Source organism: Malus sylvestris, chromosome 13 (assembly GCF_916048215.2).
Source record: "Malus sylvestris chromosome 13, drMalSylv7.2, whole genome shotgun sequence".
Taxonomy (NCBI): domain Eukaryota; kingdom Viridiplantae; phylum Streptophyta; class Magnoliopsida; order Rosales; family Rosaceae; genus Malus; species Malus sylvestris.
This window is the reverse complement of record NC_062272.1, coordinates 19,342,334-19,403,281: the sequence shown is the minus strand read 5'-3', so window position 1 is coordinate 19,403,281 and position 60,948 is coordinate 19,342,334. Positions and strand designations below refer to the sequence as shown.

Genomic DNA, 60,948 nt, shown 5'->3' with positions numbered 1-60,948 from the left:
TTCACTTCTCTTTTCTTAGTTAGTTCCTTATATTTTTGATCTATTTACTTTGTTTTTGTGTTTTGTCGGATTTGTCAAGCAAATAAAAGAAAAATAGCACAAGTGGGATTTTAAGTAACAAATTCGTCAAAAATGCATGTGCAGATCAGCTGACTTTGGAAGCAAGTTGTGAACAGCTCAGAATGAATTCGAGAATGGGCCTTATATGCTTGAAAAGCTACGGATGTCTATTTTATGGAGCAGTTTGTGGATTGTTAATATCATATTTCTAGAAGAAGTTATGGCTGTTTTAACACTGAAAGGTTACCAAGAAGCTGAGCAGTTTGTAACTGCAATGAAAGCAATAAACCCAATAAATCTAGCAGCCAAAACTGATGCAGCCAAGAACAAGTCAGCTGACACTTATTCAAATATAAAAGGAAATGGAATTGAAGATGAGGATTAAGAGGGAGTAAATTGGCATAAAGGCTACCTAAAGAGTTACAATTGTTTTACAATTTCCTCTCACTTATTGTCATCACTAAATGGCTATTAGTGGGTGAGTAAGGAGAAGAAAAGGATGCAGCAAGAATTGGTTTAAAAACAGCGTTGGGGAAGGAAGGAAAGGAGGAGGATGCCTCGGTCGATTTCTTTTGGTTCTATCTTGTCAAACTCATGTCTATCTTTTGTTTTTATTTAAGGATTCTGTGTAACTAATTTTTAGTAGTTAGGGGCTGTTTTGAAGCCCCGAATATGATTGCAAGTTTGTTATGACATTTCGTTTGAATTACTTTTTCGAATGGATGAAAATTGGTTCACTACTTGTCTCATTGATGAATTCTTTATTTGTTTTCTATGGATGCATACGTAGTAAGCATATTTAGGATTCTAACACTATGAATATTTGTGTGCCTGCCCTTGTTGAATGAGGCCTTACATATGTTCTAGAGTAGTACTTGTTAATTGCGATTAACATGTGAACCAATTTCTAGGATAAGTAAGACAACGCTAGTACTTACGATGCCTTGTAATGACTCAAACTCTTTTCATTCTTAATGATTTCTACTTGTTAAATCTATGAACATGCCATTCTAGATTGCATGCTAGGGACTAAGTTAAGTTGAAAACGTCATTCTCTTAACATACTACATAAGAAAGAGTAATAGGTTGAGTTCTAACATTGAGCCAACTTGAGCATCTTCATCTTGAAATAAAAGGAATTTGAATGAAACATAACATGTTTGCATGATTATTTGGTGGTGGATAGCAATTCCCCTAACTCGTTTTTCTTAATTTATGAACTATTTAAAATTTGTTTATGTCCTGTTTTTGTTCAATTTAATTTAAATAGAAAATCAACTCCAAAAATCCCAACAATTTGTGTGAGTGTAGCTCTATGTGTCTAGTGTTTTCATATAAAATTTCGTAGACTTTAGATAAGCGTAAGTTAGTCTAATAATTATTTTTCGGTGGCTGGTCAGTATGGACAGCAACCCAGTTTTTGTGACGTTTTAAATAGTTAGATAAAACAATTTTCTGCGGGAAAGACCCTTATTTTCATATGCTACAATTGACAAATCTTAGTGTTAATAAGGAAAATCAATAGGACATTTGTGTGCTACTTTGTGGTGTGCATTTAATCCTATCAAAATTTTGGCGCCGTGTCGCCGGGGATTGTTATTTCTAATTACTTATTTCTCTAATGTTTTCTTTTCTTGTCTAATTAGTGTTTTTGTTTTTGTTTTTGTGTCATGTACTCTTCGTAGTATATGCATACTCGAAGGTCCAAGAACCAGCACTATGTCAAGATCTTTTGCGGAGCATGATATGGAGGTTGTACCCCTCCAAGAACCATCTCCTCTTGGATGATTACTCTTGGTACCATCCGGTTGCGGACGTAAAAGCAAGCTCTTATTGGGAGGCAACCCAATATTTCTACTCATTGTCTTTTTATGTCATTTTCAATTTTCCATTTGTTTTTGTTTTCTGAATTTTCTTGCATGCTAAACTAAATTATTTCTTTTCTTTGTAGGAAAATTTGATCATGTCCACCCTTGAAGTTGATTGTAAAATTGGAGTTTGGGGGTCATCGCTTGATTTTAATGGAAATTAGGGAAGTTTTCAGTCCAAATGCTTTATTTTGTTTCTTACTATTTTATTTTAATTTTATGTATTATTGTGTTTTCTGACATTGGGGACAATGTCCAGTTTAGGTTTGGGGGTAAGGATTGAAAAACTGATGAAATTGAAAATTTTCGTACCTTCGACTAAATACTGGTTTGATTTGTTTCCATGTTGTTTCTTTTTATTTTCTTAATTAGTTTTGTTTACTCTTAAAAAAAAAACAAAAAAAAACCCAAAAAAGAGAAATTTCAGAAAATTTGAAAATCCAAAAATATTGTCTTGTTTTATTTATTGTTTTGAAGTAGATTTTGTTAGTTTCCCGACCCAATGATATAATTGAATTGAATTTGAACCACGATGATCAAGAACTTAGTAAGCATGTGTTGTGTGAAATTCCTTATTCTCTTGTTAGCCTTGTACATGTTTAATCATCTTTGAAAAACCAAATCCACATAGCCTTGTTGATGTGAAATTAAAGCATGACTTAAAGCTTCATATGTGAACATAGTAACCATATACAACCTATGTGAGTTTTTGAGCCTATTGAAAGTGTGCATTTTTCATATACTCATATTCTTTCATGTGTGATGAACTTATGTGACTTACATCTCTAGAACTTGCATAATGATCTTTCGAAATGTTTGTTATTTGATTGCATGAACTTGAAAAGGATAGAGGCATTATGACTTCAATTACTTTAACTTTGAGAAACTCCCTTTCGCAAATGTAACATTAACATAATTGTCAACAAAATTATGTTTGCAATGCTTGCAGTCAGAAAACAACTCATCCTCTTCAAGTAGCTCAATACATCAATGGATGTCTTCATTTCTTTTGACAAACGCTCTCGTATCTTCATTTCTTTTGACAAACGCTCTCGTAAAAGCTTCAACTCTACAAATAATGCATCGCCATCAACATAAAAGAACTCACGTTTCTTGATAAAGATAAATTTTTGAAGACGATCACAACAATCTTTTAATTTATTATTGTCAATCGAATTCAACCTTTCCAAAGTGAACAATAACTCAAATATATAATCGTATGCTTTATATTCATCAAAACTTCTGTGAATCAATAGCTTGATATTATATAGTGTAATGAACTCTAAGAGATTCGTTCGCTAATTGGGATGACTCATCATCATTCTCATCAAAGTGGCTTTTTCTACGAACTTTACACTTTTCTGGAGACACGAGATCAATTTCCATCAGTTTTGATATATAATAATATTATATTTTAGATAGCAAAAATTGTTTGGGGGCCCTTAAATTTTAGGACATTGTGCGATTATACACTTCACTCTTCCAAAGCTACCTTTGATGTGTGGCGCCACCACGATGTCCCCGTTGTAGTGAAAAAGCTAAGCCAATACCAAGAACCTTGATTCATGAAACTTCAGCGATACAAAGGAGAGGCACTGGAATATGAACGACAAGAGCTCTGGCCACCTGTCAACAAGTAAAATCATGAAGGCGAGCTTGGAAATTGTATAGCAAAGCTTCTTGGAGACAAAGTGTAGGGACTTTTGTTAGGGAAGGGATAAAAACTAAAACATGTTGCTTGGGATAAAGTGTGCTAGTTGAAAGAGGACGGAGGCTTGGGTGTCAAACGAATTGATCATTTTAATAATGCTTGTTTCGCTAAGTTAGGTTGGAAAGTTCTTACTAATGAGAATAATTGTTGGGTTCAAATTATCAAAAGAAAATACCTCAAAAAGGAGAATTTTATGGAGTGTAAGATGAAGCAGAATCACTCTTTAGCTTGGAAAGACATTCTCCATAATAGACATATATTACCCATAAGGGGATGAGGTGGATTGTGGGTAATGGTATGATATCTTGTTTTGGACCCATCATTGGGTTCTTCCTTATCCTCTAATCCATTGAATCCCAGAAAACCAGAGGACGGGGATCAGCAGGGATCTCAAGGTGAGTGAATTTATTAATAATAATTGTTGGGATATGGATAAACTCAATAGATTGGTTGATCGTGATGTTGCAAGGAAAATTGCATTATCTCTATTCCCTTGAGAGATACTGATGGTATGTTTTCTGTGTGGGGTGCTTCAAATAATGATATGTTTTCTGTTATGGGTGCAACCTAGATCCAAAATCAAAACCCGCGGAATGGTAACAAACTAAGTTGCTTAAGAAAATATGGAAACTACTTATCCCTCCAAAGGTGAAGATGTTTTCTTGGCTCCTCATGCAGGAAAGTCTTCAACCTAGGAAATGTCTAAGTAAATTCATTATAAATGCTGACAAAGTTTGCCCTTTATGTGGCAAAGATGAAGAGGATCAAAACTACCTTTTTCTTAAGTGCCACTTTGCAAAACTAGTTTGGAATCTATCTCCTATTAATCCGTCGAGAAATAACACATATTAGTTTGATAATATGGCGGATTGGATGGAAAGTTTGAGTTATTCAGAAAAAGAGGATCTTAGTGAGTTGAGCAAAGCAATTCTCAATTGTTGACAAATATAGAATGAAAGAAATAATAAGGTGTTTAGGGGCATCATTCTATCCCAACTCGCCGCCTTGTCATTGCAACTAGTATGGGTTCTTTGTTCTTCAGGTGTAATGGAAACCAAAATGCAAGGTTGTCACTTCTTCTCAGCAGGTCATTCAATGACACCCCCTGATCAGGATGTTACAAAGTTAAACTTTGATGGTTCTGTTACTTCGGAGAAAGCTGTTGCTGCCCTTGTGTTAAGGAATTATGAGGGTCGGGTTATTGGTCCTGATGCTTTTAATCTTGACATAGTAACTATTTCTGGTGGAGGGGGATTCAAAGTTAATCATCAGTGAGGTTCAAGAAAGATGGGATGTCCCTTTGAAACCTAATATCTATTTTTGAGGATATTCGTTGGATGGCCTCAAAGTTCAATTGCATAGAATGGAACCATGTTTTAAGAGAAGAAAATTTTGTGGCGGCTGCAATAGCTCATTTAGGTTTAACTCTTGATATTCCACATTTCTGGGATCATTGTCTCCCTTATGTTGTATTTAATGTCCTCAATTTTGATTGCTTGGGCTTTGGTTGTAGTAGAGGTTTTTCCCTTTAATGATTTTCTTTTTCTTGATAAAAAATATATATATGATTGAGGTTAAGGGAAAGAATCTCAATTATTTAAGATTACCATCCCATAATTAATTATTAATTAAATTACAAAACCTTCAGCTAATTAGTGCAACACAAGCTAAGTGATATATTAACCTAGAGGTATTTGTTGGTTTGCTCCCCAAACTTGTATAGAGCTGCCAATTTTCTCCCTGTACTTTTATAATTAGTCAATTCCTCCCATAAACTTTAAATTTAGCCGATTACCTTCTTGAAATTTTATAATTAGCCAATTTCCCCCTAGCGTTATACTTTTTAAAAAATTTCATCCAACTTATATCCAACAAATTTTCCATTATTTTTGCCCCCATACATTTGTCTTGTGTTGTCCACATGATCAAAATAAATGGAAATTGGATGAAAAAAATGTAAAATCTAGCATTAGGGGGGAAATTGACCATTTATAAATGTTCGAGGGGTAATTGGATAAAATTAAAGTTCAAGTGGGAAATTGCTAATTATAAAAGTTCATGAGAGTAATCAGCTAAAATTAAAATTCATAGGAAAAATTGATAGCTCTATACAAGTTTAGGGGGTAAATTGACAAATATGCCTTAATCCTAATGAACTTGACCAATGAACAAAAAGGGAGTAAAAAAATGGTACTATTATAATATTTTTCGAAGGTAAAAATTATTAGATTTTTTAGTTAATATGATCTATGAGATTAGCATAACTTCTCACTTTGGTATCTGATAACGAAAATTGATAAAGGTGATCCCAATTTTGTCAATGGTAAATCATTTGGTCATTCCGTGAAAAATATATCAATATCCTCATTTAATTAAAAAGGTTGATTTGACAAAATATTCTTAAAAAGATGATCACGTAGTCATTCACGCAACAATATAACAAGTATATTTACAAAATGTCAACTGAGAAACCAACTCACAAACGTAACTGAATATGCTGTAACAAAGATACCATATCAAATATATATGCAAATCAAGACCCAAAAAGAAAAAGGAATATATGTGATCATCCAATAGGTTTTGAGGTTGACAACCATGAGTGAGGCCAGCCAATGGCCAACACTTAACTAGCTAGATTCTTAAATATATTATTATTAGTAAGGGGAGACGAAGGTTCAAAATTAGTACAATAATTTAGGAGATCGTTTAGTCATGTGTGTGCCTCATGGGTTCCTCTTCAATTATTATGTGGCCAATTCGAGGAATTTCATATTTATGATCGAAACAGTTCATATTATAAATCCCTCTATAAAAATTATCTGCACAAAAAACCAATTAAAGATGAGATCGCTTAGTCATCAAACTGTATAAAAATAGACGGATTTATAGAAGAATTACAAACTTATCTATTTGCTACAATTAATTGACCAAACAATCTTAGTTTTAATTGATTTTTTGTACATATAATCTTTACATAATGATTTATTATATGAACGGTTCCCATTACAAACACGAAATTATGTGAATCGGGAAGTAAGTGAATTTAGGAGGATCTCCTCAATCTTGAGAAGCCAAGTCATTTGCACTTTTATGGCATAATTACACTGTTACCACAATATCCTATGTCAATCATAAATATTTCTCTTTACGACGTATCATTAATAACAATAAAATGTTATGATAACAATGTATTATTGTAATGGGGTACTCTCCGTAAATAGATGTCCATATCGAACCATCTTTTCGGCCATTCTTAAATATAGAACTCTAGAAAAGGAGTGGCAATCAAGGAAAAGTAGCCATTAGCCTTCAACCAAATACTATGTGGCTGACAATCCAAATATTCTTAACATACATCAAAACTTGAGACAGCGGTCACAGCATGGTACCCTAAATCTTGTTTCGAATGCTTGGTGTCATGGCAAGTTGGCTCAGCATAATTTGAAACCGGTTCACCATTTCTTCGTTTTTGAATCTCACATCAAACTTTTGCTTCTCTTTCTGTGTTTCTGACATTTTTTGCTTCGAATATTAAGGCCGGAGCATCCAACCCGACGGACCCGAATTGCAAAGGATGGGTTAGGGTGGGTTTGACCTTCCAACCCACCCAAGTTGCAACCCTAATACACAGAGAACTCAAAAGAGTTCCTTCTCTCAAATCACAAAGTACATTAAAAGAGTTTGCAAACTGTAACTGGAGAGTAAAATCCCATTAACACCCGACTAGAAATGAATAAAATTTGAGTAGCCAGCCCCAACATTTTATGGAAAAAATGAACTTTATTTACATATACAACACAGGCTGTCGTCTCGGCGGTACTTAAGAAAACATGGTGAAAGGTAATTAATATGTGGCAACATGTACAAAAAAAACAAACTTCATCCAAGTACATATACTACGATACAAACAAAACAATATTCATCAAGCTGTTTGCAGTAACAATGTCGAACTTCAATATATTACGGATCACTTCACACAGCATAAAGCCTTATAACTTGGTCTATCTTGGCTCGACAGACGGGGCAACCCCATTTCTTACCTGTAATCTCCTTCAAACAGGACATGCATCCAGCCATATGTCCACATGGGATGCAAGCTCCTTCAGCTGGAGCATCCAAACAAATCACGCATGAACCGCTTTCACCTTTCTTCTCATCAATTTTAGCAGGTGTGCTTTCAAGGCTTGGGGATGGGATATCAATAGGACTGAAATCAATTGATGGATAGTGAACAGGAGCTGCATCTAGACTATCATCTGCAACCGGTGGGGCTGATGGGATTATATCTGAAGTAGGAGCTGTTTGGACGGAAGAGGTATCCTGGATTTCCACCTGCTGAGATGACTCTCCAACTTCATTACTCTGAGTCCCTGACCACTCGCCGCTACTTACTTTTGAAGCAGCAGCTGCAGTTGGTGCACCACCACCATTGTAACTGTCAGTTCTTGTGGAGGCTCCGGCCCAACCATTATCACTACTGGATGAACTTGCTTCATAGGTAGGGTGCGGATTAGGAAAGGATGGTCTCTCCTGCAAAGCAGACTGCATGGAGGCACTAATAGCCATGGCCAACTCTAAATCTTCTGCAGCTGGTGGTGCACTTGCTGGAGCAACCGGGGGTTGGTTGTTACCCAAAAACGCAGGACAAGCCTGAAAAATTCCACAAATATAATATATGATAGCCTCCCAATCATCACACAAAAGATAATTGCTTGCTTACTATAAAAGGCACATATTGTCCATTCCCTTTTTTCACTTTTTCATTTCTAGGGGTGGATTTCACATGGAAAAGAAAACGGTCCATATAAATGGATTCAAGTATGGCATTTCAAGAAATAATGAGACAAGAAATTGCAAAACACTTTCACTTTACACAATACAACAAGAAAAAGGATGGGAGTTAAAAACGTCATGTATATGGCAGAGAAGGATAAGATGAAATGTACCTGTGGTATTCCTTTGCATGCATCGCAAAACAACTGAAGTTGTTGCTTGTCATTCTCAACTGCAGCTGCAAGTTTGATGCGTGTTTCTGCAAAAGATGGAATACAAAGTTTGGATGGGATTCTTTGCTGAGCTTGAATGGGATCCTAACAAGAGAAACCTCACTCATGGACACGCACAACAATTAAACATCATTTTCTTCCTAGCTAGACGGTAAGCCTAATATAGGTCGGAGGGTGGAGGATGGCATCAGTATATTACTGCAGCACTTGATGTGGAAGATATCCAAAATCTTCTGCTAAAGTGCTTCTCAATCACTTCTATGATTTATATTGATTGGAAGTAATTAACGACAACGTACTTACACCTAAGTTTTTTACGCCTACAACTGGCCTCTTGGGTGATGTACATGCTTCTTCTCCGTATCTTGCCTCTTGGGACTATGCATGGACATAGAATTCAATTAAAAAGGGGCTAGGAAGTTAATGTGACATCAACCCCAGATTTATAGCCTAAAGAAATAAGGGTTAAAATTACTCAAACTGAATTATTTTGGAATCAAGGAATTACTTGTGGAGTTATCATGAATCACAACTGATGGATCAGACTGGTGTAACTTTGGTTCTTCCAGATTGACTTTCCACAATGCAATAACTGTTCGCGGTTTGGCGTCCTGCTTATTAAAAAGTTCAATATAAGCACACTAGAAAAATGATAGAACCATCAGTCAACTTACAGCCAAAATTATGCAAACACAAGTGTGGCCTAGATATATCAATCCGGAGTAGATAAAGATATAAACATACATGATGCCGGACAGCTAATTCTATCAAAAGGTTTGACAATAGGAAGTGAGCCGACAGCGTCAATCAAGATAGCATGTACTTAGGTAAGAACACTAACAATAATGCAGAAGGCCTGAAAATTAAGCTACAAATCACCACATAGCATGAGTCAACTCTGCCTTCTGCACAGTACAAATCAAATATAAAGGAACTACAGCTATGCTAAGTTGCAAACTAAAGAAGCCAGAACAGAAGGCCAGAATAGAAGGCCTCTAGTGACAATTGATAGACCCATAGTATTTGAATATGGTTAAAAATATAAGGTAGTGAGCAAATCGTCACCACCAGTCATGTAGCAGCAACTGTGGCTGCTAAATGTTAAATGAAACATCGGACATTTCTCGGGAAGAGCCAAAGATGGTAGAACTACATAGCACCAAGAGGAAGCAACAACAATATCAGGAACTATCTTGGTAACTCAGATGGGAAATGTATTCACCCAAAGGAGACTAAATTTCACAGAAAATAAAGAGTCTTGCTGTCTCCAGGGGGAAGGACCTGAATCTCTACTTTGAGAGCGGCTACAAAATAGTTCTCTACCGTGCTGAACTTGAAAGCTTCTCTTCGCAAAGAATCACAGTAGAGATCTGAGAGTAGAGTTGATAGTGGGATTTTACTTCAGGAATTTGAGTAAATAATGTACTTGGGAGGAGGAAAGGTTTTTTTTTTTTTTTTTTGGGGGGGGGGGGGCAGCGCCTCGAGAAAGACCATAAACATAAAAAAGAGGAACTCAAGCAGAGGCTGAAAGGTCCTTTCTCTTTCCTTACCGTCTAGTGATACCATTTACATTTGTCGGAATGCATGGGACTACTTATTCACTTCCTCCCTGTTCAAAGATTCTGAAATAGGACTTCACTTCTAAGGGGCGATCGGCCTCATCACGTAGCGTTCTTTCCATCTTACTTTGAAGCTGGGCCCTAAGGAGTAGGGCAGTTCCGTAAACAGATCCAAGCAATCTCAAGATGTCTATTTCGCTTAGGGTGGGGCGATTAACTAGTGATAAAAAACGACTTGTACCAGTTTGTTTTCTCTGAGAGTGTATATCAGTACTTAACATCTTGTCTTTATTATATTATCCTTAATGTTTCAGTCACTATTTTCCTGACACCCAACTTATAATGACTAGGGTTCAACATTAATACTTTGTTCATGTTTAGTCATAAAAAGAAATATTGGCTCACCATTTTCTGTTGAGCTATTTGATGGAAAGGAAATTCTACCATTGGCAATTAAGGGTAAAGGACATCCTAATTCAACAAGGTTTGTTGAGGCAACCAACTCCCAAGGGGAAGTACCATCGTTATGAGTTATGAAAAAGGAAATAATAAATGAACTTATTTTATTTGAATTTGTAATTTGGACAGAGTACTCCAAGTGCAAAACATTTCAAATGAGTTAGAAGAAAATCCCGACGCACTGTAAACCAATGTCTTATATATCTCCATTCATATTAAAAAAGGCCTGAACTTGGCTATTGAATTGATGCCTTTTATCATCTACATGGCAAAAAAGAATGGAAGGTTCAAGAACGCGTACAATAAAAGCTAAAAACAACATTACTATTGATAGCTAGTTAGCAAACTATACAAATGCAGAGACTTTAGCCATCAGATTAACTCATGCAAGGCATTGTACATGGTTTTGGTTTTTTAATTATTAGATGATTTCTTTTAAAAAAAAGAAATGAAAATAATACTGTGAATGTTATCATCTGGAAGCAACCACTCGATGTAGCCTAAATTAAAGCCACTTTGAATGCAATGTATGAGTAGAGGCATGATATAGAAACATTTATAATCATACATAACGCTTAATCTACCTAAGAATAGAAGGTTATACATAGAAATACCTGCATGTTAGGGTAAATGGCAAGCTCCAACTTGAAAGGCTTGGTGGGTTTCCGGGAACTACATGGCAAAACAACAACCCAACTGCAAAGTATGCAAAAGTAGGCACACATGGCAAGTGAATTTTCAGACAATTACTCGATCAAAGTTAAAAAGAAAAAAAATTAAACAAGTGACATACAAATTCTTCAAAACAGTTCAAATCAATCAGTCTACATTGCTTAGATAACTTGCTGTGGAGATCATGATTGAAGATAAAAGGCAAACAACTACACAGGAATACGTCAAGATGACACCACTTTAACAAAATACTCACACTTTTCTTGAAACCAACTGCGGAGCAAGTACTCCAAGAAATCCAGGACCATAAAACTCCCGCAACCAACCAGAGAATAAGCAAATATGCCTCTACAAACATTGGGAAATGTGTAAAAAGACAAAACCAAGAGAGAACAAAGTGAAGAACTATCAAAAGAAGAAATGAAATATATTGTAACATCGGAAAGTAAGAGATACACATAGATTGGCATTGCATGCTAAAGTTTGAATTTACCTCAATTGCACGGACAACATTCATGTGCCCTTTCGCCCTAGCAATGTCAAGAGGACTTTGACAGTCATCGTTCATGATTAAAGCATTTGCTGAAAATTTTGAACAAATTATATATTAAGAAAACAAAGAAAGCAGGAAAAAGAACGTGTTTGTTATTATAAAATTGTAAGCTTTATACTCCACTTTAAATAATACATTTAAACAGATTTAAAGATAGAGTTGCACACCTCCATGCGAAAGAAGTAAATTAACGACGTTTTCTAGGCCTCTTTTAGCTGCATGATGTAGAGGAGTCCCAGCATGACGACCTAAACCACATTGAGAAAAAAGACAAAAAATGAAAAAAAAATTGTTAATGCAAGCCAAAGGTCAAGGTGCATGCATTTATAATAGCATTTTTTAAGAAGACTGCATTACAAAACAAGTTTAATATAAACACAGTAAAACACAACAAATTCTGGGGATGGGAGTGAGATCAGAAAGAAGAATTAAAGAAAAAACAGTTGAAGCATATCTAATCTTAGTGTTCCATTTTATGCAAGGGAAAACATTTCAGTACAACAGTGGTACTTAAGATCTATGGTAGTGATATTTCCATCATGATTGCAGTATGCATGTGGATCCAACTCGAATTTCACATAACCGCGCAATACTTGGAGGAAGAATTTGGACTAAAACCGTACATTTCAGGCAAAAAGGAGTGGCTACCAACTATAGCCAGGCTACTCTTTTAATACTTTCCGGGTCCTTGGTGACAACTCTACCTTGCCAATTGGTAGATTTCTTCGAAATCAATAAACCCAAAATGCCAATTTTCTTTCTTATCTTCATTATTCATTCTTACTTTCTTCTCACTATCCAAGTACATAAACAGTAACATAAGAGCAACTCAACTGAGAAGTTATCAAATTGTAATGAATTATGATAGGAAAGGTACCGGGGCGATAGGCGTTAACGTTTGCACCAAGTTCAATCAAGCTTTTTGCAACATTATACAGCCCAGGATTTATACAGGCCACGATCAAAGGGGTTTTCCCCTCTCTATCAATCCACTGACAACCAAAATCACCATAAATAATCAATAATTCATCAACCATTACCCAAAATTCCAAAACTTTCAACAATTATCTCTACCAATTGACAAAACAAAACAAATTATCACTACCAATGATCACATTTTTGATACAGCTTAAACACTAATCGAAAATTAATCTCCTTTAATTACCTCAAGGCCTGCACCATCTCTGCAGAGGGCTTTAATCCCTTCGACGTTTCCATAGCTGACTTGCTGATAGAGCAGTTCGTCTTTCGATTGCTGCTGCCCCATTGAAATCCTGGGAAGAACTTCAATTACCCTTCGTGGGTTTTGAAGCAAAGCTTGAAGACCTAGGGTTTTAAATTCAGGAGGAAAATATAGAAAATTCCGGAAAATGGATGGGAAGTGATGTGCTTTCTAAGAAACTTGTTCAAATTGGAATAGATATTGTAAGTGGATGACGAAATTAATTGAATACTTATCAACGAAGATATATAATATACATTAGCTAGAGATTTTATTTTAGAGGAAATTGTAGGATTGATTTCTTAATTTTCTATATTTTATTTTAGAGGAAATTGGAATAGATATTGCAAGTGGATGACGAAATCCAATTGCTATAATAGTTTCTCAATTAAAAATTTATGACTAATGGTAAATTATGGTTTTTTCGTTCAAATCCTTCAAATGAATTGTGTTGGAAGAATCATTAGTACAATTGGGTTAATCTTGATGACCATTGCTACAATTAAGTTAAAATTGAGGACTATTGCTCCAAATGGATTAAAGTTGAGATATCATTTCTTTAATTTGGTTAAAATTGAGGGATCATTTCTATAAACAAATTTTTCATTTAGTTTCCGAGATTTGTCCCTTGATTATGACCTCACGTGCATGATATGTGAATCATTTTGACGGAAGTTTTAATAGAGTTGACGAAAATGACAATTTCTACAATTTTTTTCATTTAGTTTCCTATATTTGCCTCTTGATTATGACCTCACGTGTGTGGCATATGACTCATTTTAACAGAAGTTTTAATGGAGTTGATGAAAGGGACCATAGCTACATATTTTGATGAGTTAAGGTATCAATGGTCAAGAACTTTTGGTTGAGGAAACATTGCTCCAATTGGGTTAAAATTGAAGAACCATTGCAACAATTTTCTTTTTATTTTATTATATTTTTTTTTACATGAAAAATTGGCTAAGAAGATTTTCAAGATCCTGTTGACCCAAAAACACTGGATGAAGGAAACTTTTACAAAAATGTTACTCTTACCACATATTTAAATTGAAATATGTTATTTTTAGCTTCTCTATAATAGAGATGAGACTCACATGTATTTTTGGGTCTTACCACTATTATATTAGAGAGATAATACAAATATATAGTAAGTATAGTAGCATAATGAATAAATTATCGTGTTAAAATAAGATGTAATTATTATACCGTGGGAATCAAACTTGTAACATCCCATATCGCTCAGGGGAGTAGATCATGTAAGCCTTATATGTATATTTCTATCTCTACCTAGCACGAGGTCTTTTGGAGCTCACTGGCTTCGAGTTCCGTAGGAACTCCGAAGTTAAGCAAGAAAGGAGTTAGAGCATTCCCAGGATGAGTGACCTACTGGGAAGTTTTGCTCGCGTGAGTTCCCGGAAACAAAATCGTGAGGGTATGGTCGGGGCTTAATGGGGACAATATCGTGCTACGGCGGAGTCGAGCCCGGGATGTGGTGGACCCTGGGTCGGGATGTGACAATTTGGTATCAAAGTCAATTCCTGGCTGGAAGTGTGCCGATGAGGACGTTGACCCCTAAGGGGGTGGATTGTAACATCTCACATAACCCAGGAGAGTGAATCTTTTAAGCCTTATATGTATATTCTCATCTCTATCTAGCACGAGGCTTTTTGGGAGCTTACTGACTTCAGGTTCCGTAGGAACTCCGAAGTTAAGTGAGAAAGGGGCCAGATCATTTCTAGGATGGGTGACCTGTTAGGAAGTTCTACTCGTGTAAGTTCCCAGAAACAAAATCGTGAGGGCGTGGTCGGGGCTCAAAGCGGACAATATTGTGCTGCGGCAGAGTCGAGTTCGAAATGTGGTTGAGCCTGGGTCAAGATGTGACAAAACTCGCTCTAAAATACATTGATATGATTATTTTTTATCATTATAGTAAAAATTTATTTGATAAGTAAAGTTGGATTACTTTTTCAACTAAGATAATAAGGATAATGTTAGGGTGACAAAATTTTTAAAAACAAATGATATAGAAGTTGATGATTGAATTTTTACTTAGTGATATGTCATTTGGTTTAAGAATTTGATCTCCCTAACATCTATATAATAAAAGTAAAATAAGAGTCTACCAATCATTTTCTAGAGCTTGAACTTTGAACACATATTTTCAATAATAATTGGCTATTACTGATCAAGACAAAAAATGAATTAGATATAATGGATTCAAATTGCGTGTCGTGAATCTTGAGAAATAAGAACATGTAATCTAATAAATTAATAATAAAGAAAATAATATTTCTAATAAATTAGTAATCATCCACACCAAACTCATAACTTATAATTTCTAAAAACCAATTTAAAATGGTTTTTGCAAACAAATGTGAATTAACAAGTTTTTCTTTTTCTTTTTTTTTCTAAATAAAAAAAAAAAAAAAAGGTTATAGATCCATCAGAAGGGTGGGTAGCCTTAAGAGGATGTGTGGTAACTTGTAACAGGCAAGTTCGAAGTTGTTCCCGTCCCTGTCAAGGAAGATGCCAACCATACGAACACGGATTAACGAGTTCAACACTCAACTACTAACATCATTGTTTGTTAGCCCAATACATTATCAAGATGAAGGTGCTAGCTATCTAGACACAATAATTGATTGGTTTGTCGAATAAATATTTATATTGTCAAACTGCAGATTGAGACTACGCATTAAAACAATAATCAACATGTTGGTTCAAAAAGTTATTTAAGCTTGTCTTCTGAAAAGTCATATCTCCAATTTAATTTCCGAGTGAAGGAATTTCACTTTTAAACTCAACTCACAAATTACATTTATCACCATACATTATTCAATAATATCAACTAGTATGCGCATATGTGGGTTAATCTAGTCGGTCAAGGTTATGTGCGTGTGCCCGTCCTCTTTGATCAAAGGTGGCATTGCCTTCCCCGAGAAAATTAGAATACCGCGTTGTGAAAAAACAGAAAAAACAAACTACAATGGATGAAAGAATGATATTGAAGCTCTTCTTTTTAATGGAGGAGTAGAAATCCTCTCAATAATTCCCCTAGATAAAAAAAACAAAGACAAAATAAGAAAAGAAAGAAGAACAAGGATGCCGCTCTATTTTGTTCTGTTCTTAACAAAGATAAGTTTACACCTAACTGATTCATACACTGCCATTCTATAGCAGATCCTTTGATCCTACTTACCAAGTTTCTAAACCATACTGTTAAGAGACTAAGTTATAAAACTAAGTCGGGGAAGCTGCGGCTGCCTCGCTGTTTTCCTCGGGCGGTATAGGACGGCTGGGTGGTGGTACACTCGGAGCAGGACTTGTATTCGGCTGACTATATCTCCTAAGCAGCCTATCTTTGTTGTTTTTCCACCATGCTTCTGCCTGTTCCGAACTAAACTTCCGTTTGCTGCAGAAAATATTGGAGACCGGTGTGAGAAAATTAAAAGAGAACGGCATTGAAATGATCCAAGACTTGGTTGTGCGTACGCTTATCCTCAACAAATTTAGCTTATGGAAATAAATGGAACAGAAACAATGTGGCTTTCTAATACTAATTTAGAACAAGTTTTGTTACAATCAGTATGCGTAGAAGTGTAGCTCGTAAACTTGATATGCATTGTTGATCAGTTCGCAAACAACTTAAACTTTTGAGATCCGTTGGTTGTAACATGGCACCATAGCTTGTTAGACAGCCATCGAACCCATAAGTTTAAGCTGTTAGATAACGAGTCAACATTATATATCGAGCTAACACTTTCACTCACCGGTTGCACGTGGACAGGCAGAGAAATGAAGACACAAATAATAACATAGGTGCAGTCCCAGTCTGCACCTTGAAAATGAAGAAAGCAGTGAGGAGTGTGGATTGAAATATTTTAACTCAGGACCTTGTGCAACAAGAGCTCTGATACCATGTTAGACAACTATTGAACCCGCTCAAGGGTCCAGTGGCCGTCTAACACAAACACATAATTACTGAATGTTGTAAGATAAAATATTTACCTGAATTTAACACGCTTAAAAACCCAAATACCATTTTTTAGTTGAAGGAGAGTTACATAAACGCCCGGTTCAAATTGTTCAATGACTTCCTTTTGTCCTGTCCGTGACATTGATGATTCTGGTGACCTTGAGCGGTTTTGAGGTCCAGCATCCGCAAAGTTTTCTGATCTGTTGTCTTCTGTCTGCAACGTTGATGATTCAGGTGACTTCGAGTGGTTTTCTGAGCTGTTTTGCTGTTCAGCCTCTGCAGAGTCTTTAGCCTTGTTGTCTTCCATTCTAGAAGACTCAACAACCAAGGAAGTTCTATCGGTTGCATAGTGTTGGTCAAGATCTGAGCTTGGCCTTCCAATATTCGTGTTCATAAAATCCTCAGCTTGCGTATGCAATGCTTTGAAAGTATCGCTGTCAGAAATCTCAGGAGGTATCTTGTCTTCCCATTCCCTCATCTGCAAGGTAAAGAAAGAACGGAAAGCACACAGAACATCAGCATATTTCACCAATAACTGAATCAACGAGGGCAGGGCCACAAAAAAAGTAGATGATTTTTATTTCCACCCCATTATTATTCTGTCAATGGAGATGTCATGCCACACAGAACGCCTATAAAGAGTGACATTGCAATTTTAAGTTTTATAAACCTGTTCCGTGATGGACTTGACGAGTTCTTTGGCAGCTCTGCACTTCGAGTATTGGTCATCGGCTAATGAGCCAGCTTCTTTCACATGTTTACGTAGTTTCTTTATCTCTACCTCTTGAGCATCACACTTATGCTTCAGACTTTTAACCTGAAGTAAAGAGAGGAAAGTTTACCCAAGGAAAGGCGTCTTGATTTTGACATTTCTATACCACAAGACAATATAATGATGCAACCAAAAATGTTAATTTTCGAAAGGTGTTAAATTAGTACCTGGTTTTGCATCTTTGATACTTCTTGAGTCAGAGTGCCATTTGTTCTCTTAAGACTGTCAATAACACTCCTAGAGAATATAGGAGTTGTAGACCGGGGAGGACTAGGTCTCCTTGAATATGGTGAAGTAGATCTCGAATTGGGCTGAGACGGCGTTGTCATGACAGGCTTCAAAACGTTTTGAAGTGCACTCAACGAACTTGGAAATGCAATATCTTTAAGTTGTAAAAGGGATGGAACTTGGGAAGCCCTGACTATAGAAGGGGATTCGGATCTGACACCACCAGGCTTCATGGACTTGACCTCAAGGTATTTAACGGGTTCTATAGAGGGAGAGAGAAGAATCCTTGAAGATTTCACCTCTACTCTACTTAGTAAATCCCTGCTATCCATCGAGCGTGTGACCCTAGATCTCCTACTAACACTGGAAGCATTACCAGCCTCAGCAGCCTTAAGTTTCGCATAACAAGCATCACATACACGATGAGGTTTTCCAGGAGTCGGGGCCAAAGCTGCCCTCAGTGCTTTCTTGGAACTACAAGCATGGCAATGGACTAGTCCACAGTTATAACAGTTATGCCTCTTTCTAGTAAAACCAAATGTCTGTCGACAACCTGAGCAAATTGATTGATCAGCTCCAGAGATCCACTTATGGATGCATATACTAGATGTGAAGTTTGAGCCGCACGATATGCTTTTCACATGCCTATCTTTTAGGGCTTCAACCAAAGTTGGAGTTTTCTGGTCTTCTGTGTCCCCGTGTCCCAGTCTTCCATTAGCACCTTTTCCCCAAGTGAACACTTCACTTCTTGATGTCAGGACAGCAACATGATATGACCCACAAGATATTTCTTCGACAAACTCACCAACCAATCGATCCTGTACTAAACAAGGTACTTTCCCATCAGAACTTGGATTGCCTAGCTGGCCATATGCAGTTCCGCCCATGGTAAACACATGACCTGATGTGGTGAGGGCAATAGTCATAGTGTGTCCACATGCTAGCTGGTGGAAATTATAGTCGATAAGTGAAGAGACACAGGTGGGAAGCAGATAAGTTTCCTTGATTTCGTGACCCAAACGATGTTTGTCACCATCGCCCCAGGTGAACAACTTACGAGATGAAGCATTTGTACCAGACTGGCCCATAACTTCTACAATAGCTGCAGTATGCCAAACTCCACATGCTACTTTTATAGTCTTTAGTCCATTCAACGACTGTACCTCCCTTGGATACGGAACACTCTCTCGATCCCCATGGCCCAAAACACCGAACGCTCCATCTCCAAATGTAAATACCTTTCCATTCGAAGTTGCTAAAGCTGAATGCCATGTGCCACATGCAACAGATAGAACCTGAAGTCCTTCTAAAGGACCGGTAACCCTTTTAGGTATCCAGTGGCTAACATCAGTTCCAAGACCAAGAAGTCCAGCATTATGTGTACCATCACCCCACGTAAACAAATCACCTGATGTAGATACAGCACATGTGTGGTACTCACCACATGCAACAAATTCAATGTTATTAATTGCGAGGAACTCAACAAGGCGAGGACGACTAAAGTCTCTATCAATCCCATGACCGAGTCTTCCACCCGATTCCTCTCCCCAGGTGAAAACCTCCCCTTGCCTTGTTACAAGAGCAACATGTCGCACACCACAAGCTATCTGCTGAACATCAAGAACAACATTCGACTCCAAGGGCTTTGGAATCAGCACATCGATTTTTTTAGAGATTGAATTTGCAGACCCATCAGGTCCATTTCCATCAGACCAGATCTCTCCCCACACATAAACATCTCCTAGTGATTCTATATCATCATGTCCAGACCCTCCACTTGAACAGCTAGGAGTGCTTGAAACACTAATTCGAAAACCATCTCCTGCACTTGTTCTTAGTTGCATGTTTGCACGTTCTGAACCCACATCTGAGCCTGCCAAATTCACTGATTCATGAGAATCAACGGATACCCTACCACTGGCAATGCTTGACGTGAACTCTAATGTCGCACCAAATGGATGGCCATGAACAGATTCAGCAGAGTCTTGCAACTGAAAGGAAAGCAAACAACTACGTTGAATCTTCTCAAAACATATTAATGCAGAACAATTACGAGTGGATCAAGACAATCGCGTTACATATACTTTGTGAATATAAGTGCTGGTGGTTTCTCATAATGCATGAATTGTACGAAGGAAACCACCAAATATGTTAATGCACTGGTAATTTTCTAACTTGCATATAATTGCACAGATTTCATGGAATTTTAACTATTCTTTTATTTACATAACTGAAATTCTGGTAGCTCCATATGTCAAATCTTATCTGCAAGAAAAATTAATGTTCCTGAAAACGTTGAGGGCCAACTTTCATCTGCAATTGCTAGACATCCCAGACTATTCTACCTCCTGGATAGTTTCCCCCCTTTTTTTAAAGGCTTGAGAGGCACAAATCTGTATCTGTCGTCTCAGAGTTCTAATGATTTGCTACAATTTATCGTATCAGTAAATTGTTCATATAACTTTTACTAGAGCATGGAACTTTATTACATATTTTGCGTAACAGTTGTTTTTTAGTTCATGCTGATGAATATTGAATGTTCATTAGAACATCACCAAGATTACTGCAAATTATATATTTTAGTAAACAGAAGAATAAATGGCAGCCAATTGAATATATAAGGATTAGGATTGTCAGGCAATTTCTGAGCAGATATTTTCTCAACCATCTCCAGGTAACTTCACAAGAAATATTCAGCCCTTTTCGAAGGCAAAACTCATATAAACTAACCTATTACAATCACAACAAAATTAACCATTTGAATGATAAGAAAGAACTAGGAAACCATAAAAAAAAAGTACAAGCATAAGCAGTTACAAATGCATTTTTTAAAATCGGAAACTTACATCAGAAATATCACTCTGACTACGTCTACTACGCTCTTTTCCTGAAGTAATTACCGCCTTAAGGCCAGCAAACCATATCTCTGCCTCAGCTTTGTCCTTGCAGATCTATAAAGAGGATTGCCGAGTTTAAACTTTTCTGCTTAACTGGCCGTAACAGAAAAACTTGAAACTAATACTTGATTTTACTTACCAGATCAAGTGTTCGTTCACCGTTCTTATATAGAAGAGAAAATGACAAGTAATCCTTTTCTGGGCGCAAATACCTTCTAAACACAGCCTACAAAGAAGCAGCAGAAGTATTTATTCCGTCAAGTAGGACACAAAAGTGGTTCATAATTATTACTGAAACGCACAATTACTGAGTTGAAACACAAAAATATTGATTAGTTCTTGGCAGTGGAGTGTTAAACTCACTGTTCTCTGTCCGGGGATAATTCGAGAGACGGAAGCTAATTTCAGAGTTCGTTCTTCTCCATGTGAATACCAGATTAGTGTAGTTTCATCCTGTTAAAGATACGAAAAATGAAGTTGTTCAAGCGGTTAAGATATCTAGTAATGATCATGGAGATGCGCAGCAGGAAGAAGATGTAAGATTAAAGACTTATTGGTATGAAATGAATCCAATATCCTAATGTAAAGGAAATTACTCACAGTAGAAATTCTGAATGTATGAAGTTTTGGCTGTCCTTTCCGGCTATACTTGATTAACTGGGAACCTTTTTTTAATGCAATGAGTGCCTTCATGAGAGAGAGAGGAATATTAGGTGAAAAGTATTGCCAAATCACACAGAGATCAAAATCTTGAATATATATGTTTAACCATATCAAAGTGAGTGTGTGAAAGGGTGTAGTCTACAGAAAGGGCAACATTTTCACTGCTAGGAAGTTGGAAACTAAACTTTTACACAGATATTGGGTTTTTATTAATTCCCTTCGCGAATCGAAAATAAAATTGTTCGAGTAATGCAGGTAACTTCAATATACATATGCGTTGATCTACGTAAGACGGTTATAAGTTATAACTGTGTCGTCATAAAATAACAGCCAGACCAAGATTTCATTCAATTACTGTCTTTTCAGAAAGAAAACTCAACAGGGAAAAGCACCAAATGTATGCAAACCCGAAAGTGTAAGAGGTCTCATTGTTTTCTAGGCAAACAAAAGCAAACACCAAATAATCTAAAGGAAAAGAAAGAGGGCAGTGATGGGAAACTGACTTGTTCAGTATCACGCTCATAATTCCCATAGCTAGCAGGATCTGCCATTCCATCTGAAACTTTCGTAAGGAATTAAACGCCGAAGAAGAAGCAAGCTCAACCGACAACTGCATCGGCGACTTCCCTTCACCAGTCTTCATAGAGGAATATGCTTTCTTCCACTTTGGCCTCTCATCAAATTCCTAGTGCCCTTCTAAACAAGAACCATATACATTCCCAAAACAAAAAACTTGGGAACCTCAATCGGGTCACCAACTTGTTGGAAATCAATAGCTTCTTCAGTTACAAATTGGCTCTCGTGAAAAATTCTCAAGGAAGTCGATCGAACAGCCTCAGATATTCACCGTAAAATTCTGCAGAAGATGTGAATATTCAGTTTCTGAGCCTGAAAACGACGCAGATCAATCAGAGAGAGAGAGAGAGAGAGAGAGAGAGAGAGAGAGAGAGAGAGAGAGAGAGAGAGGAAAGAGAGAGAGGGAGGAGTGGGAAATGAGAGGGCAGTAAGCGATCTCACATGTTTAGGGAAGTTTGCAGCTCAAAAGAAAAGAGGGCGAGATATTGGCGCGCCTCTTTCTCTTCATCCACGTCCCACCAACGAGTTAAACTACCTTTCAAAAATATTAAATTAAAAATTATTACTCCCAATCTGATTCTGCCACGTGGTTTGATTTGAGAAGTGAAGGAAAAACAGTTGCAGATGGAAGAAGACTGCAAAAAATTTGGCGATGATACTTCTGCAAAACAAATTGAAGAGACTGTTGAAGGTGCACGGCTGTCATCGGTCGCAATCCTTTGCCAAGAACTCGAAGGACTCTCTTTTGTCGAGTCACAAAATTCACGCAAAGAACTTGTAACTCAAGTAGTTTAGAGTTAAGAGTATTTACGCTCAATTCTCCCTTGTATTAAAACAGACAAAAGGGAGCATAACATCGGATTAATTTTAAACATGATGCAATTGCATGAATCCAACACAGCATGAAATTAGCAGATCAAAATTGACAATCTCCCAACTTTCTATCACTAACTCTTGATATATAGAGATCCAGCTCTCACTGGTTTAAAGGGGGAATAAAAAAACGAAAACAACACTTTTATGCACGTTAGAGGAAAATACAGTAAGGTAAGGCAAGAAGGATACATAATAATCCCAAAAGGGAAGTTGAGGCTTTGTCCTGTCATGGGTAGTTGGTGACCGCAAAATCGGAAGCATTGACCTTCGATCGTCCTCTAAACCAGATGTGTCAAGAAACGTAATAATTACACTTCCTAAGGCGACTTTTTCTTTCAAAAGGTGGCTTCTTTGTATCTCTTGAAAATCTCTTCAATATCAGCCACCACTTCCGGTGGCAAAGGCCTCTCAGTCAACAGAAAATCACCAATGTTTTCTTTCAGTTGGTTGACAGAAGTGGCACCAACTATTGAACTTGTCACAAATGGACGGTCCCTTACAAATCCAAGTGCAATCTGAACTGGAGTTAGCCCGTACTTCTTGCCTAGCTTGATCTACGTTATTGTTGCTTACTGAAGTACAGAAACAAGTAATATTTAGGCAGGCAACCAACCAGTAATGAAATTATCCTCAGCAATTCATATTCAAAACATAAATAACTCATCAAGAAGGGAAAACAACTTATGTCCTAACTACTAGGCCTTTAACTGCAATATTTTTGGCGACCGAATTGTGACACGCGAGATATTAACATACCCTAGCAGGTCTTTTTCTTAAGCTTCGGATTTGCTATCTAAGTACTTTCCCGCTCGTTGATCCACCAGCCAGTAAGCCAATCTTGTAATTTTCTGGGTGGCAGACTTCAACAAGACCAACTGCAAAAAATCAACAAAAGAATTACAAACTCATTAGGTTAAGAAAATGAGATTGGAAAACCGAGGAGGGAAAGGTATATGTCGCATCATACGCATCTCTGTCTTAGTTCTCAACACATAATACGAAGGTGCCGACAATAAAAGAAACAGGTTGGAATCTGGATAGAAAACACATAATACAAAGGTGCCGACAATTAAAGAAACAGGTTGGAATCTGGATAGAAAGCTCAACCATGCCGACATCCACCAAATGAGAAGATATCGGTCAAGCAAATATAAGTTAGCACTCAAACAAGTCAAATCTTGTAATGTCAACAAGATCAAAATCTGTAATGGGTTCTGGCAAAATTTAATTGGTAAATATCATCGATATTCATTTACTTTTTTTATATCGATGCTGGTTTTTCGGATATTTTGACGGAAATATTGATAATTTCGTGAATATTTTAAATATTGAGTCAAGCTGTTTAACATTATGTGAAAAAAATGGTAAGTCTATGACTTTTTACTCCTCAGATATGTGACTTGCTTTCAAAAATATCGAGTCAAGCTGTTTAATATTATTTTTGTTTTGGATACTGACAATCTTTGGTAGTCCTTCAACTTTAGTTGCATTTACAAATCCATATGAAGTTTCATTGGAAACACCAATGTAGCGTACCTATACAGTTCGAAAAGTTTGAAACAGTTAAGAGTGTGAAGGCACATCTCGTGCAACACAAATTACAATCACACAATCATTTGAAAATGTAGCTTGTTAAGCTTGTATAAGTGTGGAATTTGGTCGATGAACTTACCAATGAATTTGTATTTGATAGGATGCTGTGTATTGTGACACATAAGGTTGGGAGTGCTGACTAGGACAAGAAAGAATTAGTTGGAATTGGTTGGCGGTTAAGGGTTGTTAGGGAGTGACTTAGGGAGGAAGCTGCTTAGTTACTATATAAGGGAATATTGTAAAAGGGAAAGTTGTTGTAAAGGTTGATATTGCAATGAAATATACTAGCTACTGTTACACTGAGTAAGAAGCAGAGTAAGGGTTGTATCATTGGTATCAAGCCATTGTTTCCGATCCTAACTTGATCTTTCTCGTGTATGACTCGTCTTGCTTCCAGAAGAACAATGGAATTGCGTGTATCCAAGCTGGAATCTTTGTTCGAAGAATTTCAGAAAGAATTCAAGGAATCCAGAAGTGAGTTCCACGAATCGTGAATGGAGTTCCGCGCGACTCACGAATTGATTCTTCAACAGCTACAATCCTTATCTTCTAAGGGTGGATCTGTCGGCGAATCTTCGGAAGCAACGCATTCTGATCCAAATCTGCAAATGGGTACGAACCCTAATTTTGCCCCCAATTCTTGTCGTCAAGAATTCGCCACAAATGCTTCGAATCCGCGTCAACCATTTTTGAAGATGGACTTTCCTAGATTTGGTGACGGTGATGAACCCTTAGGGTGGATTTACAAAGCAGAGCACTATTTTGATTTCTTTAACATCGAAGAATTCAAGAAAGTGAAAATGGCTTCCTTCCATCTGGAAGGCGAACCCTTGCAGTGGTTTCAATGGGCTAATTACACTGCCAATTATCCAAAGTGGGAAGATTTCACTCGAGCATTATGTCAAGAATTTGGGCCTTCCGAGTTCGACGACGCCGCGGAGAGTTTAGTGAAATTGAGACAAATTGGATCTTTGAGGGATTATGTTCTTGACTTCAGAAGATTGGCCAATCGCACCAGAGATATGACTTATTCTCTTTTGAAGTCTTGCTTAATTGGCAGTCTCAAATCTGAAATGCGTCATGATGTGAAGATCTTGAAACCCAGGGACGTCCTGGAAGCAACTGCGTATGCACAACAGCTGGATGCGAAATTGTCCGATTTAAAGGTCAAATCTTTTCCTCGTTCTTTTGTTAATTCTTTTTCTCGTACTTCATTACAGACTGTTAATACTGGTACTAATGGAGAAATTAAGATCAAGCCTGATATTGTTAGAAGACTGACTCCTGAACAAGTAGAATACTCTAAGAAACATGGGTTATGCTTTCATTGTAAGGAAAAGTACGCTAGAGGTCATTCCTGTGAGAAAAAACAGCTTTTGCTTATCGATATTCACACTCCTGATGATAATGAATCCTCTGATGATGAGAATCTTGAACCAGAAATCACCTCTTATGCTCTTTTTGGCACTCCTGCACCTACATCTATCAAGACTATGAAAGTTTTAGGTTGCATTAAAAATTGCCCTGTGATAATTCTCATTGACTCTGGTAGTTCAAATAATTTCATTGATTCTTCTTTGGTAAAGAAGATTAATGGTCATCTTGATACATCTCACTCTTTTAGTGTTAAGATTGCCGATGGAGGAAAAGTTAATACAATTGGATCCATGGGGGCTATCTCTTTAAAAATTCAGAATTATCAGTGTATAACTGACTTGTATGCTATGGCTTTAGGTGGTTGTGACATTGTATTAGGGGTGCAGTGGTTGCGAACTCTTGGACCAGTCATTTGGGATTTTGATAAATTGTATATGAAGTTCACAAAGGGTGGGGTGATGTATTGTCTTTCTAGTCCTGAAACTCCTACAGAGCACTTTCAAGATGTCTCTATTCTCCAAATGGAGAAACTTATGCAACAAGAGTCGTCCATTGGAGCTTTCTTGTTTCAAATCAAGACTGAAGACATGTTTTAGACGCAAGACTCACTTACTGATCAACAATCTGTGGAATTGCAGCAGCTATTACAAGAATTTGAGGGAGTTTTCTTGACTCTAAACACTCTTCCACCTCACAGGTCACATGACCATCGCATTCCTTTATTAGAAGGTAGTAAGCCCCCAAGCATGAGGCCCTATCGATATGGACCTTTGCAGAAGACAGAAATTGAAAAGTGTGTGCATGAATTGTTAAAGGCTGGGTTTATCAGAATCAGTAATAGTCCATATTCTTCCCCAGTTATCTTAGTAAAAAAAAAAAAAGAGGGGACTTGGCGAATGTGTATGGACTATAGTGGACTCAACCATATTACAATTAAAGACAAGTTTCCTATCCCATTGATTGATGAGCTGCTTGATGAACTATTTGGGGCTCAGTTTTTTTTTGAAATTGGACCTGCGATTTGGGTATCACCAACTCAGAATGCATCCCAATGACATTGAGAAGACTGGTTTCCGAACACATGATGGCCACTATGAGTTTTTGGTTATGTTTTTCGGTTTAACTAATGCTCCTGCAACATTTCAGTGTCTTATGAATGAGATCTTTAGGCCCTATCTTAGATGATTTATTTTGGTTTTTTTTTATGATATTTAAGTATATAGCAGCTCTTGGGAATCTCATTTAAATCATCTATGCGTGGTTTTTCAAGTATTACAAGATCATACCTTGTTTGTGAAGAAATCTAAGTGTGCTTTTGAACAATCGACAATTGAATATCTGGGTCACATTGTGTCCAAAAATGGGGTTGCAACTGATCCTAGTAAATTGGCATCCATTGCCAATTGGCCAATACCTACATCCGTGAAGGCACTTCGGGGATTCTCGGGTTGACTGGATATTATAGAAAGTTTATTCCTGATTTTGGGAAGATCATCAGTCCTCTCACAGTTTTAACTAAGAAAGATAACTTTCATTGGATTTCGGAAGCCACCACTGCTTTCAATGAGTTGAAAACATCCATGCTTTCTCTGCAGGTATTGGCTCTCCCTGATTTTACACAGCCTTTTATCATTGAGAGTGATGTATCTGAGTTTGGCATTGGTGCTGTGTTACAACAGAATGGCAAGCCTATTGCTTTTACCAGCAAGGCGCTGAGTATTCGGAATCAATCGTTATCTGCATATGAACGGGAGATGATGGCGATTATTCATGCAGTGAAAAAATGGCAATCATATCTGGTTGGGAGACATTTTATCATTAAAACGGACCATTACAACCTTAAATTTTTTCTGCAAAATCGAGCACATACTCCATTTCAGCAGAAAATAGGTTTCTAAATTTTTGGGTTTTGATTACGAAATTCAATATAAACAGGGTTGTGATAACCAAGTGGTAGATGCCCTTTCAAGATTGCCTGTTGATATCAATTCTCAGAATTGTGACATGCAACTGGCTGCTATTTCCTACCCTTATCTAAGTTGGTTGGATGACTTGTGGAGGCATCTTGAACAAGACACTTGGATTGTGTAAAAAATTCAGGAAGTTTTACAACTCAATGATTCAACTTTGATTCGCAACTTGAAGTACAAGGTAAACAATGGGTTTCTCCAATACAAAGGTAGAATAGTATTGAGTCCTACTAGTTTTTGGAGGCATAAGGTGTTTGACAAACATCATTGTAGTGCCATTGCAGGCCATGCTGGGTTTCTTAAATCCTATAAAAGACTCTCTCGGTCTTTCTATTGGATTGGTATGAAGAAGGATATTAAGGCCTTTGTAGCAAATTATGTCACTTGTCAACAACAGAAATATGAGACTTTGGCTCCTGCCAGATTAATTCAACCTTTGCCTATTCCTTCTCGAGTTTGGACGGACATTTCTATGGACTTTATCATTGGCTTACCTCCTTGCAAAGGTAAAACTGTTATTTGGGTGGTTGTTGACAGACTTTCCAAGTATGCCCATTTTCTTGCCCTTTCACATCCCTACACGGCTGTCTCGATGGCACACCTCTTTGTTGAACACATCTTTAAACTCCATGGAATGCCTGCTTCTATAGTGTAAGATAGGGATCCCATCTTTATCAGTAAATTCTGGAAAGAATTCTTTACACTACAGGGTTCTTCTCTGTGTTTTAGCTTGGGTTACCATCCACAAACAGATGGTCAAACAGAGGTGGTTAACCGGTGTTTGGAGACGTATCTCAGGTGTTTTTGTAGCTTCCAACCCAAGAAATGGGCCAACTGGCTGCCATGGGCAGAGTATAGCTATAATACGGCTTTTCACAGTGCAACTAAACTCAATTCTTATGAAGTGGTTTATGAAGCTGGCACTACCAAGCTTAACATGGTTGATCGGTGTTTACAAGAACGAAACCACGTCCTATCTTTTTTGAAGGCAAACCTGTTGGCTGCTCAAAATTGGATGGCTGTTCAAGCTAACAAGCACAGAACTGAACGAGTTTTTCAAGTGGGTGACTTGGTGTACTTGTGATTGGTTCCATATCAGCAATTGTCTTTGGCTTCCCATCCATTTCACAAGCTTCAGCCTCGATTTTATGGCCCATTCGAAGTATTGGCTAAGGTAGGGGCCGTGGCCTATAAACTCAAGTTGCCAGCCAATTCGAAATTACATCCAATTTTCCATGTCTCTTGCCTTAAAAAGCATCTGGGCGATCACATTCAACCTGCTGCTCCATTACCAGTCATTACTGATGAGGGGATACTCCATGATGTTCCAGTGGCAATATTGGAGCGGAGGATGGTCAAGTGTGGTACCACTGTAGCAACTGAAGTTCTAGCCCAATGGCAAAACCATGCTCCAGCAGATGCAACTTGGGAAGATTATGCCGATTTGAAGTCCAAATTTCTGTTGGTGGCTCAATTGTGATATTTCCATTCCATTAATGCATTGTCGGCAATGTTGTAATTCCTTTTGAAGTCTTGTGTACAAGCTTTGTTTTGTGGAGGGGGTATTGATAGGATGCTGTGTATTGTGACACATAAGGTTGGGAGTGCTGACTAGGACAAGAAAGAATTAGTTGGAATTAGTTGGTGGTTAAGGGTTGTCAGGGAGTGACTGATAGGAGCATATTTATGCGACTGAATTAGCTTGTTCTCATGCATTTATGTTGTTATTTCTTAGTTAATTATGTATTTTAAGCTATTTTTGTGTGTTTGTAGGTCTATAGGCCTTATGAAGCAATAAGATGCATTTTGGTGCATTTTGGAGCAGTTTTGGGCTTGGAATGAATAGCACATGCATGGAGCAAGGTGGATGGATGAAATTGAAGACTAAAGAGGCTAGGAATGTGTTAAAGAGAATGAAAAATTAATGTAAAAAGGACAAAGAGCTCAGCCACAAAGGGGTGTCACTCCACCATTCACCTTTCCATCATTGTCGTGCACCACTATTGCACTCCATTTGGATTCCTATGCCGTGCATCATCATCCATGTTCCCTCCATTGACTCATTTGTTGCATCATTCCACCTCCCTTTCCTTTCTCTACCATGTGCACAATCATTCATGTTCCCTAGCTGCAACACCACTCCATTTTACCCCCATGCTTTGCATCATCACTTCACTTTCACCTTTGAATCATTTCAAACACTACTCATTGCACTCAATTGCTATACCATTCCTTGTTCCCTCCATCATTTCAGATTTTATGCATCATTACATTGAATCATTGCTCTCAATTGCTACACCATTCATTGTTCCCTCTATCATTTCATATTTCATGCATCATTGCACTCAATTGCTACACCACTCCATGTTCCCCTCTATTGCCATGCACTTCCTCTATAAAAGGAAGTGTGTGTAACATAAATTTAGTTGATACTTTGTGAGATCATTCACTCCCATTTCAACACAACCTTCATCCAAACACATCCATTCATCTTCACATCCATTCCTCCATACAAACAAACCTTCAAACACTCACCAACACCTTGTGCCGTAGCAAAGGAAGGGAAGGAAAGTGCTTGGACGTGCTTGCTGTCCAACTTGGATCGTTGGAGCGTTTAGGTGTTTTCTTTCTTTTGTTTCTAATGTTTAAATTCATTTCCTTTCGTTTTTTTGTAAATATGAGTGGCTAAACCCCTCTTGGCTAGGGGTGATTTCAAAGCCATGATTATGTGTGCAATATAATTTGATAAATTCCAGTTATGAACTCTTGAATCGTGAATGCAATTGGCTTAACTATTTGATTAACTTATTTGTATTTGTTAATTAAGGGTCGACACTTAATTGGCATGCATAAATCCATTGCTAGATTATAAGGAAGTTTCACATAATCGTTACAAACTTATATTCACATGTAGTGAAGGTCGCTTATAAACGATCGCGTTAAGTTCAATTCCTAGCATGAGTGACATGATATCATAGTTGCAAGTGCTTTGTCAATGCTTATGATTTTCATTAAACGTAATGATCTTTGATTGTATCTCTATTATGATGTCATGTAGGGAACTTTAGAAGAATGTTTTGGGTTGTCGAATGATGTCATCCAATCCAATAAAACAAGGAAAATCTGAGAGTTAACTAGTGATGTCACGGTTAATTTGGAGCATTGTCGTTCATAATTCAATGAAGTAGTAACTGGAAATCGAGTTATTTGCATACATGTCATGTGTGGAGAAAAAGCCTCTAGCTATCCCATCCATCATCTTATTTCTCAAATTTGTTTTACAATTTGTCTAGTTTTTCATACTTGTTTGTTTGTTTCAACTTGGTCCAAAACTCAATCTCCCTTTACTTTAGTGTGTCTAATTAGTTAGAATCTGTTTTAATTTGTGTTTTTAAATGTTTTGATTCAAGTAAAAGTCAATTTTCGTCCGAAGTCATTCCTAGTGTCTAGTTTAGGTTTATTTAGTTGTTCTAAGCTGTTTTGAGTATTTTAAGTTTGCTTTGAGTCTTGTGAGTCTTGTTAAGTATTTTTAAGTTTAGTTTTATGTTTTTGAGTCAGTTTAGAGGCTATTAGCAAGCCCTTTTAATCCCCGGTTCAGAACGATCCCTACTTATACTTATACTACAGTTGTTAAAAGACGGTTAAATTTGTGTGTTAAGATAATTTTTGCATCAAGTTTTTGGTGCCGTTGCCAGGGATTAGCAACTTTGCTAATCCCTTGTTATTTCTTTTTGTTTATTTTCATGTGTTTTTGTTCCTAGTTGATGACTTTACTTGTTTTCTTGTTTTAGGTGGTTTATGACTCGAAGTTCTCAACCTATTCATAAGCACATCCTTGACTTTGACGACGATTTTGAACGAACTTTGAGACGAGCAAGGAATCAACAAGAACCCCAACCACCTCAACCGACTCAGATTTTTGAAGAAGTACAAGACATGGCAGCGGACAATCGAACAATCAAGGAGTTTTCTACTTCGGGATTGGACAATGCTGCACCCCTTTGCATTCAATACCCCGTGGCTGCCCAAGGAAAGACCGATGAGTTCGAATTAAAGTCCAGTTTATTGCACCATATTCCTAAGTTCCATGGGTTATCCATGGAAGATCCTAATAAACATTTGAAGAAGTTCGAGGTTGTTTGTTCGAGCATGACCTCTGTGAATGTTGATGGGAGCATTCTGAAAATGAAGGTTTTTCCCTTTTCTCTCTTGGAAAAGGCTAAAGATTGGTTGTATGAACTAGCCCTCAGAACTATCACATCATGGGAGAGTATGAAACGGGCATTTTTGGAGAAGTTTTTCCCAACTTCTCGAGTCATTCTACTACATAAAAGGATTAGTGGCATTCAGCAAAACCAAGGTGAATCATTTCCCACTTACTATGAACGTTTTAAAACCCTTGTTGCTTCATGTCCACATCATCAAATGAAGAATGAGCTTCTTCTTCAATAATTCTATGAAGGGCTTCTACCAATTGAACGCCAAATGCTAGACGCCTCAGCGGAAGGAGCTTTGGTGGACAAAACACCCATGGCTGCCAAGACCTTAATTGCTAACCGAGCATTGAATGCTCAACAATATGAAGGTGTTGGTCAAATAGACATCCCACGGTAACAACATGTTAATGAGGTAAGTGCTATTTTCGAACTTAAAAATCAAATGGCTAATCTTATTACTCTTCTTTCATAGGTGGTTGAAATACCAAAGGTACAAAGTGTAGCTGCTTGTGGCGTGTGCTTAATGCAAGGACATTTCACGAATAAGTGCCCTCAATTGATCGAGAATGAAGGGTGGGAATTTGCCAATGCCGTGGTTTTTCAAGGCCACAATCAGCAACATAATGACCCCTACTCCAACACTTACAATTCAGGGTGGAGAGATCATCCAAATTTCAAGTGGAGAGAACCACAACAATCTGCCCAACAAGGAGGATTTCTGCCACAACCCTCTGGGATGTATCAAAGGCCATATGTACCCACTCAAGTCCAACCACAATCTACCCAAACCAATTCAGGTACATCCATGGATAATTATCAAATTGTTCAATTACTAACTTCCTTAGCGCAGGGGCAGCAAAATCAAAATAAAACAATGCTCAATCAAGCTAAGGAGGTGGATGAATTGAAGAAACAAATGGGCCAAATGACGGAGTTCATGGGGTAAATGAAAGAGCAAGGCAAACTGTCTAGCACAACCATTGTGAATCTAAGGGGAGGATTTGAATCCATAAAGGCCATTACCTTGAAAGGTGGAAAAGAAGTTGGAACGGACCCCAACCATTAAAATCTGCCCAAACGGAGGACGAGAAGCTGCAACAAGAGAAGGATGTCCAACACACACCCACGGCAAGGAAGGAAACAACCTTGCCGTGCACTCCTACACTCTTTAATCCATCCAATTTGTCCACCACAGGTAAGAAAGGTTCCAATTCGGTTAATTCTAACGTTATTCCACCAAATGCACCTTTCCCTCGCAGATTCATGCAAACACAGAATGAAGAAAGTGAAAAAGACATCCTTGAAACATTCAGAAAAGTACAAGTCAATATTCCACTCTTAGATGCCATCAAACAAATCCCGAAGTATGCTAAGTTTTTAAAGAAGCTTTGCACAACAAGGAACCGGATTCGTGAGAAAGAGGTGGTACATGTGAATGAGAATGTCTCTGCAATGTTGCAAAGGAAGCTGCCACCCAAATGCAAAGATCCAAGTAATTTCACTATCCCTTGTGTTATTGGAAATATGAGGTTTGAACATGCTATGCTAGATCTAGGTGCATCAATTAATGTCATGCCATATTCTGTTTATGCATCTATAAATCTAGGAGAGCTTAAACATAATGGTGTTGTTATTCAACTAGCCAATCGATCTAATGCCTACCCGAAAGGAGTTTTGGAGGATGTTTTGGTGCAGGTAGACCATTTGATTTTTCTTGCAGATTTCTATGTGCTTGACATGGAGGATGCAGCCCACTCTCCACCACCATCAATCTTACTTGGACGACCTTTCATGAAAACAGCTCAAACTAAGATTGATGTGGCCAAGGGAGCATTAACAATGTCATTTGGTGGTGATATGATTCACTTTAAAATTCCTGAATCTAATGTGAATCTTACTAATGTTCGTTCTTGTTTTGCCATTGATGTAGTTGAAAACATAGGACAAGAACCTTCAGCACCAACCAAGAAGGATGAATTTCCAACCACCAACGAAGAGGAAATTGGAGTGGAGCACAAAGAACACACCACTAACCTCCAAATGCATAATCTGGCCGAAAGCACATTTGGAAAATCTGTTGACAATGCTGCTACTTCATTGCAACACATTGGTAAACCACATATTCCAATTTCGATTCCCATTTTAACTAATAGGTTGTTACCTTGTACGGTGCAAGTCCCCAATCGAATCCAAGCTGGTGGGAATGATTACATTGACTTAAGGATGCTCAACGCCCCAATCGGGAAGGATTACTATCCCCTTCCATTCATAGAGCCAATGTATGAGTATTTTGAGGAGCATGCCGTAGAGGATATACCCCTTCATGCCGTGGGCCCTATTCAAGCTTAAATGGAGGTATCGTCCGGCTGGAAGACGTTAAAGCAAGCGCTTCTTGGGAGGAAACCCATGTACTCAAATAAGGAAGATTTTTGAATTGCTCCACGATTGTGTTTTGCGTTCCTAAAAACCTTCCATTTTCTGCAGTTTTATTTTGCCATGATTGTCATTTTTATTTGTTGCTTGTTCAATTATTTTTGGTGTGGGTTTATTTTTGAAACATTGTCAGATATGCAAGGTATTTTTACATTCATTTTCATGAAAAAAAAAGGAACATTAAGCAGAAAATACAAGAGAAAGCCTTCACAAAGGCTGCTTAGGAGAAGTCTCAATGGTCGGCAGAGCCCCAGAAGGAGGAGGCATCGGAGGTTGATCATTTGGAGCTTCACTACTCGGTACAGCCCCAGAAGACAAAGGCAAATGCTGTTGGAACAAACCCACAAACCTCTGATGATCAAGTAAAATCTGACCATCAGATTCCTGCATCTGGTCAATCTTCCTCTTCATGTTGGTAGCATAGTTATGTGCGAGCCTGTGCAACTATTTATTCTCATGTTTGAGCATTCTAATCTCCTGTTTGAAACTCATCACTTCAGCCGCCAATGATTCAACTTGACGGGTTCGAGCAAATAGACGTTGGGCCTTATTGGACACAGAACCTGCACACTGCACATTGAGAGCCAGAGAATCCTTAACAGCCAACTCATCAGACCGTTTGGAAAACAGTCTGTTATCTTTGGGAGTGACAAGGTTCCGGGCCACCACCGCAGCGGTCATATCATTCTTCATCACCGAATCCCCAACGGTAAGAGGACCAGTAGGGGATATGAAGGATGGGTGCCATATGTTGTCTGGAGAAGGCATGGATGCCTTTTCACCAAGGTTCAAGTTAAAACGACGGTCAGAGGGGCCAGACATTTTCAAAGGTGTTAAAGAAAGAAGAGGTTGGATAAGTCAAGATCGTAGAAGTGTAAGAAGGGAGTTTCTACAGGTAGAAATTCAAGTGTGCTTTGAAACGTACTGCGCGTCTCTATAAAAACCAGCACTCGACGAGATTTCAGAGATCGAAGAAGCGAGCTCAGAAATCGAAGAGGCCAATTCAAAAATTGAAGAGGCGCTAGCTTTCTCAAAAGCTAAGCTTGCTAAGAAACCACGGGCCAATCTTATTTTCCAGATTTGTTCGCACTTGTCACATGCAACCTCTACACTTGACGGAGCTCAGAACTCGAAGAGGCAAGCTCAGAAATCAGAGAGGCATATGCTTTTCCAGACGTGTCAGCATCTGTCACATGCACACTCAGCTTTACGAAAATCACGGGCAGTTTGTCGAAGCGCCGATTCCAGATATCGAAGAGGCACTTGGTTTTCCAGACGTGTCAGTGCCTGTCACATACACACTCAGCTTTGCAGAAATCACGGGCAGTTTGTCGAAGCGCCAATTCCAGATATCGAAGAGGCACTTGCTTTTCCATACGTGTCAGCACCTGTCACATGTACACTCAGCCTTGCTGAAAATTACGGGTAATCTGTCAAAGATTTCTTGTGAAGTAGAAGGCACGTGAAGTTTACTGTTAAATCATCCAACGGTTGCCGACAAGAGTGAAAGAATAGTACCGGTTATTAATTCCTATAAATGTCAACCTTCACCCTCCATTGCAAGGCAGACATACATAACCTTTCTTCATCTCTGAGAATGCCTTCCCAACGAAGCCTCTCGAGTCACTCAGTGTTCCTTATTCGTTGGGGTACCTCTGCAAACAACTCATCCAAAGCAAAAGTATCTCATATCATGCTTTCTCCCTATCTTTCTCCTTGTCGTTGTTTTCATCTGCGGGATAAGGAGAAAGAGAGCAATCAGCCAACACTTGGTATCAATCTTTCGATCTGGAACCGACTGCCTGGAACCCTTTCCTGATTGCTTACCTAGCCTTGCTCTCGAGTACTCATCTTCAACATCTTATGCTTCCTCTTCGTCTACCATATCTGCCTGGGGAACAGATAAGGGAAGTGAAAATGATACCTCGAAGCATGTGGAGACAATGTGCTAATTCATCCTCAGCTAGAGACAAGGAGAAAAAAAGCAAATGGTCGGCACGTGGAAAGATTGAAGAAAGAAACAGACCATCACCTCTACCTCGTGCCTGCCTGCCATACAGAAGAAACAAGCAGAGAAGAATGCAGACTGCACAACCAAGGAACTCTAACATTCCTCACTCAGAATTCCAAACCAGTTCGAGATCAAAGCTGTGGAAAGTCAACAAGATCATCTATCTCCAAAACCAGATGTGTGTTCTTAAACTCTACTCTGTTTGGTTTTTACTTTGCTATACTTGTCATGTTTATTCGTTGTTTGTTTGTTTGTTTGCTTGTTTTTATGTGAGTTTATGCTTGAAACATTGAGGACAACGTTTGATTTAAGTGTTGGGGGGGTAACCATTGTTTTGCATGAAATTCGTAGGAGTTTATCACCCATTACTTCTAGTGTTGTTCCTTGCTGTTTTAAGTGTTTTAAGCTATTTTGGAGTGTTTTAGTGTGTTTTGACATAAAAATCCGAAAATCTCATAAAAATTTGAAAAATTGTTTTGAAAAACCCAAAAAAAGTTGTTTTTGTGTGTTTATTTGTGTCTTAGGGTACCTTCCAACACAATGATGAGGATTTGATTTTTAATTACATGACTATTAAAGAGAGATATAAACATGGATGAAAATTTGATTTACTCTTTGGTGTATGCTTGGTTGTGGTTATAATTTTTGAATTCACATGCAATCATAAAGGAAAAATCAGTTTTTGTAACATGCTTGAAGGAAGGAACTCAAATGAACACTACAACCTTGTGAGACTTGAGCCTAAACGTTTATTTGGAGAGTTAATAATCTATGCATAATTGTTTTCTAAAGTCGTTGCATGATCTCATTATTCTTTGCTTGGTTGCTACTTAGGAGGCGTTTCATCATTTAGTTCCAAATGCTAGAACTCATGCCTATTTCATTCAAAGCATGCTATTGATTTGCATAACACATATTCAAGATGAAGTTGTGTAGTGACCACCAAAGCCAAATTGCCGTGCCCCTATTTCATTATGTGTTTAAGTTTAACCCCGTTGAGCCTTATTAAGCCTATGTTCTTTGTTAATCCACACTATCCTTACCTAGCCTAGTTTTAGGACCATTCATACCCTTGTTCTTGAAGCATAGTAAAGCATGACTTAAAATGAACTCCTTTTTTATCAATGTATTGTAGAAAGCAAGTGTGGGGGAAGTGATTCTTGTGTGTGTGTGTGTGTGTGTGTGTGTGTGTGCCAAAGTCCTTAATAAGGCACAGGTAGAAAAGAAAGAAAAAATAAAAAGAGTGAAAAGAAAAAAGTTTGTTAAAAAAGGGTCCAAAACATTGAATTCGGCCCTAAGTGTTGCATGAATCTTCCCTTTGTATTTAAAAGTTGATTGTGCATTCTAAAGTGAATTCCAAGTGTCTATTTCATTGCTTTGCTTGCTATCGCTTTAAGAACGTTTGTTATTCCTATCCTTTCTTTATTAGCCCATTACCCCCAAGCCCTGTTACAACCTTTGACTTCAATCTTGAGTATTGTGTGTTTCAATTTGTGGAGTTCGAAATTGGTATGAGCATATGATGTCACTGGTTCTCGCATCTAAGTAGTAGCATTCCATTCATGAGATCATATCTAAACATGGTTAATAACTCTAGAAAATTGCTTTCTTTGTTATAACATATGTGAGTCCTAGTCTTTCGTGTTTACATTAATCTTCTCACATATACTAGTGTAGGGTGTGTAGTCAGAAAATGTGTGTGAAAATAGAGAGTATCTTGTAAGAAATTGACCAAATTCTCTAAGGCATGTTACTACATTCAAAACATCGTTTTAATTGGTGAATTGTGAACTAGTAAGTGGTGACTGTGATTAAGTATGTGCTCAAGTGTAAAGATGACCAAAATCTATGGGCATGATGATTTTTAACATGTCATGTTTTATTAAAAATCCCTGAGGCAAAAGTTGGAAGGTCTAGGTTGTGTTTTGTTTGTTTCGTTTGTTTTGTTTTGCTCGAGGACTAGCAAAAGCTAAGTGTGGGGGAATTTGATAGGAGCATATTTATGCGACTGAGTTAGCTTGTTCTCATGCATTTATGTTGTTACTTCTTAGTTAATTATGTATTTTAAGCTATTTTCGTGTGTTTGTAGGTCCATAGGCCTTATGAAGCAATAAGATGCATTTTGGAGCAGTTTTGGGCTTGGAATGAATAACACATGCATGGAGCAATGTGGATGGACGAAATTGAAGACTAAAGAGGCTAGGAATGTGTTAAAGAGAAAGAAGAATTAATGTAAAAAGGACAAAGAGCTCAGCCACAAAGGGGTGTCACTCCACCATTCACCTTTCCATCATTGCCGTGCACCACCATTGCACTCCCTTTGGATTCCTATGTCGTGCATCATCATCCATGTTCCCTCCATTGACTCATTTGTTGCATCATTCCACCTCCCTTTCCTTTCTCTACCATGTGCACATTCATTCATGTTCCCTAGTTGTAACACCACTCCATTTTACCCCCATGCTTTGCATCATCACTTCACTTTCACCTTTGAATCATTTCAAACACCACTCATTGCACTCAATTGCTACACCATTCCTTGTTCCCTCCATCATTTCAGATTTTATGCATCATTACATTGAATCATTGCTCTCAATTGCTACACCATTCCTTGTTCCCTCCATCATTTCATATTTCATGCATCATTGCACTCAATTGCTACACCACTCCATGTTCCCCTCCATTGCCATGCACTTCCTCTATAAAAGGAAGTGTGTGTAACATAAATTTAGTTGATACTTTGTGAGATCATTCACTCCCATTTCAACACAACCTTCATCCAAACATATCCATTCATCTTCACATCCATGCCTCCATACAAACAAACCTTCAAACACTCACCAACACCTTGTGCCGTAGCAAAGGAAGGGAAGGAAAGTGCTTGGACGTGCTTGCTGTCCAACTTGGATCGTTGGAGCGTTTAGGTGTTTTCTTTCTTTTGTTTCTAATGTTTAAATTCATTTCCTTTCGTTTTTTTGTAAATATGAGTGGCTAAACCCCTCTTGGCTAGGGGTGATTTCAAAGCCATGATTATGTGTGCAATATAATTTGATAAATTCTAGTTATGAACTCTTGAATCGTGAATGCAATTGGCTTAACTATTTGATTGATAACTTATTTGTATTTGTTAATTAAGGGTCGACACTTAATTGGCATGTATAAATCCGTTGCTAGATTATAAGGAAGTTTTACATAATCGTTACAAACTTATATTCACATATAGTGAAGGTCGCTTATAAACGATCGCGTTAAGTTCAATTCCTAGCATGAGTGACATGATGTCATAGTTGCAAGTGCTTTGTCAATGCTTATGATTTTCATTAAACGTAATGATCTTTGATTGTATCTCTATTATGATGTCATGTAGGGAACTTTAGAAGAATGTTTTGGGTTGTCGAATGATGTCATCCAATCCAATAAAACAAGGAAAATCTGAGAGTTAACTAGTGATGTCACGGTTAATTTGGAGCATTGTCGTTCATAATTCAATGAAGTAGTAACTAGAAATCGAGTTATTTGCATACATGTCATGTGTGGAGAAAAAGCCTCTAGCTATCCCATCCATCATCTTATTTTTCAAATTTTTTTTACAATCTGTCTAGTTTTTCATACTTGTTTGTTTGTTTCAACTTCGTCCAAAACTCAATCTCCCTTTACTTTAGTGTGTCTAATTAGTTAGAATTTGTTTTAATTTGTGTTTTTAAATGTTTTGATTCAAGTAAAAGTCAATTTTCGTCCAAAGTCATTCCTAGTGTCTAGTTTAAGTTTATTTAGTTGTTCTAAGCTGTTTTGAGTATTTTAAGTTTGCTTTGAGTCTTATGAGTCTTGTTAAGTATTTTTAAGTTTAGTTTTATGTTTTTGAGTCAGTTTAGAGGTTATTAGCAAGCCCTCCTAATCCCCGGTCCAGAACGATCCCTACTTATACTTATACTACAGTTGTCAAAAGAGGTTTAAATTTGTGTGTTAAGATAATTTTCGCATTAGTGACTTAGGGAGGAAGCTGCTTAGTTACTATATAAGGGAATATTGTAAAAGGGAAAGTTGTTGTTGTAAAGGTTGATATTGCAATGAAATATGCTAGCTACTGTTACACTGAGTAAGAAGCAGAGTAAGGGTTGTATCATTATTAAATCTAGGTAATCTGAGCCAAGGTGCTTTACGCTTTTCTCTACACTTTCTCTAATGTTTGTAGCATCCACCTGCAAAACCATGGCATTGTCAAGCAAATAACTTGACCCCTCTGAATACCCATTCGCTTTTGTTTCCAAAACAACCTATTTGCAAGCATATTATGTACCTTAGCACGTTATGTTATCAGTATTAAACTGCAAATCAAACAACGCATTAATATAATTGCATCTCATCCACAAGAATCCTAAACAAAATCTCGCAACATAGCATGTCAAACTATCAAATACTTTATGGCGGAGATGAGATTTAAGCCAACTGGTAATGTGGCGATCAGTGTTTCCTTCTGTCACCTCCTTCATGGGAATTGGGTACTGCAACAACAAAGATTAAAACTTTAATCAAAACCGAGACCAAACGAAACGAAACAAAGCAAAATTGAGGCCATTAATTAACCAAGCAATTCACAAGCACTCATTATTAGAGAATATGATCCAGCATCGGTCATTTAACAAAATAATATACAATTACTATACGAGAGTTTCCAACACTAATACCACCGAGATCTTTTGTCATAAAACCCATCACCTAGTAATAGGTAGTTAAGTTTGAACAATATTGATAATATTAATGGTAAACCATGTCACTCGCGGCCTCGGTAGTGTCGAAAACATTAATCCCATTTTCAACTGCGTAGAGAATCTCGTGAGCTTCTATCTCAGTGTTGTGCTCACTGAAAGTCATGGTTTGGAGAGTGATTTCACTGATTACAAGGTTTGAGTCATCAAGCTTCCTGTACTGCAACGAGGTATTAAGGTCTTGCTTGACATCGGAGGTGACAGTCGCTTTGATGATAGAGCTCCTCTGCCGCCGGAAACTTCTAGCTCTACTTTTGTGAGGTGACCATGGTGCTGCTGCTGCTACATGGTTGCAGAGAAAGGCGGTGGAGCACAAAGCCATGGCGACGGATCAGAATTTCTTGCTCCGTTGCTAACTTATCAAAATCCAACTGTTGCAAAAGATCAATGGAGCTCTATGAGAAGTGTGGACTCTGGTGATCTTATCAGAGTGGTATTAGTTGGGCATGTGTGCGGAACCCTTATAAATCCACACCCACCACCATCGTTGCCATCACAACGATAGATTTTTCAATACGATCGTCACACAGGGTGGTTTATAACGTATTCATATATAAATGTATTAAACTAAACATGGTAAATATAAAAAATATATATAACAATATTTGGAAATTTCTTATATGTTCATTAATCTCCAAAGTGGAGTATATATAGGAGTTACAATTGGTATTACATATGTACTTCACCAATGTGGGACAATAAACTACAATTTACACTTTAACTAATATATAACTCGCAAAACTCCCTCTAAAGTTGGTGCAAAGATGTCACGCATGCCCAACTTGTCAAGCGAGTTGAAAAACACATTATTAGACACAGCCTTAGTAAGAACATCAACAAGTTGATCTTCAAATCCCACAAACGGAAGCATAATAATTCCAGCGTCCAATTTTTCCGTAATGAAATGTCGATCAATCTCCACATGTTTTGTTCGATCATGTTGCACTAGATTATGAGCAATCTCAATAGCAGCCTTGTTATCACAATGAAGTTTCATAGCACCCTTGGGTTTAAATCCAAGATCTCTCAACAATTTTTTCAAACACAAAAACTCACATACACCATGAGACATACCACGAAACTCAGCTTCTGCACTTGACCAAGCTACCATTTTTTGTTTCTTGCTTCTCCAAGTAACTAAATTATCACCCACAAACATAAAGTATCCAGATGTAGATCGCCGATCAGTGATAGAACCTGTCCAATCTGCATCTGTATACCATTCGACGTTCAAATGACCATTCTTGGAGAAAACCAAACCTCTGCCATGAGCCATCTTCAAGTACCTCAAAGTACGGGTTATTGCATCCATATGAGTTTCACTAGGAGAGTGCATAAATTGACTTACCACACTAACTGCATAAGCAATGCCAGGGCGAGTGTGAGACAAATAAATTAATCTCCCCACAAGCCTCTGATACCATTCCTTATGAGTAGGAACTTGATCTGGAAATACGCCCAGACGATGATTCTGCTCAATCGGAGTATCAACATGTTTGCAATCTAACATACATGTTTCAGCTAACAAATCAAGAACATACTTCTGTTGAGACAGAAAAATACCATGCTTAGATCGTGCAACCTTAATTCCAAGAAAATATTTCAATTCACCCAATTCTTTCATCTCAAATTCAATAGCTAGGTACTTTTGAAGGTGTTGTTTCTCCTTCTGATCATCACCAGTCACTATCATGTCATCAACATAAATAATCAATGCAGGTAGCTTACCATTTTGTCGCTTTAGAAACAAAGTGTGATCTGAATGACTCTGGATATACCCAAACTTCTTCATTGAACTTGTAAACCTCCCAAACCACGCTTTAGGAGATTATTTCAAACCATACAAAGCCTTTCGTAACCTGTATACAACACTTTTTTTCAAGAGATGTTCCAATACCAGGTGGGAGATCCATATAAACTTCATCCTTAAGATCACCATGAAGGCAAGCATTCTTAACATCAAACTGTAACAGAAGCCAATCCTGATTTACTGCTAAGGACAGAAGAACACGCACAATATTAAATTTGGCAACAGGAGCAAAAGTTTCCTGATAATCCACCCCATGTATTTGAGTATAACCCTTAGCAACTAATCTGGCTTTATACCGGTCAATAGAACCATCTGCTTTGTGCTTAATCGTAAACACCCATCTACATCCAACGGCTTTCTTCCCATTTGGTAAAGGAACCAAATCCCAAGTAGAATTCTTTTCCAAAGCTTCCATCTCAACTTTCATGGCCCACTTAGGGTCAGACAAAGTATCTTGCAATTTTGTTGGAATTGATACATTAGATAACTGACATATGTAAGATGCATATGGTTTGGATAAGCAATGAGTAGACACATAATTGTTGATAGTATATTTGGCTTTGACATGCATATCAGGCTCATGTTGTACTTTAGGTTTTCCACGATTAGCTCGTAGAGGCAACTGATAAGTAGAAGAATCGTCAAAATTTACCTCATGTATGCCACCATCTTGTACCAAACTGTTAGGAGAATCATCACTGGACTAACCATCATTAGGCAACTCGTTAGACATATCAGCAGCAGGCAACCGATCATCAGAAGGTAATAAGTCAGACATGCTAGCAGGCAACTCGTTGGGTACATCTGATCTGTCGTCAGTAGAAATAGTTTCAGGAATGACAGGTGACTGATCACTATCTGTAGCCGACTGATCAGTGTCACGCAACATAATAAGTTATGTTCCCAACTTTGCCTGTAACACATCATCCATACCATCTCTTCAAATCTGCACTTTACTCCCCCTCTCCCCCTGAAGTGGAGAGTCAGAAGAGGGCTTCACAAAATACGAAACTTTTTCGTAGAAAGTGATATCCATGGTAATATAAGTTTTTTGAGTTGGAGGATGATAACACTTATAGCCTTTTTTTATTGTTAGCATACCCAATAAAGACACATCGGAGAGCACATGCATCAAGTTTACTCCGCTGATGAGAGTAGACATGCACATATGCAATACACCCAAACACTTTCGGAGGAAGCTTTGATACAGAAACAAGAGAAACATGTGTTTGTAGCACATCAAGCGGTGTCTGAAAATCAAGAACCATACTTGGAACACGATTGATCAAATACACAGCAGCCAAAACAACATGACCCCACAAATGATTAGGAACACATTTATCCAACATCAAGGAGCGAGCAACCTCCATTATTTGACGATTCTTCCGTTCAGACACACCATTTTGTTGGGGGTGTAAACGGAGTAGTTGTCTGGTGAATAATAAAATGATCACGAAAAAAGCATGCCAAAGTGTGATTCACATATTCTCCTCCGTTATTAGACCTGAAGACCTTAACTTTGGTCTGAAACTGAGTAGACACCATTGTACAAAATTCTTGAACATGTAACGGAACATCACTCTTATTCTTCATCAAGAACACCCAAGTTAACCAAGTACAATCATCAATAAAAGTAACAAACCAACGGAATCCATTAAAAGTAACTTTTGCCGGACCCTACACATCAGAATGTATCAAATCAAATGGCAAAGTAGCTTTAGAATCACTTATGGGAAAGGAAGCACGATGACTCTTAACCATGACACATGTTTCACACTTGAACTCAGAATCACTACAAGTGCGAAACAAAAAAGGAAATATACGCTTCATATAACTAAATGATGGATGTCCCAATCGTCGATGCCATAACCAAATTTGATGTCTGTCATCCACTTTAGCACTTAAAACTTGATGAGTATCTGAACCGGAAATAACAGTATCCTTCATAGTTAAGATGTACAAACCCCTTATTCTTTTACCACAACCAATTATCTTCTGAGTTTGAAAGTCTTAAAAATAACAAGATGTAGGGTAAAAGTGAGCAGAACAATATAAGGTATCAAGAATTTTTCCTACCGACAAAAGATTGTACTTAACATCAGGAACAAATAAAGCGCGAACCAGTAATAAGGTTGGAGTCAGAGAAATAGTGCCTTCACCCTTCACAGGGGAAGATGCTCCATTTGCACTAGTAATATATGAATCACGAACATAGTCACATAACTCATCAAACACTCTAGGGTCACTAGTCACATGATCAGTGGCCTCAGTATTAATTATCCATTTATTTGTTCCACCATGATGCATAACAACACTTTGATTATATTGAGCCATTGAACAAAATCACGAACAATAAAGGCACAAAAGATACGTAGCAGAATGAAAACAATTTACCAGAACACTGTAGTCATCACTGTTCACAATACTGTAGCAGATCACTATTTATGGTACTGTAGCAATAATTGTTTATGGCACTGTAGAGGATCACTGTTCACAACATTGTAGCGCGACACTTTTTTTTTTTTTTTTTTTTTCAACGAAGGAAATCACAAAAAATGTGGGCATAAAATTAAAGCATACAGGTCATCAAGAGCGAACTGCTCTGATGCCATATTAAACTAAATATAGTAAATACCAAAAATATATATGACAATATTTGGAAATTTCTTATATGTTCATTAATCTCCAAAGTGGAGTATATATAGGAGTTACAATTGGTATTATATATGTACTTCACCAATGTGTGATAATAAACTACTATTTACACTTTAACTAATATATAACTCACAACAAAATGTAAATGGTGAAATATGTGTGTTAAAAGGTTAATAACTTAAAAATTAAATTTTTTTACCACTTATATAAAAACACGTGATGTACCATCCGTATTTCCATCACAACTAAAAATTTCTCCATCACACCAATGCTCACCACCTTCGACGCCCCATATCTTTGTCGCCACTATCTCCCCTAATCTACCATGCCACCATATTTCAATTGCCATCAGCCCAACTCCCACCATTGTCAGTGCCTCACCACTATCAATGACACCACCATTGCACATGCAATCATCCACCATCTTAAAGACCAGCACCGCATTTTCCAAGTTTCATTTCTCTCGTTTATAGATTGATGAATTTAGATATAAAGTAGATTTTGTATTTGAATTACATTATAATTTAGGCGATTACAATTTGTGGATTTATATCTTCATTAAAATTCCAATTATGCACTAGGCAAACAAGAAACTTCATAAATTCCAGAAATTTATGTATGTTGTAAATATCATTTAAAATGTGGTTGTCCATATCTACGCCACTATGTAGTATGTCAATAGTTTATGGCACATTTACTTAAAGGTAACTTGAATCAAAAAGTAAAATTGAACTTTGATTATAGGATATTCCTGTGTTTATATTACCAAATGTTGAAGAATTAAACGTTTAATGGGACCATGCAAATTTTAAAATCTAAATTTTAAATTTGAAGGAATTAGATTCCCTACAATTTAGAGGAAAAAGGTAAACATGGCATCATTTGCATCTCTCCAAAGTCTCAACGCACACTATAAAGGTGCCAACAATAAAAGAAACAGGTTGGCATCAAGATAGACAACCCAACCATGTCGACGTCCACCAAATGGGAAGATATCATCAAGCAAATGTAAGTTGGCACTCAAACAAGTCAAATCTTGTACTGTCAACAAGTTTTACAAAGATTAGTTAAACAAATGAAACAAACTGACAACAGGCAGCAGACATACATCTAACTTATGGTGTCCTCTAACTTACATGCGATCCAAATTCCGAAGGCCTTTTATAAGTGTCCAATCAAGAATTGGAAGCCTCAAATGTCATGCCTCGATCTCGACATACGTCCAGGATCAACACGTGACGTTACCAAATATCCGTATATGTAACATACCCCACCTTTGGGATATGTACAAAGTACAACTTAAGATTCGAATTTCGTAGTATTTTTCGTATACTTTATGGCTACATTTAACCTCCTCGTTAAATTGCCTACGTACCCTAAGAAGGGATCAAGCCATTCATAGTTCGTCATTCACTATACTCTGACGTTTATCACAGCACGTTCAAGTTGAAAAACATAGCATTCCTTAATCAATTATTAGAACTTAACAAGCATGAAATTACTAGGTTCAGTTACCTAACAAACCCACATGACATTCAAGATTTCCATTCCATCCATCATATAACTCACTATGTTTTCAACATGATACCTCCATCCACATCATGTAACAACCAACGAAGCACAAAACTATTCTCAAGCCACATTGATCAACTCATATAGTCATAAACACAATCATATCCGTCATTCCACAATCACGTCAATTAATCAATTCCATGAATCAAAGATGCACAATTTAACAGTTGACTACGTTAATCAATTAATGAGATAATGTATCATTTCACGAATTTAATTAAAGAACTCTACATAATTCCCTACTTGGATTGTGAGTAATAACATGGTAAATCTAATTTATACTCTCAAGGTCTATTGTGGGTAATTCTCATTCACTCGAATCTAGGGTTCTAGACTAACTTATGAAAATGAGAAGGAGCAAGGATTTCGAACCACTCAACGGAATCAAATTACCAAGCGAGCTCTCGTAATCTACTCAGACCTTTCACTTGTACAATCAGTGCCTACACCAGGAAAATGGTGCATCGGCCAACAAGAACTCAGATAAGTTGCGAAGTTTAGGTGAGTGACAATAATACAATGTATGTGATAATAACAAAAGAGTTTTTTTTTATTGACACCCCACAATTTGATGAAAACACCCCACAATCAAAATTTTCTTGTATAATTCCAAATTTACCCTTCATTTAAACCTGCATGAAATAAAGGGAAGTTTAACAAAAATCTCTTGGTACCATTCACTTTAACGAAAAATCACATTTTTACACTAAAAGTCAATCTTGGTACTATTCACTTTATCCTTTATTTTGTCCTTGTTGTTAAAACTCAAAGTTTTCAAGCACTTTTCATTAGTTTTCCTTAAAATAAAACTCCCCAGTCCATCACCATTGTTCATATCCTTGCCTTTTATTTATACTGTTTGCATTTTCTCAGCATCATTATAATCATCTTTGTACTTATTTTGGTTCTTTTTCTTTTGCATGATAGTCATATCAAATTTCGATTTGAGAACTATACCAAGTCCAACCAGGAATTCCCAAGCAAGGATATAAATATTATCCAGAAGAAAAAGTACAAAATAAGAACAAAACTGGTAGAAAAAGCAATTAGCTAGGAATGAACTCCTAATACAGTTTCTAGAAACCTGCAGAAAAGAGTTCCTTAGAAAACAAGGCACATGCAATGCTCTTATTGCCTCTCCAAAGGTTCAGATGATTCGAAGTTTCATACTTTGATAGGGTGGTTGGTTGTGAGATATATATATATATATATTTTTTTTTTCTAGAAGGTAGGGTGGATTTAACAAAAAGAAGGGTAAAAATGGAATTGTTGAGAAACATTTGATTGTGGGGTGTATTCAACAAATTATAGGGTGTTAATAAAAAAACCCTAAAAAAGGACCATCGATCAGAGTTTATAAATCTCAATTATAAATTCATACTTATGAAATCATAGTCAAGTCTTTAAAAACTCCGAATGAGTCACCCAGACATCCAACGACTTTTCTAATTCAAATCACAAAGATTCTCAAAAACTATCATTCATAAATGCATTAAAAACTAGGGCTAGAGGGACACAGTTCGGCCGAAGACTAGATAAGTAACTAGACAAGAAGTGGCCCCCTATAGCGGATTAACCAAGCAAGGTCACACCTACGAAACTGTTAGGTAGTGATCACCCATAGCTGATTAACCAAGCATGATCACCCCTAAGTATGTATGGCCATAAGAATTTCCCATTGCGGATTAATCAAGCACAATCCATAAATAATATGGTCCCCCATCATGAATTAACCAAGCAGGACCATCCATGTACTACTGCTACATGGTGCAGACTCGGTGTCACCTAACCCCGTGACACTAGGGAAACGGTCCTCTACTAGCCCTCACATTTCTTAACATTTCAAATATATATTTTAAAACACAATTCATAAACATTTCAATAAGCAAGTCACATAACATTTCATAAAGTAAATCGATGACAACTTTATAAAAACAAGGCTTTTTAGCCAAAATGGTCCCTGATATTTGTTTAACACATAACTTTGATCCTTGAGATTTAAAATCAATATAAATGGTCCCTGAGATTGTCCACCATCCATAATTTTGGTCATTCAGTTAAAAAGTTCCGTTAAGTTAAGGGTATTTTTGTAAAATTCTCCACTTTCTTTTTCACCATTTTGCTCTCATTTCTCTTATAACAGTTGGGATTTTACTTTCCAAGTCCCTAAATTTTCCCGAGAAAATTGTCCCTGATTTTCTCATGGGCTACTCGTTTTTCTCCATCCAGTAACCCGCTGGAATCACTGGATTTGACCGCGGACCGGAATCGTTGCCGTCCCAAATGAAGCTCTCTAAATTCTCTTATTGCTTAGTCTCCCATAAATTTGATGATACCCTATAAAGCAACGACCTTGTTCTGTACACTGGCAACAGCAGCGCCGATGAACCCTCCATTTCGTCGACCAGAAAAAACGAAATGAAAGCTTAGAGCTCGATCTACAGGCCTTTTCATAAAAACCCAGGTCTTCCAAACTCTGCATTTCGCGAGTATTACTACATAATGCTCAGAAAAATCATCGTGGGCAAGAAGCACGTGAAGATTCCATACAAGTTTCTCGTCCCCGGAGCCAACAACATGGCAGGACGATCGTGGTTTCTAGATCTACCATCACGTTCATGGAGAAACTGTGGCACAAGGGTTTTAGTCACAGATGGAAAATTACATGAGAGCAAAGGACTTGGAAACCAAAACGGGATTGAGACCCTGTTTCGATATTTCGAAAGAGGAAAAATTGGAGTTTCCAGAATTGGTTTTCTAGTTCAAAGGGGGTGCTAAGATGGAGCTGCCATTGAAGAATTACTTTTCGCTGGTTTCGAGCTCGGGGGTTGTATGTTTGGCGATTGTTAGTGATGGGGTTATTGGTCCTGAGAGTAATGGTGGACCTGCCATTATTTTGGGGAATTATCAACAGTAGAGAGTAATGCCGGACTCGACCCTTTTGCGTAGAGAGCTCAAATGGCTCATGGAGGACTCAATTGAAGAAACCAAAAACGTTGATAACAACGATGAAGCGTTAGGCTAAAGGTGGAAATTGAGGAGCTTTATATGTTGTGGAAGTAGAAGGTTGAGGAGATGAGGCCTTTTTCAGTATGTTGTCGGGTGCGAGCATTGGAGGGACTTGGTGTTGTGTGTTGAAGAAGGGGTTTTGATTCCGAGGCCAAAGACTGAGCTCATTGTTGATTTGGTAGGGATGTGGTTTTGGGGAATAAAGGGTTGAAAGAGGGGTTGTGGGCTAATTTTACAAAAATACCCTCAACTTAACGGAGCTTTTTAATGGAATGACCAAAATTATGGATGGTGGACAATCTCATGGATCATTTCTATTGATTTTAAATCTCAGAGATCAAAGTTATGTGTTGTACAAATCTCAGGGACCATTTTGGCTAAAAAGCCTAAAAACAATTATTTAGCATAAAACATAATTTAGAAATCCATGTTGTATCCACAAAGAATACTAGCACGGGAATGTTTGAGGGTAATAACAATATCACACATATATTAAGGTCACTCATCGAGATAAGCCCGCAAAGCCTCACTAAGTCTCTAGTAATACTAATTTTAGTATTTCAAATGGTTCGAGACATGTTGACCAAAAGTCAACTCTCAATCAATGGTGGGGTCCACAATCCTAGCAATTCAATCCGGAAGATCCGCACATGATACTTCGGATCCGTAACTTCCTAAGGTCTTCATTATATTCATAAAATAACATACTAAAATCTCAGCGCGATCCAACGGTCGGATCTTTGCCAATTGTTAGAATTAGGTGGCGGTCAACAATTAGTTTTACAAACTTAGAAATCCAATTCGGGAAGATCCGTATGTCGGATTCCTGATCCGTCAGCTCTTAACATCCTCAAATATTACGTTCTATAACATATTAAAGTTTGGTGATGATCCAACGGTCGAATTGTCGATTCGTACAATAATCAGGTGACGGCCAACTAGGTGGTCAATTACGAAACTACATTAAAACCTCAAAATTTCACTACACAGATGTAAAATATGGAATCGGGGTATCAAAATTATCCTAGGAAGGTCAGGCGGGGTCTCAGCCCACGTGCCATGGCACGCGGCGGCTAGCTACCTTGACTCGTTGGAAAATTCAACTATTTCCAAAAATTACCAAATTTCACAGAATGTAAAGCAGGTTAAGGGGAACAATTTTCATACCTAGGTCGAAGCTTAGTTCAGCCAGGAAACACCTCAAATCACCCTTGATCTGCCGGTAACCCTAGAATTGGGTGCTGTTTGGACCCGATTTTATGCTATCGGCCCGTTACGTTGAAACCATAAGATGGCTCCAAGACTAAACTGATTTTTTCTTGATATTACTATTAATTTTAATTATGGTAATTATCTTAAGAGAGATTTTTTGAGTTTAAGGATATCGGGATGAAATGGGATTAACATGGTGTAAGAGTTGTGGAAGTTTACAAAGTTGTGCCTTTTTGCTTGGATAATGGATTGAGCTAGTCTATCTGATTTGAAAAGCATGCAACAAGTGGAGATTGGGTTGAATCACAATTGAATTGGGTGGTTTGTGATTATCCATTTGAGTTAATAAAAGTGAATGGAGCATGCATGCAACGTTTTGGCAGAGAAACCCACGTGGCTTAGAGTTATGTTTAAAATTCAATATATGTCATCAAGAAAGCACGTGGCCTCATCATATATTTTGGTTCAAGATAAAGGTGAAACCCATGCATGCCGAAATCAATGCATGGATTGGATAAGATCATGATGTGGTGGTGGAATAAATGGAACCACTGAATATCCTTAGCAGGATGCCAAGAATCTAGATAAATAGATTGCATGGTGATGACGCAATTGGGTTGAGTCTTCGAAAAGGTTATATTGGACGGTCAGGATGGAAAATATGGGGTCAAGTTTTGATTGATGTGATAAGTGTGTGGTCGTCGGCAACAAATAGAGACTCAGAGTCATAGTGCAATTGGGATTGGTTTCCATGACTTAGGTATGTAGATCTCTATAAATAGCAAGCTATAAACAACGGGAAGAGGCCCTTCAATTCAACACACAACTGCCCTGTGCAAATTCTCTCAACAACCTTGATATTTTTTCCTTTTCTTTTTCCGTCGACACACATTCAGTTTGGATAAACAACACTGTGAAGGCAACCAGTGATATCTTCAGTCGGCATAGATAGCACTGTCACCGTAGAACCAGCCGGTCTCGCAACATCTTCAGTCTGTATAGATAGCACTGCGTTGAGGGTGACTGGTTATCTATCCAAGTCGCGGTTGAAAAGGATTCCCGAATCCTTATTGGTCCAGGTCATCTCATTAGCCTTCTCAGCGAAGTGAGGTGTTACAGTTTATTAGGCTCGGCACATTGCACGCCGAGTTAGTTTATGATTGGATACTCTTAAGTGGGATTTAGAGTTCGGCATTCTGACGGCCGAACCACGTTTATTGTTAAGACATATATTCGCTTTGAGTATTTGTGCCCTTACACTTTGGTGTCGATTTGGCGTGAGTTTACTCTGACGAATACCATCACTGTGACCGAATCCGACGACGATGATTTGTGAGCTTCGTAAGAATAGTAGCCTTGTCTTCAGGTTTGAGAACCCAAGAGGCCGAGACGTGTTCCTTCTTCGGTTCCAATCATGAGACGCAAAAGTCGGCCGTGCACTCATCACAACATCAGCATATTTTACTCCTCGGCCGAGCTCGGCCAACGAGTTGGCACTCCCCGCATTCAACCGAAGGACGTAGTTAGCTCATAGATTACTCGGCCTGCGCACCACGTAGGCTTGGTAGTTTTTAGGGTCAACAAGTGCTCTTGATTCGACTCCAAACAAGCTCCGACGCCTCAACCCACCCCTGGGTTTTGTTCCTGGACTCAAGAGGAGTTGAAAATGGATGGTGGTCAACAATGAGGCTTTCAGAATCATCTGATTACCGCCCTTGAACCTGTCGCACCCACCATGCGGGTTTCACAAAATCAAGGCCAAAAAATCTCAGATTTTTTATGGAAGTGGGAGAGTAGAGGTCGGGGTGGAGTGTACAAGTGACGGTTGAGGGAAATTCGCCAAAAAAATCGATGAAAATCGACGAAAACTGTTACCAGGAACCGGGTCAAAACCAAGTCTGAAACGGTTCAAAGAGATGATCCGGATTGGGTAGTTTCTCTCCCTCATTTCCCCTTTTTACTTTGTTTTCTGATTGGCCCTCACGCTCCATCCTTTCTCTCATTTCTCTTCTCTTCTTTCCATCACAGCCACACACGTGGCTTCATCTCAGCTGTTCTTTTTCCAACAAATCTGGAGTCTTCTAGATTAATAATTAAAGGACCATTTTGCCATCAACTTCAATCATTTATAACTCCTTCGTTATAACTCTACATTCCGTTTACGTCCACACGTTTGTATCGACACGTACTATCCAAATATGTATAGAAATTTGAAAAATCATGAAAGGATCAAATATGTCCACGAAGAATTCCGTTTAATATAATAGGGGCAATTTTGTCCTTTTACTTATGAAAAAAAAATATACGCTGTAAATATGAAAGCGTCGAAACTAAGAATATGAATTCGAAATACGAGATACATAATTTTAAATAGTGAAATTCAAGGATGGGATTTCACATCAAATGTAGCAACATCACAATAATTTTCTGTTATTGTCTAGAAAAAAGGTTAAATACCAATTGGAAGAACAAGAAACCATAGACCCAACTTGTACTATTATTATGTTTGACATTAACAATTGATTTCTAGATCTTTGATCGTTTGGATCCGCTTATAATTTTATACGAAGATTAGAATAGTCATCTATGCTGGATTTTCATTTTGGCTAACGTCTCAAAACAACTGCACGCAAGTCTGGGTACCTAACATAAAAAATATGGTGCCTCAAACAAAACTCTAAGGGTGCGTTTGTTGCGCCGGACTGTCTCGGACTGGACTAGCTGCAGGGACTAAGCTGGACTGACTTAGACTGGACTAAGCTGGACTAACTTAGTGAAGCGTTTGGTGCAGTCTCGGACTAAGAAGCAGGATAATAAAAAAAGAACTGTTAAACCTAAACTTGTGCTGTAAGGAACAAGATTTTCTAAGTTAAACCTAAACCACCCCCAACAGTTTCATCAGTCTAACCCAAATTTGTGCTGTAACAGGATCAGCACTCTCCTATTTGGGCAGAGCTTTATATTAGGATTCAGAATCCAAGCATCTTATGATTTCCCATTTTTTGAATTCAATAGCTCAGTTCACTTAAGAAACAACATTCTGGCAAGGGCACTTGTGGGTTTAACTCATTTTCGATTTCCAACAAGAATTCGTCATACACAAAGCAGCTTGAAGCATCAAATTACACTTGTGGGTTTAGCTCATTTTCGAATTCCAACAAGAATTAACAATACACAAAGCTTAAAGCATCAATTGCAGTTGTGGGTTTAACTCATTTTCGACTTCCGACAAGAATTAACAATACACAAAGCTTAAAGCATCAACTTGCACTTCTGGGTTTAACCCATGTTCGATTTCAGACAAGAATTCACCATACACAAAGCTTAAATCATCAAGTGAACTTGTGGGTTTAACTCATTTTCGACAATTAACCCATTAAACCAAAAGCATAACGCATCAAAATTCATTCTTAAACCACCATTCAAATCCCTAAGTCTCAGATACAGAAAACACACATACTTGAGGGAAGCCTGGTGAGCCGGGAGAGAAGACGACGAAGAAGAGGAGGAGGAAGGATCCATGGGCTACATCTCGAGCACGGCCCGATCGTTGTCGACGACGGGGCGGTACTTGTGACCCCTCTGGCCACGGAACTCGTCTTCCGCACCGGCTTCGACGGGACGCTGAGATGAGGACGAAGGGAAGGCAGCGATGAGGACGAAGGACGAAGGGAAGGCAACGATGAGGACGAAGGGAAGATCTCTCTCGGTTTGCTCTGGCTTACGAGTCCGCCCAATTTTGGGGTTCCTCGCGAAAAACGGCTAAGGAGGTCGTTAGTCCACGCGAGTCCGGGTTAAGCTCATTAAAGCTAATCCGGATGCACACCAAACACAGGACTATAGTCTAGTCCAGTCCAAGCCTTGCTAATCTTGTCAAACAAACGTGCCCTAAAGGACTCAATGAGTCAATTTTAAAGTTTGCTTGCAAGAAAATAATGGTGTTTAAATAATCTAAACTGTATATTAATATAAGCTAGTTTGTCAACAAAAAAAAGAATAAAAAGACAATTAGTCATTTACTTACAATTTAATAAAAATACCATATAAAATCATAGGCAGAAATGTAAATTTGTACAAAAAAAATGTTTCTTGTTTTTTTTTCCTTCCATCACCTACATAGAACCATAATTTTATTCCTTCACTTTCTCTCTCCCACTTTCTACTTTTTCTGTTTTTTTTTTAATTTTTAATTTTTTTTTTCAAAAAACATACATAGTGTATGCCTTTTATCTACTTAAGGGATGCTACTATGATACTTGCAACCCCGTTGAACTACAGATTACCCTCGGATAAATTGATGTGGCATTATGATTTGAAAGCTTTAGTCTCGGTAAACAGTGCTTATAAGTTTATTTCAATTTGTGTAATGAGGCTTCTAATTCGCAACCAAGTTCTACTAGTGTCTATATGTGGAAAGCTCTTTGGAAATCTAATGTCCCTAGTAAAGTGAAAATGTGTGCTTGGAGGGATTGTCTTGATATTCTGCCTACCCGTGCTAATTTGGAGAAAAAAAGAGTGGCGGTGGACAATACTTATCTTCTTTGTAGTTCATATTAGGAGTCAGCGCTACACGTGTTCAGTGATTGTCCATTTGCATGAGTGGTTTTTTTCTCCTCCCATTTAAATTTAGGTTCAAGGCCTCCGGTATAGTCCTCTGTGTGACTGGATGTCTTCATGTGTGTAGTATTTATACACAAATCAGTTAGCTTTGTTGTTAATTCTCATTCACGCTATATGGCGTGCTAGGAACTCTTTGCTCTGGGATGGTAAAGTTGAAAACCCGGCTCTGGTTAGTCATTTATCTAAGCTTCAATTGGATGAATTCATCAAGGCCAAAATTACCTCGACTCTCGCTCGCTGCACACTCCGTCATGCTAATGTCCCCCTCCGTCTGGGTGGGTGAAAATCAATGTGGATGGTTCCTTTCTTGTTGCTACGAATCTAAGAGGTGTAGGTGCGGTATTTCACGACAAAGCCGGTAGCTATGCTGGAGGTTTCGTTCATCAAATATCCCCTGCATCGAATCCCACGATTGTGAAGCTACTTGCTGTTTGTGATGGTGTTTATTGGGCTCTGCAACATAACTTGCCACGAATTATTATGGAAAGCAATTATTTGCAGGTTGTTCAAGCTATTGGAAGCCTTAAACAAGGGTCTTTGCACATGGATTTATTAGTAGAAGACAATCGAGCTAGTTTGCGGGGCTTTGAGGATTCGCAAGTTTGTTATGTTCGTCGTACCGCCAATGTTGCGGCACAATGTATGGCCAAATTAGCTATTTCTTCTACCTTTGATTTGAGGAGACTCCAGACTTGAGTGTGGAGGCACTCTTAGAATCTATATGAGATTTTTTCTATCTTAATAAACCACTACCGTTTCAACTCAAAAACAAAAAAAAAACATTTAAACAAACTAATTTTTGTTATACAATATATTTCGATATACTTTGTCTTCTTTATTTTGGTACATTAAATTCATTACAACACAATTCGGTGCATACTTTAGATACACACATTTTGGTACATACATTTCGATACAAATATTTACGTACATTAATTTAATATAATACATTTTGGTGCATACATTTCAGCGCACACATTTAGATACATTAATTCAATGTTATACATTTCGATGCCTATATTTCGGTGCATACATTTCAGTACTAACATTTAGGTACATTAATTTAATATAGTACATCTCAGAATTAACATTTAGGTACATTAATTGTGTCTTCAAGTTTGAAGAATGTTAAATAAAATTAATAAATTAATAAAACTTTTGTTGGTCAAAAAATAAATTAAAATGTGTATATTAATAAATTTAAATATTTTAACGGAAGACATTGAATAAAATAGTACCAAGGTTCTAAAAGACACTAGGCGCTAGTCGAGCTGCGAGCTGGGGCCTAGTGCCTAGGCGACTAGGTGGCTAAGCGGGCGCCTAGGCGAACTAGGCAGATTTAAGTAACTCTATTGTATTTCTTGTAAATAAATGTCCGTTTATACTTAAAATATATATAATTTCATCATAAACTAGAAAATAGAATGACATATATATTATGAAGTATTGGAACATAATGAAAACATGGGGAGCAAACATATAATGTGTGTTTATTTAAGTGTTCAATAAGTCTCTTACAATTTATTAAAAACAATAAAATGCAAAAGGAAAGTTATCTATTTTCTAAGTGAATTGCAACCTAGGCAGTTGTCTAGGATAGTTTGTACGGGCTAGATGAGTGCCTAGGGGGTTTAGACGGGCGCCTCAGCAGGTTTAGGCACCTTTTCTTATTTTTCAAACGTCTAGGCATTAATCGGGGCGATAGCCAGCCACCTAGCTCTTAGGCGGCACTAGTCAGGAATTTTTAGAATAGTGTAAAATACACATTCCTCAATTTGAATTAAGACACATCAAGGGACTATAATCAATATGTAATCTAACACTAGATTTTTATTAAATTTCAATTTTCTTCAAGGATTAAAGTTAAAAAACCACTTATATATATATATATATACGGTAAATTACACTTTAACACCTCAAGTTTGGGGTCGATTTCAAATTCTTATAACATCTTTACAACATTTCAATTTCATACCTCAAGTACTATTTTATTTCAATATAATACATCCATTACATTTACCATCCATTGATCCGTTAAGAGCTGATGTGGCTGCCAAATTTGTGCCATATGGGAAAATTTTTTTTTAATTAAAAAAAAAAATTGAAAATGCAGAACCTCACCTCCACCTCCCCTGCAACCCCTCCCCACCCCTCTTCTCCCTCTTGAGCTTACCAACCACCTTTCTCTCCTCCACTCTTTTCACCTCCCCTCCTATCCTACCCCACCCCCACCTTCCCCAAGCCCTTTCTCCTTTTCACCCCCACTTCCATTCTCCCTTATCTCATATGCTGATTGGACCTGGGCTGCTTGAGCCTGATACAGAAGACGGCGGCGGGGCTGGCGATGTCTTCGTCCATGGGGTCGTTGGGCTTGTCCACCGGGCCTTAATTGAAGGCGACAAAAATCACTGTGGTGGAAAGTCGTAATTGAAGGCAACATAAATCACTGTGGAAAAATGAGTGAGAGAGAGAGAGAGAGAGAGAGAGAGAGAGAGAGAGAGAGAGAGAGAGAAAGAGAGTTATGGGGTTAGTGTGTGTATGTTTGAATATGTTGAGAGAGAGGAGAGAAAAGGAGATTGAATTGGGGGATTGTAATTGGATTTTGTTTTCTTTTTTGGATTTTGGGGGCATGTTTGACGCGATTCTGATTGATTTTTTTAAAGGTTTTTGGGTGGCTGATAAAGGCATGTGATTCCAAAACCCAATTTCCAGGTGTGGGTGGTGTTGGATTTTTTTATGGGTGTCAAAGTTTTGGGAATTCTATTGGCACAAGGGTTTTTGGGGATTGGGCAAAAATTCATGTAGTTAAATTCTTGAGTTTGCAGATGAGAGAAAGGAGAAAATGAGAGAAGGGAGAAAATGGGTGGGGGTGAAGAGGAGAAGGGGCTCAGGGAAGGTGGGGGTGGGTTTTTGGATGGGAGGGGAGGTGAAGAGAATGGAGGAGAGGGAGGTGGTTGGGAGGCTCAGGAAGGAGAAGAAGGGTGGGGAGAGGTTGCGGGGGAGCTAGGGGTGGGGTTCTGTGTTTTCAGTTTTTTTTTTTTTTTGAGAAGATTCAGGTTTTTTTTAAAATTAAAAAATTATTTTTTTTGCCACGTGGCACAAATTTGGCAGCCATGTCAACTCTTAATGGATCAATGGATGGAAAATGTAACAGATGTATTATATTGAAATAAAATAGTACTTGAGTTATGAAATTGAAATGTTTTAAAGATGTTGTAAGAAATTAAAATGGACCCCAAACTTGAGGTGGTAAAGTGTAATTTACCCATATATATGTTGTCTTCTCTCATCACACCACTAACTTTGAAAAATCCTACGTTAGAAATAAGACACCATATTTGACAAGGGAGTTGGTATTAACTACGTACTGAGGTGCACCACTCATTTCATTATCTGAAGTTGATTAATAAAATACACCTTGTTTCCGAACTATTTTCGAAAGCTGAAAATTAGATTCATTAGTCTCTAAACTATAATCTAATTAGAATTGTAGTCTTCGAATAAAAATTCGTGAGTAATGATCCTTGATTTGTTGCAATGTGGATCAATCTTTGTCCCTAGACTCCCCACACTACAGTATGATCGGATATTTATGAGACCAATAAACAACAAACGTAGTGAAGGGACTATAATTTGAACATTTGCAACTAAATGGATCACACAATATGATCGGATAGGGACTATAATTGGCAATAACATATGTAACTAAGTGCCGTTTGATAACATCAAGTTAATACTATTTCAAGTTGTTTTCACTTTTAAAATTTTGTTTTCATTCCTTCTTTAATTTTTCTCTCCCTTTCACCATCATTCTTCATCCCTCCTGCTGCTTCATATTTTCCCCATGTTTCAAACATAAAAATTAAAAATTAAAAACCAAAAATTGAATGGTTATTAAAGGTGTCCTAGATTTTTCTAGGAGCCAATATACTACAAAAGTATGGTTACTTAGGATGATAAGAAAAATTAACAATCTGTGATGAAGATGAACAATCATAAATTTGGTGCGAAGAGAAGTGGAGATCACATGCAACAAAAGAAGGCTTTTAAGTGGACCTTTTTGATTGTGCATTGTGGAGCCAAAAAAAATCAGGAAGAATATGGAGGCGACACGTGGATTTTAAGGTGAAAAGGACAAAATTACCCTCGAGGAACACCGCAACTCCTACGCACGAGCAGTGGACAATAATACCTTAATCAAGTCAAAAGTGCCCAAAATAGGTATTTATTCAAAACCTATTTAATCCATCCTCATCAAATCTTCTCCACAAGGTAACCCCCAAATTATTGCTTTCTAATTATATTAATATATTACCTAATTAATTTATTAATTAGCTAACAAATCTTGAATCTCACCCAAAAAACCATCCAAGTGGCTGATCCTCATCCTTCCAAAGGGGCCGGCCACACCCCTATAAATACCATCTCATTTTCTCCAAAACTCAATTCCAATTCTCTTGCTAAATTCTCTAAATTATCCAAACACTTTTCCCTCAAAATTCTAACTTTGGCATCAGAGGTTCTTTGGCCAAAGCCCCCCCCATTTATCGTGGGCACGTGAGGCTCTTGGCCTTGGCCTAAGGTGTTATTTGTTTTGTAGGTGCA

The 60,948-nt window shown here is 37.8% G+C and overlaps 2 protein-coding genes, 2 long non-coding RNA genes, 1 other non-coding gene and 2 pseudogenes across 8 annotated transcripts; 2 read left to right on the top strand and 5 right to left on the bottom strand.

The window, feature by feature from the left end:
* Positions 1-7,399: 7,399 nt before the first annotated feature.
* Positions 7,400-13,397, bottom strand: LOC126595982 (putative E3 ubiquitin-protein ligase XBAT35). The gene is made up of 9 exons (XM_050262389.1): positions 13,054-13,397; positions 12,766-12,880; positions 12,056-12,136; positions 11,829-11,917; positions 11,592-11,683; positions 11,278-11,359; positions 9,154-9,256; positions 8,586-8,671; positions 7,400-8,289 (listed from the first exon to the last, which is right to left on the bottom strand). Exons 1-9 carry the CDS (start codon positions 13,153-13,155, stop codon positions 7,612-7,614), a joined length of 1,428 nt encoding a protein of 475 aa, XP_050118346.1. The 5' UTR covers positions 13,156-13,397; the 3' UTR covers positions 7,400-7,611.
* Positions 13,398-15,532: 2,135 nt separating this feature from the next.
* On the bottom strand, positions 15,533-15,655 carry LOC126598272 (U6atac minor spliceosomal RNA). Its single transcript, XR_007614776.1, has one exon. It is a non-coding gene; the product is annotated as a U6atac minor spliceosomal RNA (small nuclear RNA).
* Positions 15,656-16,097: 442 nt separating this feature from the next.
* LOC126595981 (PH, RCC1 and FYVE domains-containing protein 1-like) lies at positions 16,098-23,432 on the bottom strand. 4 transcript variants are annotated; one of them, XM_050262386.1, is made up of 11 exons: positions 23,288-23,432; positions 22,664-22,996; positions 22,150-22,534; positions 21,584-21,670; positions 21,347-21,436; positions 21,123-21,209; positions 20,933-21,037; positions 18,026-20,077; positions 17,757-17,903; positions 17,119-17,564; positions 16,098-16,522 (listed from the first exon to the last, which is right to left on the bottom strand). In XM_050262386.1, the coding sequence occupies exons 3-11, from the start codon at positions 22,195-22,197 to the stop codon at positions 16,351-16,353; spliced, it is 3,234 nt and encodes a 1,077-aa protein (XP_050118343.1). In that variant the 5' UTR covers positions 22,198-22,534; positions 22,664-22,996; positions 23,288-23,432; the 3' UTR covers positions 16,098-16,350. The 4 variants fall into 4 exon arrangements, with proteins under 4 accessions (XP_050118343.1, XP_050118345.1, XP_050118344.1 ...); XM_050262388.1 differs by having other exon boundaries at positions 22,664-22,883; XM_050262387.1 differs by having other exon boundaries at positions 22,664-23,003; positions 23,288-23,428.
* Positions 23,433-23,512: 80 nt separating this feature from the next.
* Positions 23,513-24,203, bottom strand: LOC126595986 (uncharacterized). Its single transcript, XR_007613794.1, has 3 exons — positions 24,066-24,203; positions 23,855-23,973; positions 23,513-23,670 (listed from the first exon to the last, which is right to left on the bottom strand). It is a non-coding gene; the product is annotated as an uncharacterized LOC126595986 (long non-coding RNA).
* A 585-nt stretch (positions 24,204-24,788) lies between these two features.
* LOC126595987 (uncharacterized) lies at positions 24,789-40,789 on the top strand. Its single transcript, XR_007613795.1, has 2 exons — positions 24,789-24,941; positions 40,741-40,789. It is a non-coding gene; the product is annotated as an uncharacterized LOC126595987 (long non-coding RNA).
* Positions 40,790-42,651: 1,862 nt separating this feature from the next.
* On the bottom strand, positions 42,652-46,354 carry LOC126595324 (uncharacterized; annotated as a pseudogene).
* Positions 46,355-49,455: 3,101 nt separating this feature from the next.
* On the top strand, positions 49,456-50,419 carry LOC126595323 (probable aspartyl protease At4g16563; annotated as a pseudogene).
* Positions 50,420-60,948: the final 10,529 nt, after the last annotated feature.

Coding starts and splice junctions, on each gene's coding strand:
- LOC126595982 (XM_050262389.1), bottom strand. CDS start 13,155: ATGGGGCAGCAGCAATCGAAAGACGAACTGCTCTATCAGCAAGTCAGC. Junction 11,918..12,055: donor TTTACTTCTTTCGCATGGAG/GTGTGCAACTCT, acceptor CAAAATTTTCAG/CAAATGCTTTAATCATGAAC. Junction 11,360..11,591: donor CAGTTGGTTTCAAGAAAAGT/GTGAGTATTTTG, acceptor CATACTTTGCAG/TTGGGTTGTTGTTTTGCCAT.
- LOC126595981 (XM_050262385.1), bottom strand. CDS start 22,197: ATGGCAGATCCTGCTAGCTATGGGAATTATGAGCGTGATACTGAACAA. Junction 21,671..22,149: donor ATGAGCGTGATACTGAACAA/GTCAGTTTCCCA, acceptor TCTCTCATGAAG/GCACTCATTGCATTAAAAAA. Junction 17,904..18,025: donor TATCAAAGATGCAAAACCAG/GTACTAATTTAA, acceptor TCTTTACTTCAG/GTTAAAAGTCTGAAGCATAA.